This window comes from Trachemys scripta, chromosome 2 (assembly GCF_013100865.1).
Source record: "Trachemys scripta elegans isolate TJP31775 chromosome 2, CAS_Tse_1.0, whole genome shotgun sequence".
Taxonomy (NCBI): Eukaryota; Metazoa; Chordata; order Testudines; family Emydidae; genus Trachemys; species Trachemys scripta.
This window is the reverse complement of record NC_048299.1, coordinates 158,988,207-159,060,295: the sequence shown is the minus strand read 5'-3', so window position 1 is coordinate 159,060,295 and position 72,089 is coordinate 158,988,207.

The following is a 72,089-nucleotide window of genomic DNA, read 5'->3' as shown; positions in this document are numbered from 1 at the left end:
ATCCATTTTTAAAATATAATTTAGAATTTTGTATGAAAAAAAATGCAAAATATATATCTGAAGGGTTTTGTTTGTTGGTGGGGACAGGAGTTAGACTTGATTTCCTTTACTTGCAAATACAAAAAGGTCTAATTTCAGAACTGATGAGGAAAGATACTAAAGTATGGGATGATCACAAGAATGATCTGTGTACTTCAGCCCTATTGCTACTGTGCAAGGTCTGCTAACTGCTGAGTCATCTAACATACGTCCCCTCAGCCTCTCCAGGGCAACTTGCAGGTTCCAGGCCAAAGTCCGCCCTTATTTACTCCCATGCAACCCAACTGAATTAAATGGGTTTTGCAATTATAACAGAGCCATTTTTTACTTTTGTTTGGACACCATTGAGGGAGACTAGCACTGGTTGAAATGTTCAATTTGAAACTTTTTTCCCCAATTAAACACTGCCTTTTTTTCCCAAAAATTCCCAGCTCTTCAATAAAAATGAAAACATGAATTTTTTTCCAGTTTGGGGAGTTTTTCTCCTTTTTCTTTTTGTTTGGTCTTTTTTTTCCCCTGTGACAAAATGGAAAATAGGAGGAAAGGGAAACTAAGGGGAAAATTTAATCAATTCTGAGTTTGAAAAACCTGACTAGTTTTCAGTTTCTATAATTTGGGTTTGTTTTAAATGAAAAAAATGAACATTGATTTACCAAAAATTTGAGGCAACATTTTTTCCCACAAAACATACTTACCATTTTAAAGTTAGCTCTAAAGAAGACACTAAAGAAAGGAACAAATTATAATATGCAGGGATGCTGGGGGTGCGGCTTGAAGAGGCTTCCATCATGTATAGGGTTTACAGTTTTCTTAAATGGGTTTCAGCACCCCCACTATAAAAACTGTCCAATGCCACTAATTATTTGTATGCATGTGGAAGCCCTAAGGCCTATTGTAGGCCACTAAGTTAAGTCGAGCTAAGCACTAGCTGCTGTGCAAACAGAACAAAAAGTCCCTCTCCCAAAAGAGCATAGCTAGGCATTTAGAAAACAAATCTGCAGATTTTGTCCTTTTCTTTTCATGAATTATCCACACAAGGTGATGAATTTCTCAAGTTGAATAATTATTCAAAATTCACCAAACAAATTATAGTTTATGGCTTGTTTGGTGAGGTGTCTTCTATCCATATTCAGAATTTGAAATCTGACATGATGATGTTTTAATTGTATCAAATAGAAATGTTTCTGTTCCTTCACTGAAGGACTTTTAGGGCCAAGTTACCAGTGGAAATGCTCACAGTTATTTAGAAATTCAGTTAACACAAATATTCTGTAATATCAGTTTAAAACTCCTTGTTTCATTGTGTGCTCCTTTCAATAAGTTAAATTTGCTGAAATATTCAGGGAAAGCGAAGACGAAAAGGATGCAAATCACAGTCTAAGTAAAATTTGAATTCATATTTGCAGGTCCCCCCGTCCTCCACACACAAGGTTTTCACCATGTAATATACATCCATATCCAGCTAGGTAGCCGTAAAGTGTATGTTGGGTGGGGAAAATCAGCCCCATGCATGTGAGTAATTGTGCACACCAAGTATTCTCCATAATAAATGTAGACAAGTGGTAAAATGTGCCATCTTTAAAAGCCTTCATACACAATTGCTGCCACAATCTGTTGATTGTCCTAGAATATACAAACAAAGGGTACTTTTTGTCCTGCAGCTCTATTGCTACTATATTAAAATGAATGGGCCTGCATTCAAATCAGCTGCTAGGCAAAGTGTCAGATTCATAAGTCAGCCCAACTGTAATGAGATTTTAGTCAACAGAGAGGCCTGGAGACTTCAGACACAGGAGGGGAGTAGATTCCGTTTCTGGGAAGGCAGCATTTCACTAAAAAGTTGTTAGATATGACTCAATTATTTTCAAGAAAATCCTAGATCAAGAGAGTCTTGGTTGCAAGCCATAAACAAGTTGAAAACATTCACATCTCTGAAAGGGTCACTCAATTGCCCACACCATTACCGCTGCCATAAATATTACCATATTCTGCCATGTGGTAGGCCTAGTCCTGGTCACACCTATCAAGCAGGCATGTTACTATGAACACAGGCTTGAAGTTCTCCACTCAGGATGAAGGATGGGTCCGTTGGTCAAGGCAATGGACCAGGACTCAGGATGTCAATTTAATTCTTTGCTCTACCTCAGACTTCCATTCTGACTTTAGGCAAGTCACTTACTCTGTCAGCTCCTCATCAGTAAAATTACCTCCTTTCTCCCACCCTTACTATGCATGCTGTAGGTTCTTGAAATCAAGGACTGTGGTTTGTTATGTGTTTGCACTCTCTAGGTGCTGTTTGTACTGTAATACAAAAAACTAATCTACCCTTTTTGTCAGATCTGTGGGGTTGACTTATTATAATGACACACCTACCTGATTTGCCACATGTACAGAAGTTTCTGCTTTACTAGTTTAAACATGTAAACGTACATGAAGCAGACTTCAAAAAAGTTTTCATAAGATTAGATAAGTTACGGAAGGGCATACAAACTTTAGATGCTTATCTAGACTGAATATTAAGCTTTGATCCTTTTTCAGTGGCTAGAGGAAAATTCACAATTGTAACTATACATTTCTTTTTAAAATGCCATGCCTCTGGATGGCCCTAGGATCCATAAAACTAGAGTTGTTCCAATTTTGTTGCTTGCTTTACGTATGTAAAATTTTATGTTTCAAGTGCACTAATTTCAGTTGACATTGTTTGTATTTCCCCTTTCCTTAAACTAAACTAAATGAAAATTGTTTTGTAATTAATGGTAGACTGGAATGTAACAATAACAGCAGCAGCTCAAGAAACCCAGTAGAGCATAAAATGACAGAAGGATGAAATACTGGGGAAAAAAGGAGGGCTGGTTGGAAATTGGTGTATATTAGAAAATGTAAATTCATACTATAAATTTTTGAACTTCTTGGTCTCTTTTCATATATTTATAAAGGTTAAAAGCCATCCACTGCTTTATTGATAATTTAGATATGTTTTACTAAAGTTTCCGATTCATCCAGAATTAAACAGATTGATAACCTGGAATAGTGAAGCGTCAAAAGGCTGGGTTTTTACATAACCAGAGGTGGAGAATTTGCATTTACCTCCACCTAGATATTTCCCAGAAAAAACACTGAACACTTTTTGTTTCATAAGCTCATTCTTAACTGGCATATTTTTCAATAGAATCTTTTGAAACCCAGATCTCATAGTTGTTACATCATTCCCTCTTGAAAGGTTACATACAATCCCAACCTACAAAGATACATATATCAATAATTTAATACAATGGACCCCAAAAATACTTAAAACACTTAATCCAACAGTGTCTCCCATGGAAAATTTTGCAGAAAATTGCCATATCTGTCATAAGATCATATATAAAGCAACAGAGGATCCTGTGGCACCTTTAAGACTAACAGAAGTATTGGGAGCATAAGCTTTCGTGGTGTTCTTACCCACGAAAGCTTATGCTCCCAATACGTCTGTTAGTCTTAAAGGTGCCACAGGACCCTCTGTTGCTTTTTACAGATTCAGAGTAACACGGCTACCCCTCTGATATAAGATCATATATGACTCCGCAAATACAGTGGATACAGTGGATCACAATTTTTTCTTAAAAGATCTGCTGGTAGCAAAACAAAGACATTGGCAGAATATTTGCCTCTGCTCATGTGATTTTTTCCACAATGCATCTAAATGAGCCATGTAAAGCCTTGCACATACCTAGAGTTAGACATTTTAAAATCAGCAGGTCCTGATAAGAATTTTAAAGGAGGTCGCTGGGGAGTAAATTTTCAGTAAATCTTGGAGCATAGTGGAATTTCTAGAAGACTGAAAGATTGTTAATGTTGTGCCATTTTTTAAAAAGGGTAAATGGGATTACTGGGTAATTATAGGCCTGCCAGCTGTATGTTGATCCCAGGCAAGATAGTGGAGCAGCTGATACAGCCTCAATTAATAAAGCATTAAGGGAGGATAATGTAATTAATGTAAATAAACATGGACTTATGGAAAATAGATGCTGTCTAACTAATCTGATATCTTTCTTTGATGATATGACAAGTTTGGTAATAGTGTTGATAAAATAGACTTCTGTAAAGCATTTGACTTGGTACAGCATGACATTTTGATTAAAAAGCTAGAATATAGAATTAATATGGCACACGCTAAATGGATTAAAAACTAGCTAACTGATAGGTCTCTAAATGCAATTATATGTGGGGGGGGGGGGAAATCATCACTGAGCAGGTATGTTTCTACTGGAATCCTGCAGGAATCAGTTCTTGGTCCTATGGTATTTAATATTTCTATTAATGACGTGGAAAAAAAACCCAAAATCATCACTGATAACATTTGCAGGTGACACAAAAATGGTGGGGGAGATTAGTAATTAAAAAGGATAGGTCACTGCTGATTCAGAACAATTTAGATCACTCAGTAAACTAGGCACAAAAAAACAATGGTGTGTTTTAATACACCTAAATGCAAATATATAATCTGGGAACAAAGAATGTAGGCCATACTTACAGGATGGTGCCACAAGTACTCCTGTTCTTTTTACAGGATGGGGGGATTCTATCCTGGGAAGCAGTGACTCTAAAAGAGATTTGGGGATTGTAGTGTAGAGTCAGTTCAACTACTGAACTGAACTCCCAGAGAGATGTTGTGACCAAAAGAGCTATGTGATCCTTGCATGCATAAACATGGGAATCTTGCATAGGGGTCGAGAGGTTATTTTACCAATGTACCATGTGCTGCTGGAATACTGTATCCAGTTCTGATGCCCACAGTTCAAGGAGGATGTTGATAAAGTAGAAAGAATTCAGAGGAGAGCCATAAGAATGATTAAAGAATTAGAAAACATGCCTTACAGTGATAAACTAAATAGATTAAGCACTTTGAGTCTAACAAAGAGAAGGTTATAGATTAATCAAGTCACCCTTTAACAACCTGCATGGGGAACAAGTATTTAATAACGGGCTCTTCAATCTAGCAGAGAAAGGTATAGCAGGATCCAATGTCTGGAAGTTGAAGTTAGACATTCAGACTGGAAATAAGGCTTGCAATTTACCAATGGTCATCCTGGATTCTTCATCATTGAGCATAGTTAAGTCATGACTGGATGTTTTTACTAAAATATGCTCTAGGAATTATTTGGGGGAAGTTTTATGGCCTATGTCATACAGGAGCTCAGACTAGATGATCACAACGATCCCTTCTGGTCTTAAAAGCTTTGAATTTCCAAATCATAATACAGCCTTTCTTAGCTGCTTGTGAAAATCCCCAAAATGTATTGAGTATTGATGGTATGCCATTCCAAAAGAGAGATAACTTGGTCTAATTAAAGCCAAATTTCACCAGAATACTAAAATGTTCTTCTTATTTAGGCTATTTTAAACTATATATACCTATCCAGTTAGGCTGCCAAAATAATCAATTTCTCTATACACACACACACTTTGCATTTGTTCTCCATTCTTCCTACGGGGCGGGGGGGTGGGGGGGCAGGTTTGTCTGTTTTTGCTCCGACTTTCAAAAACATTGCAATTGGGGATAGACTAAGGTTGGAAAAATTCAGAATAAATGGGGAAAGTTTCATATAGTTATGACCAACTTAGCCTTGGAGACTAGAATGGAAACTTTACACAACCTAACTAGCAGCAGCTGCTGCTGTATAGTTCATTTCACTTCTTTCTAAATTGTATCTTCATAGCCTCACCCCCAATTTTTAATTTTAACTCCTCATTGTGTTGTCTTCCTTTGTTAATTTTCTCAGATAGTATTTTCCCTCCCTCCCTGAATCTCTACTATTTTCTGACAGAGTGTACATGTCTCTCCATCTGATATATTAACAATATTGTTTTGACTCATGTCAGATGTACTGTGCCTCCTGAAACAATTAACTGATTGCACATTCCTTCCAAGATAAAAAAAAAATGCCATCATGATGCTGGATTGAAAAGACTCCAGGTCATGTGATACAGTATACGATTTATCAGTCTTTTGAGGGACTATAATTTAACCTCACTTTTACATTTAAAATGTTAATGTAAATTACCACAAGCTTCAGAAATTACTGATTTTATAAATTGTCAAAAATCCAGATTATATAAATCATAATTATAACAAAACAATAAAACCCTTCTGACTCTGCTGATGTTCTTCGGTGATCATATCCACTGCTACTACATATACATATTTCTTTGCTTTTTAATTGAAAAGTTGAAAAAAGAGTCACTTTTAAGAGATACAATCCACTCTTCTGCTCTGTTTCCCATAGCAACATCCCCAGTAGGGGGGAAAAAAAAGGATAAATGTTGCAGAGTGCTAGCCTAATATTGATTCAGAGACGTTGAGAAATCTATGACTGTATCCCTAATTACTGCACGGGCAAGTTTTAATGCAACTAGCAGAAAGGAAAAGGAAATCACTTCACCGTTCTTTTTAATCTTTAATTTAGGTGAAGCCCATAAAACTAGATATGACTATTGCTCAATGAGGGTGAAGTTGCAGAAGGCCCTGTAGGCACCATCTAAACCCCAAGGTTATGATCAGCCTTGATGCAGTGAAATCAACAGGGAAATCCTAACTTCATGGGGGGGAGAGGCAGTAAGTTTTAAGTGATGCTCTGAGTCCTGTGCAGTTGTAATTTATCCTAGGCAATAATTTATTTTCCTAATCATGTAACCATGTAGTTAAAAACCATGGAAGGTTCTTTACCGTGGTAGCACTATTCTTTTATCAAAAAACGATTTTATTCTACGGGCCCATTTCTTGAAAATGTAAAATAAATATTCAGTATCAATCTATATGTCATTCTTTTATTTAAAGAAGTCTTTCATTATATTATTGACACTTCTGGTCTTCTGATTTTTAAAAGAAAAGAAAAATCTGATTTCATCATGTTCATTGTTTGCCTTTTATATTTCACTCCCCCATCTGACAAACTACACTGCTGTTTAGAGAGTTTCCCTTCCAGTTCTAGTTGCTTTATTCATCCCCTAACAGAATGCTATAGTGCTGAGAACTTACTAATAATGAGGAGGCTGTTAAGAATTTTGGTTTTTAGGGTATTTAAAGTGTTAGGAATAAACTAAAACACTTAAAATGTTATTTCAAGAGATACTTTCATGTTAATGTGGAGAACATTGCCATATACTATAACTTTGGACATCTAATGTCAGCAACTGCCATTTACCAATGGACAGCTCAGTATCAGTGCTGCCATCAAAAATTACACACACCAGTAATCATGATTTTTAAGTGAATCCATGATTTTAGGGGGGCCTGAATCATGATTTTTGAGCATTCATGGTTGGCAAACTTAATACGCACCAATATTACAACAATATCTTTTTATCAAGTATTTACTTAGAGTCTTACATTAAATAATAGTTTTTGGTTTAAAAATTAATTCAATTTGATCGCATCTTCATCATATTTGTATTTATTTTTAAGACAGAGGTAACAAGCAGTAGAGGAAGATATTAAATCCTTAAATAGGCCAAAATTTGCACCATTTATTCAAAATAGCGTTAACACCCAACCCTCTTTCCCTGAAATATTAACGATCTTGACCAATTAGTTAAGACAGAACTTAAATCCAAACCATCCTTTGTTTTGAGTTTCTACACATCTAAATATATCTAAACAAGTTATTGTAAAGCTACATCATCCTAGTTCCGACATATATATGAAATCATTTTGATGGGTCTGACATATATACAAATATATATATACATACATATACACCCATCAAAATGATTTCTTTGTCTGCCATCTGATTAGAGCCGCTAGGGGAAGCCATCAACCCATCATCTTCAATTTGTGATTGATCATTTCAGGTTAAAAATTATCAACCTTCAACATGCACCACACACACAAATGCAAACCTCCTCCTTTATCTCTCTCATCTGTTGCTAGGGGGAGGACTCTCCCTACTCTGTCTAAAAGCTGGGGTAGGAGGGCTGATAGTCTCTCCTTATCAAGCAACAGAGAGTCCTGTGGCACCTTTAAGACTAACAGATGTATTGGACCATAAGCTTTCGTGGGTGAATGTCCACTTCGTCGGATGCACCCACGAAAGCTTATGCTCCAATACATCTGTTAGTCTTAAATGTGCCACAGGACTCTCTGTTGCTTTTTACAGATCCAGACTAACACGGCTACCCCTCTGATACTTGTCTCCTTATCAACACCCTTTTAAGTCTTCCAATCCTCTCCCTATCCTCCCCAGGCCCTCCCTTCCTCATTCTATTTCCCTCCATGTTCCAGACCTCATCAAATTCTGTTTCCTCCCACACATTTGCAGGTCTCCCATCCTCCCTTTTCCTCTCTATGCATTCCCCCAGGCTTTCTTCTCCCCTCACCTATTACTCCATCTTCCCACTGTACCCTAGGTTTCTCATTTTATCTCCCCCGCCACTCCTCTGTCCCATACTATCTCCTGTCTCAGCTACACACTGAGAAAGAGGGTTACAGAGGCGACCATTTATACTGAAGGAAGTACACTGAAAGTAATATGAGACAATAGGCATTCTGAACACAAGCAAAAGTTCTGATGTCCTACAACATTCTGAAAATCATAAGATGCTTTAAATACCTCAAGTACAATATGCACATTTAAATTTTGTTGTGTGAGATTCCTAAGTTCTACCAATATCCCCCTAATAAATATCAGGAATGGCTTCACAGACTGGTAGATTTTTTCTAACTGGAAGAAATTTTTAATGAGCAATTACTGGATGACCATAAAAGTCTCATAATATAAATAGAGCTGGCATTACTGATTTTATACTACATCTCCTATAAGGTCACTCTTCTGCTGTGAACATGCATTATTAGATTTTTTTTTTTAAATCAACTCCTATATCCTTAATATAGTTATAGGAATCTGCGAAGCAACACTTCACTTCAGAGGCATGTAGTCTAATTATTACAAAGAATGTCTGATTGTTCAAGGTTCTGTAATTTACAGTTTTATATGAAGTAGCAGAAGATTAGGAACACACTTAAGTACTTTTCAGAATTAGGACATTTTTGCTTAGATAATCAGCAAGTGATAGAAGTCTTGGGTAAAACATGAAATATTATGTTCTACTGTTTATAGTCACAGTACAAGAAATTAACTGAAAGCCTTTAATGCAAATTATTCTTCAGAATTACTTTGGGAAGATTAGTTTGATCTGTCAGAAATTCTCATTACTTATCTGTGGCTTTTTTAAAAAAAATCTGATATTAAAGGTGAAATTACATTTTTTTTCCATTACAGAGTGATTCATTTAAATTTTTAAACAACATTAATACAATTCCTAACCTGCTTCTGTCAGAGAGACATCCAACTTCTGATTACTTATTTCAGATTATGGGGTTCCATAAGCCTATGACATTTCATGAAGCACCTGAAATGTACCATGTCTTGCATTCACAGTAGCTCTGTGTGACATATAGCTCTACTTGTATGGGGGACATCTGAACTGCATGCATATAATATAATTCAGTCAACCCCATATATATATTATATGAAGATGTATTAGTGCATGGCAAGTGCTGCTTATTTAGATAAATCCCAATTTCTATTGTGGTAAAAGGTTGTCACTGAGTGTCAAAAACTTTCATTGACCTACATCCATTCATCTAGCCATATGCCTGACCCAAACTGATCCATTCCCTCCAGTTATAGTAACAGCACCTGAGCTGCTCTGTTCCATCTCTCCCTCTGTCCTTAAAAAAGTAAGAGCAGTTAGGCCCTCCACTGCCTGATACCCTCCTTTAATCTTGAAGGAGCAGCAGTCCCAAGCAGCTCCGCTCCTATGCTTGCCCCCTTTAACTGAAATGACGGAGCTGGCAGCTTTAGATACTCTGCTCCCTGACCGTAGTCACTCTACTTGCCTGCTCCAAATTTCCATTCATGCAGGGAAAGAGTTTTTCAAGCCCTGACAAAAAACATCAATAACTCAGGACTTGCCAGGTTACTTAGATGCAATTACATTGCAATGTTTGGTGATTTTTAGTAATACCTAATCTCAAGGTAGCCCCACAGAACTGTACGGGTAACAAAGCATAATTATTCCTATTTTGCCAATGGGGAAAACCACTGCTCAGAGTGGTTAAACAATTTACCCCTAATCATGCAGCAAGCTTGTGGCAACACTGGGAAAATAACACAAGTCTCCTGCCACTCCTGTGGCCCAGAGCCTCTCTGCCTCCCTTTTAGAGCAACAGGAAAACCCAAAACAAAAAAGGGGAAATATAATCATTTGATGGAGTTGCACATCACTAGAGTAAATGTTAATTTTCATGGAAGTACTTTCTTCAGGTGTAGAAAAGTAACAAGAAAATTTTACAGTTTAATGCCTTGATACATTCTCAGTTGACAGCAGATTTTTTTCCCCAGAACAACTTCTGATTCTCACTATCCAAGGTGAAAAAATGAAGTCTGAAAAACTGAAAATGAATCCCTAACTAATTTCAAAAAATGGCTAATAAGTTCATTTTTGCTTCTTAAGACCCCTGGTCAAAAGAAGAACTGATCAAAATGGCAACATTCTTTCAAAAAGTGGCAGGGATTAACTGTATAAGAAATGTCCAGAGCTCATTCCGTAGCTATGACATGAACAATCTATTTTTAAAACACTAAAATAGAGCAGTGTCCCCAGTTCTATGGGGAAAAAAATATATTGATGAAGATTAGTGGCATCCAGGAAGCCCATGCAAATCCATAGGTAGCTCTTACAGGAGAGATCCATAATACACAATACTGAACCAAAGTGCAACCTATCATAGATGTAACTGAAGAACTTCAGTACCATCCCTATCAGTTTCTGCTGAATATCTCCATTGGAAAGCACTTTCCAACCCAGCAGGAAACCACACATTCCACAGCACCTGAAGAAAAATCTCTCTCCACTATTCTATTAGTATACCACTGTTTCTCTTAACACCAGGGGCAGAAGCTTGGGTTTTTGAGAGGTAGGGACCCTTATTTCTATGGAGGAGTCAGGGACCTATTAAGAAATCCTGTCCCTTCCAGAAACCAGAGTTCTGTGTATTTAATGCCTCCAGTGAAAGCACACAGAAGAGTATGGTTGTGTTTTTCCTGCTTTACTACAGTAATTCTTGGAGGATAATTACTACCTGCTGTGCTGGCAGTCTACCTTGCCCTTTAACAGAACGGCTGGAGTATTGTTCTGCCTGGAAATGGAGGCACTAGGCTTTAAAATTAGTAGCATGGTCTAATGAGATTAAAGTGACAGATTTAAACCTTGAGAATGTCATGCAGCAAAAAGTTTAGCAGTTAGATTGTGACAGTGTGAGATGCTTCCAGTGACAGAAAGTGAGAACAGGGCAGCCTCCTGTCAGAGAAGGAAAGAGGAAATTTGTCCAGAGAGTCACAAGGGAACCAGGGACACAAAGTATTAATAGGAGCAGAAAAAGGAGAAAAACAGACTTCCACTTAAGAGCTACAGAGAGAAGGGATCCATTAAATGTACAGTGATTGTAACAGCAGTATAATACTAGTGTGAATTTCTAAAAGCTGTTAAGTTAAAACAGCAACAATTTAATATAGAAGTAGATTGGGGCAGTGGAAGGGAGGGAGACCAGGACTGTTTTCCCATCATATGAAAAATTTGTGAGATTTCAAAAAAAATTTCTTGTTCTACCTCACGATGAAACCAAGACCTCCCAATGCAGGCTAGAGCACTCACCTAGGATGCCTAAATCCAAAAATGTAATCAAAATTGACCTTTTCTCGGGGGGGGGGGGTTGTTTTGAGAAATGGGCATTGCCCAATGAAAAACTTTCACTGGAAAATCCCTGGTCAGCTCTATATAGATCTCAAAAGAAATGGGCTTTTTGAATTGCTGTGGGGGGGGGGGGAAACTTTTCTGAAAAGAGATGCTATCTTCAACTGCTTTGCTGTCTTGGAGTTCCTGAATTTTTCCTCTGCTCTTATTTGGATGCTCAGAAGCCCTTCCTTTGTCCATTCACAATGGTGAGTTTGTGCTTTCAAATGACTCTGCTCAAAAATATATTGTACCTCCCATTTTTAATGGCAACTCCACTAGGAAACTCACAGAAGAGGATCTGTAGGAAGAAGGAGCCAAGAATCAGGTTAACAGTCCTTCCAAATTAAGGACAGTGTAACGGGGTTGGGACTCACCACCTGGCGCCTCCTACTGGTTGTTTCTGGGAATTAGCTCTGTCCAGCGGAGCGCCCCCTCCTGGTGGTGTCCCGTCCATCGTCTCTCCCTCAGTAGCGGGGTAGTGCAGCCCAACAGCCAGAGTCCATATAACTCCCCTCAGTAGCGGGGTAGTGCGGCCCAACGGCCAGAGGTGTAGGGGGACCCCAGGCCCTCCCTCTCCATGAGGTCCTGACCCAGGGCTCTCCTAATGGCAGGATTCCCCTTGCCATTGGCTCGGCGGGGATCCGGCCGCAGCACACCGAAGTCAGTGTTGCTCTAATGCGGCTCGTCCCTAAAGTTCCCTTGGGTCACTTCCTCCCCTCAATGTCGCAGTCTCCTCTGGAGATGTGGGTTCCAGTCCATTCCCCTCTGGCAGGCCCTCCGTCTGAGATGCAGGGTTCAGGCCGGCTAGGCTGGCTCCTGGAGCCTGGAACGTGGGCTGTTCTTCCTCGGGAGCTGGCTGTGTGCGTCCTTGACCTCCTCCAGTGGTCAGCCCCAACTGAGCAGCTTTGCAGGCTTTTATACCTAGTCTCCAGTTGGAGCATGCCCAGCAGGGCTTCCGGGGCAGGGCTTCCTCTGTCAGGAACGAAGGATTAATCCCTGCTGCGCCAGTGCGGGGCCACTCTGCCCCGTCACAGACACCAATGAATACAGTAATGAAAAATACTGAAAAGGATGCTGCATGCTACCAAAAAGGGTTGAGTGCATCAGAAAACCTTCCTATTATGATCCTCCCAACATGCACGTAGTACATTGGGTAGCACTGAATGTCTGCTGCACAACAAGACAGGTACACTCACACACAGAAGGATGGTGGGTTAGTTTCAACCCTGATGTGGTTACAGCATAATCAGCAGTATAACATCCTGCCAAAGAGTGCACAGCAGGCAGAAGAATTGATGCACAATTTAAAGCAGCCTCAATCCACTGTAAATGACAGTGACGCATAGCTAGAAATGGTTAAATAGCTTCCAGGCTGAATGACCCAAAGCCCACCTTTAAAGTCACGTTAGAAAGGTATGAGAATGATAAATAGGGGTCATTCATGCTAAGTAGGCTAGACAAACTGTGGTCCGTGGACCACTGAGCTCCATTCAGGTGGTCCACAGATAGTTCCCTCTAAGGGCAGCTGCACACGAGAGAATGAAGGGCCACCCACCTAATTAGTGGAGCCGTGGAGCCATGGCTCCACTAATTAGGTGCCTGGACCCGGGAGAAGATGCACATGTAAGGTGAGGTGGTGGCCTTGGGGGCAATAGGGGGTAGATGGGAGGGGCAGTGGGGTGAGAAGAGGGGGTGGGGGAATTTGGGACGTGCAGGGCTGCGATGGCCAGAGAAAGAGGCGACTTTCCCCAGCTCCACGGCTGTGGCTGCCGGGGAGAGACCCCCCTCCTTCCCAGCCTGAGCTCGGGGGCTGTCACAGCGGGGAGAGAGGGCACATCTATTGCATTAGAAAGGTAAGTCTACTGATATTAAAATATGAGTTATGTACTTTTATTTGTAGAACAAAAAAACTTAATTGTTAAGGTTTTTTATATAGCACTTTTATCCAAAGCGCTTCACAATAGTTAGCCAATGGTACAAACAACATTTGGAAAGATCATTAAGTGGTCCACCTAGACCTTCAGCAATTTTCAAGTGGTGCGCAAAAAAAAAAAAAAAGTTTGAGAACCATTGAGCTAAAACTTTGAAATGCAAACCTATATTGTTAGAGGTAATACTAATTGTGTGTATCTTATATGCTACCCATAAACAGTCAGTTCCTGTCTGTCACTATAACTATTGATTCGGAAATCAAAAGAGAATATTAACATTTGGATGAATCTTGGGTAAAATAATGTCACTATATATATGCCTCTTTGAAGTTTGTAATAGACTGCCTAATGGATAATTGCCCTATGTTAATTTGTGTAACTAATTACTCGTGGTGTTAAGAAAGCAAAAGGCTACATCAAAAGCCTATTGTTTAACCAGGACTGTGTGGTCAAGTGGATGCTAGAACACTGTATAAAAAGACCTTTGGGCCCTGATTCTGTTATCTCAGATCTGCTTAGGCTTCATCAGGGGAAGTTTGAGTCAAAAGACTGAGGTCCCAGTTATGCTGGTACACCCTGAATATGATATTTGGACATTGGACTATAACCTATGAACTATTTCTGAAAGAACTCTTTGCAACTACAAAGCTCACTATCTCTGCTGTGAATCTGAACGGCAATTAATTGAACTCATGTCTGTAAGTATATTGATCTTTTAACCATACTCTCTCCTTTTGTTTTTTAAAAATAAATTTTAGTTTAGTTAATAAGAATTTGCTGTAGTGTGTATTTGGTTAAGATCTGGAATATTCAATAACCTGGGAGATAATGTGTCTGATCCTTTGGGATTGGTAGAATCTTTTCTTTTATATGATGAAAAATTCTGTAAAAATCTTATTTCATCATATTTGACTTGGGTATCTGAATGGGGGCCTGAGGCTAGATCACTTTAAGGGAACTGTGTTGTTTGGACTTCTGAGTAACCAGTAAGGTAATAAAGAAGCTGTTTTGTGAATTTAAGTATTGGAATATTCATCAGCTTTTTGGGGATTGTCTGCCCCATTCTTTGCAGTTCACCCTGAGTGACCACAGCTGGCTCCCCAGTACGACCCCAGTCACAATGACACACACGCACACACACAACAGTACTCTTTGGAAGAGGCCGAGGCAGCTCAGTAGCAGCGGAAGGAACAAGTAAGTATCAGCTATGATCAGATGCTTTAGATCATTGCTGCAGAACAGATTTCCTACCAGTCCTTTGGAGCATGGAGAACCACAGATGAGAAACATTGTAAAAAACTTTGGGAATATTGAGAGAGAAAGGTTTTCCTTTCAATGGAGAGATGTTTCAAGGGTTTTTGAAGTGACTGCTTGTATCACTAGTGGAGTAATAATTATATGCTCTGAGCTGCTCACCCACCACCTGCCCCTTTGGATAAATGTCCTGATGGTCTGGTTCCATTAGACTATGTATATTCGGGGAAGGAGGTATTAACAGTAGTCTTCCAGAGGTTGAAGGCATAGTACTTGCTCTGTACCATTTTTTGAGAGATCGCCAGTAACCAGCAAATGTGCACCTGGTTAAACATTTAGTCAATTTTCAAAGCAGGGGGGGCATACCAAATTGACAATTCCAAGGGTTTTATTTTCCAGTGGTGTTGAGCACTCATAACTTTGGGAGCTATTTTACCTGAATTGTGTAAATGACTAAACACTTGATGACTTTCCAAATAGAAAAATGACCCTGCATTAAAAAAAAATTGTTTTCAATCCACTATAGGTGGAATCAAACTTCTCAGTTGGAGACGAATAGAGCCTTTAGAGAATATTTAGCATGTTCATATGTTCAAAGCCATTCCCATTGCAGTTGTCAGTGCTCAGCACTTCTACAAATCAGATCCTCAGAGTCTCATATTTGAGCACTCTGAAAGTGGATGACCACCTGTGAAAAGTTTGGGTTAAGTGACTTGCCCAACCTCATAGGAAATCTGTGGCAGAGGCAGGGACAGAATCCATTCTCCAGGGAGGCCTTCAGCTGCCTTAATCTATGAAACCATCATTTCTTTTCCTGAGATCCTCTCCCACATTCTCTACACACTTTCTAACCCCTGAGGGCCAGTTTATATTCCACTCTGGTTCCACAGCCTGCTGGGAATATTGGTGGCAGACCTCAAAAGATATGGGCCTTCTGGATTTGCTGAAAAAAAATTATTCAAAAACAGGCTCTTTCTTCAGCTCTTCATGGAACCATGAGCACAGGCCCATACCTAGTACAATTCATGAGCTTCCATGACACCTGTCCCTTTTGTGGCGATCCTGGCACACATCTACATAGAGTGTGTCAGGTTACAGCCCCTCTTCCGGCTCCTCTAGAACCTCTTCCTTACTGAGGTTGTGGCTGCACTTTTCCTCACATCTCTTGATCCTAGGACCCGTCCCCCCATCCTTGGCCCCACAAAGTCACAAGACCTCTTCTTGGTGCTATCCAAGATGGGCATTTACCATATCAATATGAAGAAGCTGGACTGCGGCTGTGAGGGGAGAAGGCTCAGCAATTGTGGGGACTATTTCTGTTACCTTGTTGGATCATGTCTCCTAGCAGAGTTCCTCTGGGGAGCACCCACTGACTCCGTAGACATCTTTGAGGAGCTGTGGGTGCTGTCTAGGGTTCTTGGTGCCCCTTCTGGTTTCATCACTTTTAACCTTTGACCTCACTCCTGTTCCTGTTTTATACTTTGTTGTCCCCAGTATTCAATGGTGGCTTCGGCTTGGTCATTCTTCCCCCTTAGTTGAGAGGGAGGGGGCCTTTATTTTGGGGCAGACCTTGATCAGTCTGTCCCAGTACCTGAAAATAGCACACATCATCCAACTTCTGCAACAAATGCAATAGGGACGCTATAGACAACAATGTCCTTTACTACACAACTCTGACCTATCTCCAAAGCAGGTCTATTCCGTGCACTGAATGAGATGTATGTCTTGGGGAAGAATAGTATGTGATTGTTTAAATGATACAATAGATTTATTGTGCATACATATAAAGGGGGCAAATTAAGGCAATCTTAATACTGGCATTTTCTGTTGAGTGCTTGATATTGCATCCTTAACACTTTCATCTTATTTATTTTTTGTGAGTGAGAGAGAAATTTTCTAGATTTTAAAAAGGTAAATTGGGGAAAAAAATTCCATCATGTGGTGTCACACAAGGGTCATCACTTCAGCAGGATCAGAACACTGCTGGTCTGGAAAAAAAATATATAAATAAATTTTCTTTGAATTTACCAGTTAGTCTGAAATGTCCCATGGAGAGCATTCAATTGCTACAATGGTTCAATAGAACTCAGGCAGGTTTCAGTTGAACACTGATCAGGTTTCCTGTTAGCTTGCATAATTGGCTCCTTGGCAATCCGCCTGCCATACTGTCTCAGAGTTGGGGACACCAGGGCTTCCAGGTCCATGGCTCCTTGGCAGCTCACCAGACTGACTGTTTTGGAGCCAAGATTCTATTACCTTTCGTGGAGAATTTTGATATGTTTGGTGTTTGTTCCAAATTGGAATGAAAGTAAGTTTCAAAATATCTAAATCCTCCATGAAATGGAATTACCTTTTTCTGCACAGCTGTAGGTGGAACCTTGGGATCCTCAGCACGGACTGCTGCCACTTGAGCTAACAAAGTAACCGACTGCAGTAGCAGGTTGTCATCCTCTATATGGGTAAGCGTTAGAGAGAGGAATAAGAAACACATTTTGCTAGTAGAAAGCAACAGTGGGTCCTGTGGCACCTTTGAGACTAACAAAAGTATTGGGAGCATAAGCTTTCATGGGTAAGAACCTCACTTCTTCAGATGCAAGTAATGGAAATCTCCAGAGGCAGGTATAAATCAGTATGGAGATAACGAGGTTAGTTCAATCAGGGAGGGTGAGGTGCTCTGCTAACACGGCTACCCCTCTGATACTTGACATTTTGCTAGTAGATTTCATATATATTTGCCGTAACTGAGAAATTGAGAGTTTCAGAAATCTTGGGTTCCATTTCTGGTTCTGGAGGTGTGTGTGTGTTCTGATGGTCACAGACCTTCTGCTCATGTCCCCTCCAATCTGCCACTTTCCCAGTCTTTTGTCTTTCCTGGACCGCTCCCATTTGGCTCATCATCCCAATCCCAGTCTATCTGCCCCCTCCGGATTCCCTATTATCAAAATACCTGTCTCCCCCTCCCCACACACCCAGTGTCCCTCCTTTCCAGCTTGTTGCTGGATCTCAGTAACCACTTCCCCCAGGCTCCTTATCTTAATCTACTCCCTCCACCCCCTTGCACAAGTCCAGCTTTTGTCCCTTCTGCATTCACGTCAGCCTGATTTCTCCTCCATGCAGCCTAGGCACCAGCACCAGGAGCACTGAAAGAACAGGAGAAACATAATTTCTTCTGAGGGTCCTGTGGCACCTTTAAGACTAACAGAAGTATTGGAGCATAAGCTTTCGTGGGTGAATGCCCACTTCATCAGACGCAAGTAATGGAAATTTCCAGAGGCAGGTATAAATCAGTATGGCGATAACGAGGTTAGTTCAGTCAGGGAGGGTGAGATGCTCTGCTAGCAGTTGAGGTGTGAACACCAAGGGAGGAGAAATTGCTTCTGTAGTTGGATAGCCATTCACAGTCTTTCTTTAATCCTGATCTGATGGTGTCAAATTTGCAAATGAACTGGAGCTCAGCAGTTTCTCTTTGGAGTCTGGTCCTGAAGTTTTTTTGCTGTAAGATGGCTACCTTCACATCTGCTATTGTGTGGCCAGGGAGGTTGAAGTGTTCTCCTACAGGTTTTTGTATATTGCAATTCCTGATATCTGACTTGTGTCCATTTATCCTCTTGCGTAGTGACTGTCCAGTTTGGCCAATGTACATAGCAGAGGGGCATTGCTGGCACATAATGGCATATATAACATTGATGGACGTGCAGGTGAATGAGCCGGTGATGTTGTAGCTGATCTGGTTGGGTCCTGTGATGGTGTTGCTGGTGTAGATATGTGGGCAGAGTTGGCATCGAGGTTTGTTGCATGGGTTGGTTCCTGAGTTAGAGTTGTTATGGTGCGGTGCATGGTTGCAGGTGAGAATATGCTTAAGGTTGGCGGGTTGTCTCTGTTTCTTTATTTCCTTGTGTGGGTATCGTAGTTTTGAGAATGCTTGGTGAAGATCTTGTAGGTGATGGTCTCTGTCTGAGGGGTTGGAGCAGATGCGGTTGTACCTCGGCGCCTGGCTGTAGACGATGGATTGTGTGGTGTGTCCGGGGTGGAAGCTGGAGGCATGAAGGTAGGCGTAGCGGTCGGTGGGTTTTCGGTATAGGGTGGTGTTAACGTGGCCATCGCTTATTTGTACTGTGGTGTCTAGGAAGTGGACCTCCCATGTAGATTGGTCCAGGCTGAGGTGGATGGTGGGGTGGAAGCTGTTGAAATCATGGTGGAATTCTTCCAGGGTCTCCTTCCCATGGGTCCAGATGATGAAGATGTCATCAATGTAGCATGAGTAGAGAAGGGGCGTGAGTGGACGAGAGCTGAGGAAGCATTGTTCCAGGTCAGTCATAAAAATGCTGACATATTGTGGTGCCATGCGGGTGCCCACGGCGGTGCCACTGGTCTGGAGATATATATTGTCACCAAATTTGAAATAATTGTGCGTGAGGATAAAGTCACAGAGCTCAGCCACAAGTTGTGCTGTGTCATCATCAGGGATACTGTTCCTGACAGCTTGTATTCTATCTGTGTGTGGGATGTTTGTGTAGAGAGCCTCTACATCCATGGTGGCTAGGATGGTGTTTTCTGGGAGGTCACCAATGCATTGTAGTTTTCTCAGGAAATCAGTGGTGTCACGGAGATAGCTGGGAGTGCTGGTGGCGTAGGGTCTGAGTAGGGAGTCCACATATCCAGACAGTCCTTCAGTGAGAGTGCCAATGCCCGAGATGATGGGGCGTCCAGGATTTCCAGGTTTGTGGATCTTAGGTAGTAGATAGAATAACCCCGGTCGGGGCTCTAAGGGTATGTTGATTTGTTCCTGTGTTAGTGTAGGGAGTGTCCTGAGTAGATGGTGCAGTTTCTTAGTGTATTCCTCAGTGGGATCTGAGGAAAGTGGCCTGTAGAATTTGGTATTGGAGAGTTGTCTGGCAGCCTCCTTCGGGTAGTCAGACCTGTTCATGATGACAACAGCACCTCCTTTATCAGCCTCTTTGATGATAATGTCAGGGTGGTTTCTGAGCCTGTGGATGGCATTGCATTCTGCACGACTTAGGTTAAGTCCTCAGCTTAAAGATCTCCAACGCATCATCAGTGATCTACAACCCATCCTGGACAATGATCCCTCATTTTCACAGACCTTGGGAGGCAGGCCAGTCCTCGCCCACAGACAACCTGCCAACCTTAAGCATATTCTCACCAGCAACCACGCACCGCACCATAACAACTCTAACTCAGGAACCAACCCATGCAACAAACCTCGATGCCAACTCTGCCCACATATCTACACCAGCAACACCATCACAGGACCCAACCAGATCAGCTACAACATCACCGGCTCATTCACCTGCACATCCACCAATGTTATATATGCCATCCATGTGCCAGCAATGCCCCTCTGCTATGTACATTGGCCAAACTGGACAGTCACTACACAAGAGGATAAATGGACACAAGTCAGATATCAGGAATTGCAATATACAAAAACCTGTAGGAGAACACTTCAACCTCCCTGGCCACACAATAGCAGATGTGAAGGTAGCCATCTTACAGCAAAAAAACTTCAGGACCAGACTCCAAAGAGAAACTGCTGAGCTCCAGTTCATTTGCAAATTTGACACCATCAGATCAGGATTAAAGAAAGACTGTGAATGGCTATCCAACTACAGAAGCAGTTTCTCCTCCCTTGGTGTTCACACCTCAACTGCTAGCAGAGCACCTCACCCTCCCTGATTGAACTAACCTCGTTATCTCCACACTGATTTATACCTGCCTCTGGAAATTTCCATTACTTGCGTCTGATGAAGTGGGCATTCACCCATGAAAGCTTATGCTCCAATACTTCTGTTAGTCTTAAAGGTGCCACAGTACCCTCGGTTGCTTTTTACAGATTCAGACTAACACGGCTACCCCTCTGATACTTGACATCATTTCTTCTATCAGTTCCAGAGCCCAGTCTGATAGCAGCCTGCAGTAGCAATGGCAGGGAAAGTCCTGCTCATCCCCTGAACTCCTGAGCTGGAGCATATCCAGTAGAGATGGACTCTTCAGAGAAGTTAGTAGCCAAACTCCAACCAGTTTCAACTGAGCATGTGCAAACAGATTTTTTTTTTTCAAAAAATAAATAAAATGTTACCAAATTTGGAAAGATATTTGTAGGGATGGCAAAGGCACATCCCTGATGCAAAGGATATTTCCCTCCCAAATTTAAATTCTCTACTCCAAAACACAGAGATATTAGTTTCCCAATAAAACAGTTGTAAGATGTATTTATTTAAACATGGACAAAACATATTTTCCCCTAATCTCATTATTGGAACTAGCTAAACAAATTTTGCTGGCACTTTCCAATTATAAATAAATAAATAAAAATCAACCTGAGGCACACTTGGCCATGACAAATTCCAGCCCAAATGACTAAATTCTGGCAAAGTTAGAAGTAACTGGGAACATGTGAATTGCCAAGAAACCTTAATTATAGATAAAACTACCAGAGCCATCTATAATACAATATTTCTAGAACAGGGATCGGCAACCTTTGGCACGTGGCCCGCCAGCGAACCGTAGAGCGGCGAACCGATCAGCCGAACCTGCAGATGCAGCAGGTAAACTAACAAATTTTTGGCGGGCTGCGTGCCAAAGGTTGCCGATCCCTAGAAAGTTTTTAAAAAAAACAATTTACAGACCACAAACCCCTACGAGAGTTCCATTAAATTTCACAATACATATTAGGCTGCAGCCTGCAAAATAACTGTGTCCACAAAGGAGTCTATGGTGTTCACTGATCTACACACTACATACTCAAACTTTCACAGCAGCCACAGTGGTAAAATTCATCTGCTCTTACTCCAGAAAGCAAAATCCCTTATCTGTTGAGATAAAGGAGAAACTTCCTAGAAACAAATTCAGGTGACCAGTTTTGAGTCCATCACATAAAGGGCTACAGTAGTGTTTATATATATTATGAAGTATCAGTAGTATCACACACAGGCCAGTTCATTACAGTTATTAACATCTTTGAAACTGGATAACTTGTCTGTCTAATTCACTTTCGTTGTTTTTTTTTTGCATTACTGCATTCAAAAAGAGGTCTTAATCAGGAGAAAAATAATGTTTAATTTTATTCTGAAAACAACAGTGTAATTATTTAAATGACATGGTTATTTACAATCTGTACATTATATAGAAATTGGGTTGGAGGAATCATATAAAAAGGAACTTCTTACTATCTGCTAAGTACCATGTAATTACAAAATAATTGCCTATTTCTGCACGCTGTGAACAGAAAGGTTACCAGGATTGTGGTTTATTATTATTTTTTTTTAAATATGGCCATTTTATTGCATGCCTTCACAACTCTATGTTTACCAGTTTAAAATAATTTGAAAATTGTTTTCAGAAACAACTGCATGAAGCTTCAATAATATCTTATATTCGTAGAACACCTTACTTTCAAAAGGAGCTGTAAGTCTTTTGCTAACTTACACATACCAATGAAAGTCACCATTGAAATTCAGTCACTTCTGGGCAGCCAGGGCAGCAATCAGAGAGACAGTTGATACATTGCTGTACACAGTAGGAAGGGAAAGGAAATTATGGCCAAAGGCTCTGGGACAACCCCATACTCTTATTAAAAAATGCAATAGGAATGTTAAGGTACATCTACACTGCATAAATACCCTGTGGCAGCGAGTCTCAGAGTCTGGGTCAACTGATTCAGGATTATGGGTCTCACACTACCAAGCTAAAAATAGTAGTGTAGACTTTCCCACCTTGGCTGGAGCTCAGGCTCTGAAACCCAGTGAAGGGGGTGGGGGAGGGGTGACAATCAGGAAAAGGAGGGGGTGAGACACTTTTAGAACAAACAACAAATATCCAAAACACAAGACATGGTAGTAACTGGGGGCTTAACCCAGATATCTGTTGGAAAAATAATACAGCAAAATTTCCAATCAATTCTTGGATTATATTGGGCACAACATTTTGTTCCAGGAAGTAACCAGGGGGACAGGCATTCTGACCAACAGGGAGGAATTGGTAACAACTCTGACGATGCAAAGCAAGTTGGATGAAATGATGATTTTGTGATTCTAAGGAAAAGAAGGAGTGAGAGCAGCAGAATAAGGACAATGGACTACAAAAAAGCAGGTTTTAACAATCCCATTGAACTGATACTTAAGGTCCCATGGGAATAAAATCTAAGGGAGAAGGGAGTTCAGGAGGAGAAGAGGTCGGTGTAAGCTCTAAAGCTTGTCTCTCTGACCAACAGAAGTTGGTCCAATAAAAGATATTACCTCATCCACTTTGACTCTTCAGGAGAGATGGTACTTTCTCAAGGAAACAATATTAGAAACACAACTGCAGACTATCCCAATGTAAAAAAAAAAAAAAAAAAAAAAAAAAAAAAAAAAAAGATAGGAAGACTAGTAAGAGGAATCCTACAAAAAGTGGAAACATGGACAAATTGCTAAGGAGCACAAAAGAATACCTCAAGCAAGTAGGGATGAAATCAGAAAGGCTAAGGCACAAAATGAATTACATCTCGTAAGTGCCTGATGAAATTCATCCTAGGGTATGTAAGGAACTAGCTGAAGCAATATCAGATCCATTCACAGTTACCTTTGAAAACTCCTGTAGGACTGGTGAGGTCCCAGACTGGAGAAGGGCAAACATAGTACCTATCTTTAAAAAGGGAAACTAAGAGGACCTGGGGAATTATAGACCCATCAGCCTAACTGATACCTGGAAAGGTACTGAAACAAATCATTGAACAATGAATTTGTATGCATATGGAGGATAACAGCATTATAAGGAAAAGCCAGAATCAATTTGTCAAGAAGAAATCATGCCAAACCAACCTAATTTCCTTCTTTAACATGGCTCCTGGACTAGTGGATTGGGGGGAGGAGGGGCAGTGGGAAGCCATAGATGTGATATATCTTGATGTTAGTAGAGCTTTTGTCACAGTCCCACATAACATTCTCATAAGCAAACTAGGAAAATGTGGTCTAGATGAAATTACTATAAGGTTGGTGCACAAATGCTTGAAAGACCATAGTGAAAGAGTAGGTCTTAATGTTTCACTGTCAAACTGGGAAGGCATACCTTTTGGTCTTCCGCAGGGGTCAGTCCTGGGTTTGGTACTTTTCAAAATTTTCATTAATCCCTTGGATAATGGAGTGGAGTGTATGCTTCTAAAATTTTCATATGACACCAAGCTGGGTGGGGATTAGAATTCAAAGTCACTTTGAAAAACTGGAGACTTGATCTGAATTCAACAAGATGCAATTCAACAAAGACAAGTGCAGAGTACTTAGGAAGAAAGAAAATCAAATGCACAACTATTAAAAGGATTATAGCAGGCTAGATAATAGTACTGCTGAAAAGGATTGGGGGGCTATAGGGGATCAAAAATTGAATGTGTGTCAACAATGTGATGCAGCTGCAAAAAAGGCTAAAAATAATTCTGGGGCATTTTAACATAAGTGTTGCATGTAAGACAAGAGGTAATTGTCCTGCTTTGCTTGGCACTGGTCAGGCCCCAACTGGAGTACTGTATCCAATTCTGGGGTCCACACTTTTGGAAAAATGTGGACAAATTGGAGAGAGGCCAGAGGAGAACAACAAAAATGATAAAAGGTTTTGAAAACCTGACCTACAAGGAAAGGTTAAAAAAACTGGACAGGGTTAATCTTGAGAAAAGAAAACTGAGGGGGACCTGATAGTCTTCAGATGTGTTAAAGGCTGTTATAAAGAGAATGGTGATCAATTGTTCTCCATATCCACTGAAAGTAGGACAAGAAGTAATGGGCTTAATCTCCAGAAAGGGAGATTTAGGTTAGATATTAGGGGGGGAAATACTTTCTAACCATAACGGTAATTAATCTCTGGAATAGGCTTCCAACCAATCCCCTTCATTAGAAGTTTTTGGACAACTGGTTGGACAACCACCTATCAGGAATGGTTTAGGTTTACTTGGTCCTGCCTCAGCACAGGGATCTGGACTTGTCTTCTAGAGGTCCCTTCCAGCCCTACTTTTCTATGATTCTGTGATCATTATTGTACAGTACAGACAGCAATAAATAAATAACATATCAAAATGTTTGTCAATGATTCAGGAATCCAACCTCTCATTGTTTCTCACATAGAAGTTCTACTGAACTTAATGAAAGCTTTGAATAGAAGCCAGCTCCAGGATATGGCCCTCAAGTGCGTAGCTTGTTGAAAAAATGAAGTACACATCCGAGTTTGGGAACAGTTACTATGCTATTTCTTTTTCCCTCTATTTTAGATAAATATACGCCTTAGTACATCCCAGCTTAGTACATCTCTACAACTACATTTAAGTAGTGGAGATAGGATCAAGTCACAAAATTTGGATCTAGATTTAACCTCCCAAAGTTCCAGGGTTTTGGTTGAATCCATTATAACAAGAGGTGCCTGTTACAATGTCAAGTATAGTTTAGTTATCCAGGAAGATATTTTGAAGTTTTCCCCCCAAGAATCTTAGCACGGGTTTGTCATTTTGGAAGAATGTTTGTCCTGTTGATTCAGATTGATTCCCTAGGACAGTGTTTCTCAAACTTGGGACGCTGCTTGCATAGGGAAAGCCCCTGGCGGGCCAGGCCGGTTTTATTTACCTGCCGTGTCTGCAGGTCCGGCTGATCGCGGCTCCCACTGGCCGTGGTTCGCTGCTCCAAGCCAATGGGAGCTGCTGGAAGTGGCGGCCAGTATGTCTCTCCTCCCTTGGTGTTCACACCTTAACAGCTGGAAGAGGGCCTCACCCTCCCTGATTGAACTAACCTTGTTATCTCCAGACTGATTCTTGCCTGCATATTTATACCTGCCTCTGGAAATTTCCATTACATGCGTCTGACAAAGTGGGTATTCACCCACGAAAGCTCATGCTCCAATACATCTATTAGTCTATAAGGTGCCATAGGACTCTTTGTTGTTTTTTAAGAAATACTGAGCACCCAAAAGATAACTGAATTCCATGGAATCTGTGGCTCTCAGCATCTTCAAAAAATGAGGCCCATTGATACAAAAAGAATTTAATGGAATCAGTACAGTCAGCTCTAATACATTCTTCAATCTCTGTCACAAAGTAAATCAGCCATTGCAGGAACTAATGCTAGTTTAGTGTTCTTTGAATGCACATACACCATCTAAGTTACTGGTTGTTCATAGGAATATGCGGTACACAAAAAGGCTTTTTGTGTGAAAGAAAAACACTAAGACAGAAAACATTGTCAGTTTTCTTTTTAAAGGTTAAAAAGCACATAACAAGCTTCACTTTCTCCATGTACTAGGCCAAATGAATGAATGAACTTTACTGGCACAGAAAAGGAGAATGGTTCTTTTGCTCCCTCCCCTGTTCATTTAGTGGATAAAATAGAATGTCTCAGGCTAGTTATGGATAATCTTTTCAAGTTTAAGCAAAATTATTTAGGAAACAACTTGAATTTGTACTTTCTTTACCAAACAGTGCAAAGTTAATTATCACCATGTATACTTATTTAACACACTTAGCTAAAGAAATTACTGAAGTTTCCAGATCTATAAGTAGTGGAACAAGATCATTTGTACTGTGCAGATCTGAATCAAAACAAACAAATTTCCATATGTCTAATGAATAAACAAGAAAACAAATAAGGGTTCCAGGGACACACACACACACACACACACACATACATATACACATACATAAGACTTTGGCTCCAACTAATTAATTATCTACAGATCAGGGGATGATAGAGGGGAAAGAATCACGGAGACTTAGATGAGCCAATACTTTCAAGTGAACAATAATTTGAAGGAATGTGGAGAAGTATTCTTGATATAAACTAATGAAAGTTACATGCAATACAAAGATGTCCCCAAGAGATATTAGTAGTTGGAACATTTGGAATTGAAAGACAAAGACATTGGAGGAGTAGAAGAAAAACTCCAAAAAGAACTTAGCAGCAGAACCATCATCTTTCAATCAGATTTCTCCAAGGAAAGGCCTGCTGAGGTAACAAGTCTCCAGGGAATACCCAGTGAGGACAAGCACCTTCCAGGAAGAGACAAGAAGCTCTCCTGAGGAAATCTCACATCACAGCTTCAAGCAGCCGAGAAGCTGACTGACAAGACTGTAGGTGAGAATCAAGTTTACACAAGCGCCACACAAGAAGTAAAGAGTTCAATAATTTTCTTTGTTTATATCAGTAATAGTCAGATGCCTGCATCTGGAGGGAGTGGTATTCCAGATGTACAGGAGACAAGCAATGGAACCTACTGCAACTTATATATGGTTTTGCCCACAGAGTGATTCCAAACAAGTTCAATGGGACTTATCAGTACTGAAAGCTTTAGGCTAAACCACATCTAAGTAGTTTCCCTTGTTGGCCTCTAAAATTCTTTTATTTTATCAAGATCCTCCTCATGCAAAGGCAAGGAGGGTCCTTCGAAGAAAACAGAAAGCTCACATTTCAAATAAGTTTAGCCTATTAAGGACACACTCACAAATAATGAGACCTTAAAATATGAAATTAAGATATATTAAGTCAGTAATAAGTACTAAGAAAGCAATGTTAAACAAGTATTAACTGATAAATATTAGCTGTGTGTTGTATAAATGCTCAGTATTAATAACAACATCAAGCAATTGTTAAAATACTGATGCATCACCTTGTATTAACACAAGTTTGAAGATAGTAAAAAGCCATTTAAATATTACTCTTCTTGTTTCACTATTTATCATAAATGTTTGCAATATCTGGATTTATATGCTTAGTATTGAAACAAGAAGATTTAACTGTTGAAGTTAATTTAACTACTTATGTACATGAAGTTAACCATATGCACAAGTCTTTGCAGGATGAGGCCCATTCTGAGCAACCCAAGAGCTCGAATAAACCAGCATTACAGTGTACCTACTGACATCTTAGGAAATCTTTTATTAATCAGTATTGTTTTGTTTTCTGGGTGATACATATTCTCTTAGGTAGGAGACAGAATTCATATTTACTTTTAGAAATACCTTTCAAATTGTACTCAGTTTCCATTAGCAGCCAAGGCACTTACATGTTTTATATAATCCATTCTAAACAACATTTACCATGAAGTTCCAAATAAAAATCACTGCAACAGGTGCATTCACTGTGGCATATCTTCATGGACTATTATACGGCACTGGTGAGATTGCAGTTTGCCTTTTGCATGCAGTCTGGTTGTTTCAGTACCAGAAAGAAGTCAACAAATTGGATTGCATTTGATGAGGCTGGAGGTTTTCACTCATGAAGAAAACTGAATAAATCCCTTTAGCTAACTAATGGCTAAGGAGGGCTGGATAGATGTTATTTATTTTTTCTTCATTCATTTATATAAAACATTTAAAAGTGACTTTTGAAAGGTCTAGGTCAGTGGTTCCCAAACTTGTTTCGCCGCTTCTGCAGGGAAAGCCCCTGGTGGGACGGGCTGGTTTGTGTACCTGCCGCGTCCATGGATTTGGCTGATTGAGGCTCCCAGCGGCCGTGGTTCGCTGCTCCAGGCCGATGGGAGCTGCTGGAAACAGCGCGGGCCAAAGGACGTACTGGCTGCTGCTTCCAGCAGCTCCCATTGGCCTGGAGCAGTGAACCGCGACCACTGGGAGCCGCGATCGGCTGAGCCTGCAGACGCGGCAGGTACACAAACCGGCCAGGGGCTTTCCCTGCACAAGCAATGGAACAAGTTTGGGAACCACTGGTCTAGGTGCATTTGCCCTATGTTAAAAATATAAACAAATTAATATAAGCAAAAATACATTGTCATCTCCCCAAAACTCGGAAGGGTAGAATAAAATCCACCCCGGGCAGATCCCAACTCTCAGCCCAAACTTCCCTTCACAAAAGCCAAGAAATAGTGGTGGATTTTGCATAATACTCTCAATGTCAAGAGATTCAGGCTATGTCAGATCAAAGGGGGAAAGAATTTGAGTTCTAAAGTTTGTGTCCCATCTCAGAGAGGGTGACCTGCCAGCACTTCCCACTCATTTGAATTGTAGAGGTTCCATATGTAGTAACACCACTGCAATACTGCACACAGAGAGAGGCAGTCATACAAATAAGCAGCTCCAAAGTCTATTTCTAGAGTCTATAGGTCAAATCTCACAATTAACTCTGCGTGAAAACAGAGAGGCATTCAGTGTGGATCACAGAGCACTGAGATTGTGTGTGTATGGTGAGAGACTCCACTAACAAGTGATCAACTTCATTCTGCACTAGTTTCAATGTGCGTTGTAGCACTATATAAAATACATTGCAGTGGTCTAATCTCAAGATTAGAAAGATTTATTGGTCATGCTAGCAACCTTCTGACACAAATGGTGATCTCACACTTCCCTTCTTATTTAGAATCAGTGGATGCATCATAGCATCCATTGGTGGCAAGAACAAATGCTGGGTTTGGCATTATAGGGCTACTACGATATGTATTTATTCTTTTGTGCAGCTTCACACACATCTATTTATTTTGTATGTTTTTAGAGCACCATGGGAGAATTGGTCTTGTCAGTGTGGAGTTAGATGTAAATGGATTTTTTTCTCTACCCCATTGGTCCTGCCAGAAGAAATGTGCAATTACTAGATCCTGATAAGAAACGTACGTGGTTTGCAAATACAAAAGTCTTCATTGAAACAGTCGAGCTTTAGCAAAAGTGAGCTCATTACCCAGGACTATTTGTTGTATTTGTTACAGTCATCAACTGTAGTGGATTTGCAGCTACTCCTATCCAGACATTTACATCCCTAAATCCTTAGGCAGAACAGAGAATTGTAAAGAGACTCCATCTATGGGAGCAGTGGCATTAGAACAAGCACAGATCCTACTACAAAAGATTATTAATATATTGCCTCCTTTCTCCATGAAACAACTGACACTCCTCCAATAGCCGTCAGTTGTCTGGCTATTTAACAAATGTAAGCCACTATACACATATCACAGCAGCTGAAATGTTTAAACCAATTCTTAAATGGTGTTATACCCCTCAGAGGACACTGAAAATATTTTGACCAACTCTAAAACAAATACCCATCAGGAAATATTGTTAGCTATGTAAAGACATCCACCTGATGCTAAAACAACTCTTTAGAATGTCCAAACAATATTTTCTATGCACTGGCAGAGTTAGACAGCCTTCCATCTCTGATTTCTATCAGTTGACAGTGGGGGAGTGATTTCTGATATTCAGTACCATTGTTTTCATTCTACCTCTTCTCTCCAGCTTACACACAATAAAACAGCCAAACAAAAATATGCTAGAGAGTGTCTTATTTTCCTTGCTATCAGCGCTATTTGAAACTAACATGCACAAGTTCTTGGACTATCCCAGAGTATAACAAACAAACACTCTGATCCTGCAAAAGCTTACATGCTTCACTTTATGCCAGTGAGTAAGCCTACTGGTGTCAAGCAAACTACTTACATACACGAGGTTAAGCATGTGGATAAGTGTTTGCGGGACTGGCCCCTATGACTGAAGTCAGCCTGGATTATTCAGTTTCATCCATACAGTAATTTAAAACTAGTTGAGGCAATCACAGTAAAGCTAGCCAGTAAGAATGAGAAAATGGGGGGAGGAGGAATAATGTTCAAACAATAGTGGAAGACATGCTCCAGATATTAGCAAGAGTGCTAGTTTAAGGCAGGCTTATTTTAAAATAGGGTTATATCCAAATACAAGCTCCAGTTTGAGTAAGATCTAAGAAAGCAGCTGTCAGAATTCCACAACATTGACAAAAACTGCTAGATCATGCTTGTCACTACTCCAGTTGTTCATAGAGGGAACTTGGCTTAATTATAGTTGAAAAGGTAGAACTGATAATTACAAAACATGTGTCTTTTAAATACCTTCATTTTGCATTTGTCACTTTTTGCAATTAAATTAGATTTTTTTTTGGTCAAATTATTTCTGATCAGACCAGGGAGGGACAGCACAAGTCAAGCAAACTGAGTCTGAATTATACTAAAGAATGGATACAGCTCTACTCACTCACTTTCTAGTTCCAGGCCTAGGTTTTTTACTTGAGGGGCTTCTGAGTGTATGTTTAAAGCATACATCTACTGCTTCAAAAGGCTGTAGGGTTTTCTCTCTGCTAAATAAACCCTTAGCCATTAGTGATTTTTAAATCACTGAAATGAAAACAAATGCTGCCACATGTATATATAATCAAGCAAGCTGAACTATTCATTCAAAACAATTTGTTAGATATGACTTTTTTTCTCTGTGTAAATTATTCATGAACAGATCATGATTCTTGCTAATTTAGTCATTACTGCAAATTATTTGTCAAAGTTTTTTTTTTTACAAATGTACTCAAACCTCTGAGTTATTCCTAAGGATGTTATGAATTATTATCAGCACAAGCATTCTATATAGATATATGCCATAGAATATTTGGAATGATCTGTGCAATCACACACCTTGCATAGTATGTGCTTTGTTCCCTAGCTGAATGACCCTAGCCTTTAGTTATAAGTGAAGTGTCTTTGGGACACTGGATTACTCATAGGAAGGGTGGAAGTGCTTTTGGAAGAAACACATAGAAGAAGATACCATGATATAGGAGTTTCTTCATTACCACATTTTAGGGTGACCAGATGTCCCGATTTTTTAGTCTTTTTCTTATATAAGCTCCTATTACCCCCCACCCCCTGTCCCAATTTTTCACATTTGCTGTCTGGTCACCCTACCACATTTTAGAAGGTAAATACACTATGACTAAAAACCTGCTCTGTGCACACATGTTCACTTCGTGTCTGTGAAACAATGATATACTTCTAAGTAAAAACAAGAAAACAGCAGAAGTTTAGGGCACTTACCAGCTAGAAGAGAGGGAGACATAACAAGAAGCAGCCAGTTGTAAAATTGCCTCTTTAGAGTTACAGCTGTTGGTCTCTCCCTAATTTAAAATGGGAAAAAATGTTTTTATAAGAGGGCAAGCTTTGCCTAGGTGAAGGATAGTAAAGATCATTTAATTGTCAGGAAACATGTTTTCAGGAGAAGAGGCTGTTTCTCATATGGTCCCATCCCCTGCCTCAATTTTTGGTAGTGGTAGTGAATGGTATTGAGAGAGAATGTTTGGTCTAATACAAGATAGTTTCTGTGGGTGCTAAATATAATTCCTGTGATTTTTTTTTATGTAGGAAAGATGAGTAGTAACAAAAGCAAGATATACATGAGCCAATTCTCAGCAAACTGATTATATTTAAACCACAGTCTCCCCCCCCCCAAATCTCTCAGATTAAGAGAGTCACATTTTCAAATGATTTAATTGGCTGTTACCCACACTGGCTGGCCTGAAGGTTGAGTGGTTTGCAGTCAAAATGTGTGACCAGTTGCCGAAATGTGAAACACCTGTGTTTGCATGTTTTGCTATCCCTTGACAAACTGTAATGTTTTCAAACCTTAAAATGTGAATTAAATGTCTTCTCCGTGTATGAATTAAATCAGTTTAAATCCTGGAAGTTCAGATCCCTTGTAATTTGAGCTCAAGCCATAACTGTGATCATCTATAGACTGGCAATGGGAGGGTGATTTAAAATGTATATTTCAGTGGGTACACAATTATTTACTAGACTGAAGTAGAATGCTGGGATAGAAATGCTAGATTCTCTGGCTGACTGTGGAGAGGAGAAATATCTAGTAGTTCGAGCAGGGGTTACTAAAAGAAGAGCTAAACCCACAGATTAGGTATGTTTATTCTGAAAGACAGTGTGGATGAGATTTGAGTCTGCCATATCAGAGATAGGATTATATGCCAACCTGTGCCTGACCTTGTACAGTCTCTCAACATTTCTAAAATGGGAGCAGAATGATACTCAATTGCCTTCTCTGGAGGGAGAATGAGGCTTTGCTCAACAAGAAGGTACACAACACAGAGAAATAGAAACAGCAACAACACTTGAATGGATGGTCTCCTGATTCCAATCCAGTGCACTTTCCTTTAGGCTACAGAGTATCTGGATGGGGTCTTCCCTCTCACTCCCTGCAGACTGTGCCTGCCTTGGTGCTTCAGTGGAAAAGGCTGCTTGGATCCATCAAAATCTGCAGTGTCTTGCAAACTCCAGTACATTTGAGAACTTTAACTGGCTCAGGAGGGGAGTATATGTGTCAGCCTTTAAGGCTGGCACAGCAACTGCTCTCCCAGTGAGTCTCAGCAGAGGAGTCCATACAGGTCAATCAATATTAGCAAGATAGACTCAATACAATAAAAAGAACAGGAGTACTTGCGGCACCTTAGAGACTAACAAATTTATTAGAGCATAAGCTTTCGTGGACCACAGTGGTCCAAGAAAGCTTATGCTCTAATAAATGTGTTAGTCTCTAAGGTGCCACAAGTACTCCTGTTCTTTTTGCGGATACAGACTAACACGGCTGCTACTCTGAAACCTGTCAATACAATAGACTTTCCAAATCTGGGGGCCTGATTCTGCTCCTCACTTTTACTAGTCTGCCTACTGACATCAATATAGCTCCTTCTGACTTTTGCCAGTGTGAGCTTAGAATCAGGCCTACATGACTAAAACGGCAGTATGATCCATACCAAAACATTATGGAAGTTTCTCATTTTCAGTCTTAAAATTAAGTTCTTCACAGGAATGCTCAAGGCATTGCTGCTTTGGTAATATTCATTTTAAAAGCTGTGGGGCTTTTACCTACACCAGACAGGTTTCTAAAATATCATCAATAATTTAAATTAAGGGGGAAAATAGAGGGATTTAAATGTTAATTTTGATCCATGATCATCTAACATAAAACTGAATTTTTCTCACAATTTTGTCTCTTTCAAAACAAGGTTATGCAAAGTAAAAAGTCTTTTTTTTAAAAAATGCAGCTGTAAAACATGCCTTGTATTCCTTTATTTTCCTCTTCTCCCTCTATGAATGGAAACATAGCCCAATTCAACTTAGAGCTACCTTTACAGGACTGATTTCTGTAGAGAAATTTAATTTCTTTATTCAGATCTACAGCTGATTTTATTGATAGATTATGAGAAGTGAGCAGGTATTTCCAGGACTCCATGCCACAGTGTTAGAATAGAAAGCTACCATAGACTTCAGCTTTAATACAAATGCATTGAAGAGAAAGCATTTCAAGAAAGTGAAATATATTCTGAGCAAGGTATGTTCCATCTAGTAAAACCTAAAATGGATGTTAAATACCTCAAGTGAACTTCCAGGCCCTTTGAAATCCTTGGATAGAATGTCCTATACAAGGGCTTTTTAAAATGATAATTATAATCTAGCTCAAAACTAGTAATAGTAAAATACTAGAGCTTTTGGATTTTGGAACTCACCCAAGGAAACAGTTTTATTGTCACTGTGTGAACTGCAAATAACACTGCTCTACAGCCAAAATGCTTCTGAAATAAATATAGTCAAACTTTACTAATTCTGGGTCACTGAGAAAGAAAATGATGCTTAAAATTGTTGATTGGCTCTAGTTTTCAAGATATGCTATTGGGTCAGTATATACGACACTTGACTTGGGAATGGCGGAGGATAAGTGAGTAATAAAGGGAAGGGATCTCAATTTAAACCAGAAATGACTAAAATTCATCTTTGACTGGATCTATGAATAAATCTATGACTGGGTTTGGACAGTACTTGCTTTTTAGTCAAAACAATGAATGATGCAATCTGAAGCTGGTATTGCGTCATACATGATATGAATTGCATCATGTTATTCCTAGAAGTCATGGATGATGCAATCATAACGAAGCTTACATCACTCTGCTGAACAAATTGCCCTATATCAGCTCTAGAAATCATACAGTGTCGTGCTCTCTTATTTGTCAGTGTTTGATTTTGCAAAGGGACACATTTCTGTTTAGCCAAAGTGAGCAGAGATGCCTCGCACTTGTGTGAACAGTGCAGATAATTTCTGCTATCTTTGTGGTGAAGTGACTTTTGCATCACAAAAGCGCAGTATAACTATAACCACTATGCCTAAGAAAGCCTATCACCTTTATTTTGGTTGCAAAATTGGAGATCAGGACAAGACGTGGGCCCCACACATATGCTGCAACACTTGTGCAACAAATCTTTGCCAGTGGTTGAACAGGAAAAGGAAATCTATGCCTTTTGCAGTGCCAATGATTTGGAGAGAGCCAACAGATCATACCAGCAATTGTTACTTCTGCATGGTGCCTCCAGTTGGGAAAGGTGTGTCAAAGAAGAAAAAGTGGACTGTGCATTATCCAAACATTCCATCAGCTATACACCCAGTACCCCACGGAGAAGAACTGCGGTTCCTGATGCGCCAGAATCATTCTCACTTGAGTCAGACGAGGAAGAGGAAGAGGATGAAACTTCTAGTCCTGAACCATCAATGTCACAGGACCCACATTTTCTCCCATCCTCCTCCTCTGAACCACATCTCATAACACAAGGTGAACTGAATGACCTTGTCAGGGATTTGGAACTACCCAAGAGTAAGGAAGAGCTGTTGCGCTCCAGACTACAGCAGTGGAATCTCCTGGTAGGTGATGTTAGGGTTTCCATGTTCCGTGACCGTCAAAAGGATCCTGTCGCATTCTTCTTCATGGAAGGTGATCTTGTAGCCTGCAACAACATCGATGGTGTGATGGCAGCCCTCAACATCGTTCACGATCCAGATGAGTAGAGACTGTTCATTGATTCATCGAAGACGAGTCTTAAAGCTGTTTTACTGCATAATGGCAATGTTTTGCCCTCAATTCCAGTTGGTCATGCAGGAAACCTATGACAACATGAAACAACTTTTGAGATGCATAAACTATGACCAACATCAGTGGCAGCTTTGTGGCGATTTGAAGGTTGTTGCTCTCTTGCTTGATCTGCAGACTGGATACACAAAGTACTGCTGTATTCTCTGCGAATGGGATAGTCATGCAAGAGATTCCCATGACATCAAGAAAGATTGGCCACTCCGACAGTCATTGGAGCCTGGGAGGAAAAGTGTTCAGCATCCACCACTTGTTGAATCAAGGAAGATTTTGTTACCACCCTTACACATCAAGCTGGGTCTGATGAAGAACTTTGTCAAGGCCATTGACAAAACACAAGAGGCTTTCAAGTACCTCTGTGGAAAATTTCCAAGGTTAAGTGAAGCTAAGATAAAGGAAGGTGTCTTTGTTGGTCCTCAGATTTCTGAACTTCTTCGAGATGATGCATTTGACCATGCACTGCATGGCAAGGAAAAGACGGCATGGAAAGCCTTCCAGTTAGTGGCAATAAATTTTCTCGGAAACAACAAGGCAGACAACTACAGGTTGTTGGTGGAAAACCTCTTCAAGGCATACAAAAGCCTTGGTTGCAACATGTCACTAAAGATACATGTTTTGCACTCTCATCTAGATTTTTTTCCACCGAACTGCGGAGCAGTGAGCGACGAGCACGGTGAGCGATTTCACCAGTACATTTCAACAATGGAGAAATGCTATCAGGGCAAATGGAGCCCATCAATGCTTCCAGACTACTGCTGGACAGTGACAAGAGATGCTCCATTTAATGAATACAAGAGACAAGCCAAGAAGCGCCGAGTAGACACTGAATAGGACTAAACTATGTACATAATAGTTTTTTGCCTTTGTTTCATAATAAATTTTATTTATATAACCCTTTTTCTGATTTTTAAAGTGTTACATAAACAGGACAGGTGAAATATTGTCATGTAAAGCAACCATAAACACATGAAAAGACCTAGGTTTACAATTTATGATTAAAACTCTACTATCTATACAATATACATAGACATAAAATGTAAAAACTTAAATATCTTAGAAACAGTAGCCAATCAGTTGTTTTAATTGTCATATTTGAATTCAGCACATCACAATACATAATAAATAGCACATTTTATCTCTGAAGCAGACGACCTCTCAAAAATTGTAGACCAGTGTAATCCATTCTACAAATTTCACTTCATTATTTTTTCTCTCCAGTTCAGATTATGCCTGGTCACAAAATTCTCAATAAATAATTCTTGGTGTGCAGATCATTGGCACACAGTTCATTGTGAATATTTGCAATCTGAGCTATTATGGTTAGTTATATAAAGCACGTCTGGGGTCAATGACTGGCTTCTTTATGATATGTAACCAAATCAGAGTGGCTGACTTGTGAATGTTACAATCAAATATACAATTTAAAATTCACTTTCAACCACTGTTGAGGATTAAAATTCAGTTTTTGCAGGTATTCATATTAGCAGAGTTTACCTGTTCAAATGCTTGTTAAAACTGAACATAATAGACACTGCTATACATTTGCTTTAGAATTTGAACATTCATTGACACTTTTCCTCCTAGTCATTCAAATATAGGATGAGATCCTCATCCTCCACTCTGGCCACTTTAATGGGGTAAAAGGGCCAAATGGTGTAAAGGGGTATTAGAAGCCCCATATCTGGCCCAGAGACGTTTCCCCTGGTTCACGTACTGTGAAAGACAGCCATAAGGCTGCCCTCCAAAGATGCCCTGGTAGACCTGGCTTAAGGGATTCATTCGAGGCAGGAGCAGTCTGTGAGCAATGAGGCTACAGAACACAGTACTACAGCCCACAGGGCAACACTGGGGAGATTACTGTAATTTAAACAGTGCCCCAGCAATACCTAAATGTTTCCAGGGGTCTCACCAGTCCACAGAACTGATATGAGAAATTTTGAGCTCCTCTATTCTGTTTGCTAAGCACAACACTGAAAACATTGCTTTGCCACCATTAACTGAAAATAGGGGAAGAATTAAAATAAAATTAATTAAATTGGTAAGAAATAGGATGGCAACAGCTGACCTTAACTTTAAAATGCGTAAATTAACAATTGGATACATATTAATGTAGATGAGGTAATTGTTTACAGTTCAATTGTTTTGGTAATTTGGTATGTGTAAAATGTTGGCACACAGCCACGGAGAGTGAGATAGCAATTTCAGGTTAGCCTATAGCTAGCATGTTGGCAGGCATACAAGTAGATTGGGCCAAATAAAGGTCACTCCAAAACTGCAGGAAGAGGTCAGTCAGGCATGCTGAGTCCAAAACTAGGTGAGAGTCACCAGACCATAATAGTAAACCGACCATAATACTAAGACTAGTTGTGTAACAGCATTGATTGACGGTTAAATTTAGCTGATGTGACTGGTCTATAAGTATGGATCAATTAGAGGGGGTTTAAAGGTGATTGGAGGATAGAGTATGCTAATGTCACAATTGGGAAACAAGCCAACCTGAAGGGGTCTATTGACTGATAAAACAAAACCTGGAAAGGGGCAATAGGTGAGCAATTCTGGGGGTACACTGGATCTGTTTTGGGGGTAACAGAATGGCCCAGGATCATGCGGAAGCAGAGGTAGATTAAAGCTACTTTAGCCCTGCCCCCTGCTGTGAGTCTTGTGCTGTGCCTCAAAGAGGCATAGCACAAAACCTTACCTGCAAGCTTTTGAAATGTCTATTTTTATTGATGGATTCTCATGTTGTAGTCGACACATGGAGAGTGAAATGTGTCTTGATGTAAGAAGTTGTCCATTATCAGAACTGGAATTAGAATTCACACGTAGCTAGAATTTTCATAGTATGAGTCTAATCTGTGCAGTAATAGGGGTATATGTTCTCCTTATCACTCTTTAACTATTCAATGAATACTTGGTAGGATAGTCGTTATGATAAATACATGGAAGATTGCTATATTTTAAGTAGAATGTGATATTTTGGATTATAGTGTATGATGACTTTTGAGTAGAGATCAACCCCAAGCATATTTAGTGGAATAATGCAATTTGTTCAGAGCCTCTCACTTAGGGCCTGATGCAAAACCCTAAAAATAAGTGGAAAGACCCTTAGGGTATGTCTACACTGCATCTGTGAGTATGCATCCAAGCCTGAGTAGACAGACATGCTAGCTCTGCTTGAACTACCTGCCAAAAATAGCAGTTGCAGCATGGCTTAACTGCCCAAATACAAGCCTGCCTCACCCCCTGGGTTCCTAAGTGGATGGTTAGCCTGTACAACACCATCCACTGCTATTTTTAGTATGCTAGCTTGAGCAGAGCTAGCACATTTGTCTATCTGGGTTGGAGGTGCACTTTCAGCTGCAACGTAGACATATTGTAAAAGAGCCCCCTTAGGTTTTTCTCCCAGATGGTGGGAGACCCTGTCCACACCTGGATGGGAGTTTCCTTTGAGACTTCAGCAGTTATGCAAGCAATTTCCTGCTCAGAATGATCTCCCATCCCAAGTGACTGCAGTTTCCTTTTTAAAGGGCTTCTCCCAACCATACTTGATTGAAGGGTTAGGGGGCCAGGACTAGCCCTAGACACAGTGTCTCTTGGTTGCCTCTCTCATCAGGTGGGGTTTACACACCCAGTGACAAAATCTTTATTGACTTCAGTGGGCTTTGGCTCACTTCCTTAGAGTGGAATGTTGTGCTTAGCTGGAAAGGTCTGGCCAGAAACTAGCTATATTCTGATTTCTTGTACTAACCATGACTAAGTCACTGATCCTGCAAAAATGTACACATTTTAGCGTTACTTGTAAGTTGTCTCTTTGATTTCAGTTAAGACTACTCAGGTAAGTATAGTCAAGCACATGTGTAAGTGATGCAAAATCAGAAACTAAGATTGAATAAATCAGATCATATAATAAGAACTGATCCAAAGTAAATGATCCATCTGAAAGATTGAAAATGTTAGATTAACTCTTCTCCATTGTCTATTTTGATGCACCTCTGTCCTCGTTCTAACTGGGTTTTGAAATGAAAGCATAACACACATCATTAAAATCTGTTCCTGCAAAATTTCTAACCTACTTTTGCAAACCCACGAGGCATAGTTGATTCAGATAGGGTTTTGATAAGCATCCAAACTTGGACTTCTCAAAATAAGGTTCACTCATCAGTTATTCAAGAGTCATGTCAGTCTATTTAAACCTGTTATATAAAAATAGTATTTTCTTTCACTCTTTGTATAATAGTTATTTCACTTACACTTGTACTTCATGTTAATGTAACACACACTTATATATTTCTGAATCTTCAGTCAAATGTGTTATTTATATTTCCACTTACTGGAAACACTGCAGAATCTGATTTTATCTGGACTCCTCATATTACACTAGGAATGTTTGACCCACTTTCCCTCTGTTCAGGAAATGAAGAAGCTGCTAATTCCTCTTACTGTAACTTCCAATTAAAGAAGACCTATTTACATGAAAAAAACCTGTTATTGTTAGAGTATTTAAATGCCAAGAAACTACAAAGTCAGTGGTAACTCTTCTCATATATATACAGGGCATTTTTCATATGATAAGATGTAAGTATGTGCAGTGCAAGGAAATTTCTGCTTCAACTGCAACTCTGCCAACCCTCACAATTTTATCTAGCTATCATGAGTCAAGTTCCTGGAGTCAGAGGATGGTATGAGAATTGCAGCTTTCATTAAAAAAAAAAAACAAGGTCCAGTGATGGTGGAGAAAAGAATGAAAATGTGAACCCTAAAAGATGAAATCCCAAATGAAAACAACCCCCTCCCCAATTTTTGTATTTTTAAAAAATCTCACGATTTTCAGGGCCTGACTCATCATTTTTGAGTGCTTGGGGTTAGCGATACCGCAAATGAGATAAAGAACCAGGAAGAACCCGTGTAGGGCTCATCTCTATGCTTGGTTTTCTGGTGAGCTGTGCCAGTGCATTTGAATTCTCAGTGTAGAACTCCATTCTGGGTCTGTCAATCAAGCTGAGTTGTACTAAAGTACGTAGAAGTTTTGTGACTATGACAACTGTCTATATGCAGAAGTTGAACTGTGAGAAGTATCAAAGATGCAGGGAGTTTGGGATTTTAGAAAGAAAAATCAATGATTAATAAATTATCATACAGATAACAGAGAAAACTGGGTGAGGGGAGAGAAAAAGGAGCCAATGCCACTGAAACATTGTTCTCCTCCCGTAAACCCCCATTAGTATCATGTCCCATGCTTACAAGTGCATATAAATGCATTCTTTTTGAGGGTAAAAATTGCTTTTCCACTATTAATTTCACTGTGTCTTCTATTTTTGACATTTTCATCTTACCTAATTACTTATGGAATTTATTTTATGGTATAGTTAGGTTACATGATCGACAAACTAAAGGGAATTCTAATCTCCTCGTTATTACCGACAGTTGTGACAACCGGCAGTTCTTACTCCGTTAAAAGCTGTCACGGAGTGTGGGGGAGACAAGGCCCTGCATCCCCGGCTTCCTGCGATTCACCATGAGTCTCAGCCAGCCAGTAAAGCAGAAGGTTTATTTAAATGACAGGAACACAGTCCAAGACAGGTCTTGCAGGTATAGACAACAGGACTCCCTTAGTTAGGTCCATCTTGGGGCCCCAGGGACACCACAGGCCCATTGGGAAGCCCGAGCCCCGTCTGGGCTCCCCTCCATTTCCCCAGCCAGCTCCAAACTGAAACTCCCTCCAGCAGTCTCCCTCAGCCTCCCCTCCAGCTCCTCCCCCAGCCTTTGTCCAGTTTCGGGGGAGAGGTGTCACCTGGCCTCCAACCCCCTTCCTGGGTTCTCATGTTATGTGCTCAGGTATTTTCCCTCAAGGAAAGTCTCCCATCCCCAGTGCAGACAGTCCCAGCAAAACTCCCCTGCAACCTTCCCAGGTCAACACTCCCCACTCAGCATTCAAAGACCAATTAAGAACAGTCCCAGTTCGTCACAAAAGCATCTTTCAATGGATCCTTATTTCATCCATTACAGAAAACACCCGCATTACCAAGTACACCTTATCAATCATAGAACATAGTTATATCATAGGCACTCCTTATCAATCACTCAGTCTTGTTTATACCATACTTCTGTAGATACTTTTTATCAATTTGAGGGTCTTTTTTTCAGACATCTATGTTCCCACAAACTTGGAGGCGCTAGCAATAATGAGGTGTAGTCCAATGCACACATGAAATTCCTAAGAACAGGTCCTCTCACGGGTTAAGAATTAACATGTTGGGCCGGAGAATTCAAACACACTTTGCTAGTACAAAAGATTCTGGGGGAATAGTTAATGTGGAAATGAAATTAATGTACAAGAAAAAGTGTAATATTTACTAACAAGCTAATAGTAGTGTTTGGCTAAAACATTGCTGTCATTCTGTAATTTGTCTGTGTACTAGCAACATTGGTGCTTAGTGAGTTACACTTTCTCAATACTCCAACTAACTCTACCAAGTTAAATTTATAGTGAAAACATCAGTGGTTACCTTTAAGTGATGGAGAGGTAATATAATAGTATTGCTCTACAGCAGAATGGAACTTTTATATCACAATTCTTTCTTATTAGTTCTTTATTTAATGCAAAGAAGGTCTATACATAAGCTCCACATAATCTAACATCCAGCAATTAAAATATTACCCAGCAGTCCAAAACAATAAAAAACTCAATATGCCAGCCAACAGTCACAGAAACAAACCTCATTCCACCCTACCCACAGGACCCTAACTTCAGCTCTCCCAGAAGCCCGGTCAATAGATGTCTCTTGCAGGATGTCCAAAAGGTCAGGAAATTTATGAAGGGAGAAGAGTCTATTAGCTGTACGATTTGACCATGATACCATTTGTGATAATCAAGCCTTCATGTGACAATTAAAGAACTCCCAGGACAGTATAACTCCTACAAAGTTAACTTAGTAGAAAAGTTTCTTCTTGATTAATGTGCTTAATACACTACAGATTAATTAAGGTAAAACTTACAGTATGTTAATTAAACAGTCATCTATCACATATACTACTTATCACACATTGTAACAGCAGCCAATTCCCTTGAAGTTATCAGGGGTCTAGTGTTTTCTGTAAGTGTCTATCAGGTGTCTTGTCAGGTGTCTGATTTGAGGTATCAGCCTCTGGCAAAGCAAAGCTCTACTTGTTTGCACATTACTGTGCATCATGCACTTTTTTTTTTTATAGAAGAGGCAATATGGCATTTGTATTCCATATGGTATACCTGCCGCATTTCTTAAGAATAGGGAAGGTTCATAGTCTGCTTCTGTTCCAGGAGACTCCCTATTGCCTTTTCATTCATCCATAAAGTCCATTTCTGGCTTTGAAGGGAACATCTACATATAGAAAGGACTGATCATTGTCATTGATCTCAGGAGAACAAGGCTGAGTGCCTTCCTGGAAATGAGGCAGGTAAATTATTAGGATTTTTCAGTTCTGTTTGTAGATATTTTTCCTTGCAATTCAGTGTCTGAAAGTTCCTATCTGTCTGACATGTCTTCATGCTTCTAAGAACTTTTTATCCTGCTCACTGAGTACATGCCCAACTGAAGCTGCTAAGAAGGGCTCTATATATACAAGTTGGAGGGAGGAGTGAGATGCCATAACTCAGTTATTGGTATCCTATTTTGAAAAGCTAATCTTTTCTATTATCCTGATAAGCCTTGCGGCTAGACAGTCTTATTTATGAGTTAACAGAATGTCTTTTTAAAAAATCTGGGACCCATTTTTATGACTTGAGCAGTGCCAATCTAATTCTTCTTTAAAAATAATAAAAAATATGGTGGATTCGGAGCACTAGATCTAAAGAAAGTAGACAGCAGCCAATGTAAGAGCAAGCCAGATTTGCTGCTCTGAATCCAGTGCTGAGGGGGAAAAAAGAATAAAACATACTTTTCACAGTCAGTGTCAACCCTGTATGTGAAGCGTGGCTAATAACACTGGTCTACAATTTTTGAGAAGTCGTCTGCTTCAGAGATAAAAATGTGCTATTTATTATGTATTTTGATGTGCTGAATTCAAATATGACAATTAAAACAACTGATTGGCTACTGTTTCTAAGATATTTAAGTTTTTACATTTTATGTCTATGTATATTGTATAGATAGTAGAGTTTTAATCATAAATTGTAAACCTAGGTCTTTTCATGTGTTTATGGTTGCTTTACATGACAATATTTCACCTGTCCTGTTTATGTAACACTTTAAAAATCAGAAAAAGGGTTATATAAATAAAATTTATTATGAAACAAAGGCAAAAAACTATTATGTACATAGTTTAGTCCTATTCAGTGTCTACTCGGCGCTTCTTGGCTTGTCTCTTGTATTCATTAAATGGAGCATCTCTTGTCACTGTCCAGCAGTAGTCTGGAAGCATTGATGGGCTCCATTTGCCCTGATAGCATTTCTCCATTGTTGAAATGTACTGGTGAAATCGCTCACCGTGCTCGTCGCTCACTGCTCCGCAGTTCGGTGGAAAAAAATCTAGATGAGAGTGCAAAACATGTATCTTTAGTGACATGTTGCAACCAAGGCTTTTGTATGCCTTGAAGAGGTTTTCCACCAACAACCTGTAGTTGTCTGCCTTGTTGTTTCCGAGAAAATTTATTGCCACTAACTGGAAGGCTTTCCATGCCGTCTTTTCCTTGCCATGCAGTGCATGGTCAAATGCATCATCTCGAAGAAGTTCAGAAATCTGAGGACCAACAAAGACACCTTCCTTTATCTTAGCTTCACTTAACCTTGGAAATTTTCCACAGAGGTACTTGAAAGCCTCTTGTGTTTTGTCAATGGCCTTGACAAAGTTCTTCATCAGACCCAGCTTGATGTGTAAGGGTGGTAACAAAATCTTCCTTGATTCAACAAGTGGTGGATGCTGAACACTTTTCCTCCCAGGCTCCAATGACTGTCGGAGTGGCCAATCTTTCTTGATGTCATGGGAATCTCTTGCATGACTATCCCATTCGCAGAGAATACAGCAGTACTTTGTGTATCCAGTCTGCAGATCAAGCAAGAGAGCAACAACCTTCAAATCGCCACAAAGCTGCCACTGATGTTGGTCATAGTTTATGCATCTCAAAAGTTGTTTCATGTTGTCATAGGTTTCCTGCATGACCAACTGGAATTGAGGGCAAAACATTGCCATTATGCAGTAAAACAGCTTTAAGACTCGTCTTCGATGAATCAATGAACAGTCTCTACTCATCTGGATCGTGAACGATGTTGAGGGCTGCCATCACACCATCGATGTTGTTGCAGGCTACAAGATCACCTTCCATGAAGAAGAATGCGACAGGATCCTTTTGACGGTCACGGAACATGGAAACCCTAACATCACCTACCAGGAGATTCCACTGCTGTAGTCTGGAGCGCAACAGCTCTTCCTTACTCTTGGGTAGTTCCAAATCCCTGACAAGGTCATTCAGTTCACCTTGTGTTATGAGATGTGGTTCAGAGGAGGAGGATGGGAGAAAATGTGGGTCCTGTGACATTGATGGTTCAGGACTAGAAGTTTCATCCTCTTCCTCTTCCTCGTCTGACTCAAGTGAGAATGATTCTGGCGCATCAGGAACCGCAGTTCTTCTCCGTGGGGTACTGGGTGTATAGCTGATGGAATGTTTGGATAATGCACAGTCCACTTTTTCTTCTTTGACACACCTTTCCCAACTGGAGGCACCATGCAGAAGTAACAATTGCTGGTATGATCTGTTGGCTCTCTCCAAATCATTGGCACTGCAAAAGGCATAGATTTCCTTTTCCTGTTCAACCACTGGCAAAGATTTGTTGCACAAGTGTTGCAGCATATGTGTGGGGCCCACGTCTTGTCCTGATCTCCAATTTTGCAACCAAAATAAAGGTGATAGGCTTTCTTAGGCATAGTGGTTATAGTTATACTGCGCTTTTGTGATGCAAAAGTCACTTCACCACAAAGATAGCAGAAATTATCTGCACTGTTCACACAAGTGCGAGGCATCTCTGCTCACTTTGGCTAAACAGAAATGTGTCCCTTTGCAAAATCAAACACTGACAAATAAGAGAGCACGACACTGTATGATTTCTAGAGCGGATATAGGGCAATTTGTTCAGCAGAGTGATGTAAGCTTCGTTATGATTGCATCATCCATGACTTCTAGGAATAACATGATGCAATTCATATCCTGTATGATGCAATACCAACTCAGATTGCATCATTCATTGTTTTGACTAAAAAGCAAGTACTGTCCAAACCCAGTCATAGATTTATTCATAGATCCAGTCAAAGATGTATTTTAGTCATTTCTGGTTTAAATTGAGATCCCTTCCCTTTATAACTCACTTATCCTCCGCCATTCCCAAGTCAAGGGTCGTATATACTGACCCAATAGCATATCTTGAAAACTAAAGCCAATCAACAATTTTAAGCATAATTTTTGTTCTCAGTGACCCAGAATTAGTAAAGTTTGACTACATTTATTTCAGAAGCATTTTGGCTGTAGAGCAGTGTAATCTGTAATACATATTGAACAGTTTTCCCTATGACAGATGTTAGTCTGTCTTTTTCCTTTCTGCTCCCTTGCTGATATATAAACAAACATATAGCTACAGACTAGATTAATGCTTCATTAATGTGTACAAATTCCAGGTACCTCCTTTGTAAGCCACATTTTGTTTTGCCTTTGTACTCCTACCAAAAGAGAAAAAAAGTAAAAAAAAATGTCTGAGGATAAAGTACATGAAGTTATCTGAGAATTTTTAGAGCTGAATTTTGTAAGGCACTTAGAAATAGTGATACAAGATATAACAAAACAAAAGTGAAATATCACAGGCATATATATATATTTACTTTCAAATATAAGAGAAAATTATTCTCCCATAATCCTTGTTCCTAGCCTCTCTGTCCTGCAATGAAATAATCTTATACAAAATCCTGCACATTGTAGTTTCAAGACTAAAACAGTGATTCTAACAGACCAATCATTAAAGCCATCAACCATGAAGCAAGGAGACCAAAACACAGTAAGTAGGCTAGATCCACTATTTCCCCTCATTTATTTATAAAGCAGCCACGAGCTGTATCAGGCACTTAACTATAGAATGAGAACACAATGTATGAATGATGAAGGTACATAGAATTGGATAAGAGAAAAACAAACAGAGGTATCAATAAGTAATTCACATCCTATATCTCTCTTCTCCTGTCCTACAAACATAAGTCAGATGCGACAAACAGTGGCAAACGCAAGACATTGGTAAACTGGAGTGTGTTTGTGGTAGAGGAAAACCTGCTTTTTTTTACATCATATTTTACTACTTTTCTTGCTACACCTGTACCCTTCCACTCCTTCAAAATGTACCTTACACTCCTCTCTCTCTCTCTCTCTCTCTCTCTCTCTCTCCCTCTCACACACACACACACACTTCATATTTGAATTTGTTCCCAGAATTTGTATATAAAGAATACAACAAGTGGATGAAGTGAGCGCTAACAATCAGGAGAGGAACTTCTCTTCACTTGCCATCCTGGATGTTTTGCAAATGAAAATCAGCCTTGCAGCTGAAATGCAGAGGTCCTACTGCTAGTAAGCAAGATACATTTAGAGTTTAGATGCTGCTAGTACTGTTTATATCCAGCGCCATGCTTCAGTTGTCTCTGCCTAAGAAGTTTCAGGACCTTTAGTGGAGTTCATAGGCACAGATAGAAGAGTATTGGCCTGTCTCTTTAGAGGTGATATTAACAGAGTAGAATCATCCCTTCCAAGGGGAGAGATAGAGCTTGCTAGGAAGGCAAGAAGGAAGGCGGAGTGCTGGCTCAATGGCTCCATTTTTCCCCTCCCTCCTGACAGAAGTGGTAGCTCTCAGTGCAGTCAATAATGCACATTATCTTGGGCTCTCTGTGTGTCTCCTGCTTGGAGATAGGCAGGAGTTGGGTAACTAGAAGAGAAATGCAGAGCTGGTGCACACCAGGACTAAAGTTTACCTTCCTTGCCAGTCCCCAAGATCTGTGGGATCTGAAGAACTCACTGAACCCTTCCCTCCCTATGCAAGAAGGGCAAGATTAGATGGATTCTCCATAGGATAAACTTCAGTTTCTTCAGCCCTCTGTATTTCCACAGGAGGGTACAATATGGCACACAGTCCTTATTTTATATGGTCATTGAAATTTGAACCTGTTACATGGAGAAAAGCAAAACTTCTTGAATGGCAAGAGGCTTCGTTTAGATGAAAACCTTTACAGGTCTCACCACCTAAACGATGATGTTTCCTGTGCTTGAGATATAGTGGATCAGAGGAGAAAAAAAAAAACATTGAAATGTAACTTTACAACAATAAAATCCAAGCATAATGAAGACAAACTTGGTTAAAATTTGCAGCTCAGGTGGGTGTGCTTTTAAATCTGAGAGCTCTGTTCCCCTTTGTGCAATGCAGAGAAGATGGCCATTTTAATAGGGTAACTTTGCAGAAAGGAAACATAGGGACAGATATTGCATTGGATCAAAAGGAGCTCAACATAACCTTCTGGACAGAGACAGCAAGTCCCATTGAGGAAGAAAGGCTATGCCCATAGATTTTGAACTGAATATGTAATAAACTCTATAAGGATGACAAGCAAAGTTAAAATCACTTCTAAATGCCCATATTGTTCAAATGGAAGCCATGTTAGGGTGCCGCACTGAAGTCTTGTAATAAAACCTGCCAAAATAAATTTGGGGGCTGTTCTAAAGAGCCGGCATAGGATAAAATATGACTAGGTCCTAGTGACCAGAAAAGATTGACTTCCAAGTAAAGAAGGAATCACTGAATGGCCTTTAATGTTAGGAGACTGATGGCTAGAAACAAGACCCTGGAAGGAGTATGGAGGCCATGACAAAGAAAGGCTGATCAGCTATGTTCTCACTCTAGCAGGGCTAGTAGACATAGTCATGATGATCTCTGTCCCCAGGTCATACTGTGATCTGCATTGAGGAGATACTCAAGCTGGGTCCCCCATGTGAGAAAAGAGAAGGGGTTGCTGACGGGATTCTTAGTGAGGGCACTGGACTGTGTAATTTGTTTCCCTTGTTTGGTCCAAAATACCCCCAAATTTGATTAATTTACAGACAAGCCATTTTGGGAAAAGATGAGGGTATATTATGCATGTGAGAGTCTTTTCTGCAGATTTTTCCCACTACTCTCTGCAGCAAAGGTAAATTGTAATCTATTTTTGATTATGGATGGTTGCTGGAGAGAGTTTATTCATATTTAAGACACGGCATGATTACTGCAACTTTAATTATTTTCTGGACACTCAGGGTATGTCTACACAGTCCACAGCAGTGAGCCTCCCAGCCCGGGTTGACAGCCTTGGGCTCACGCTACTCTGCTAAAAATAGCTATGCAGACAATGCTTTGGAGGTGTTCTTCAGGCTGCATCTTGGGCTCTGAAGCCCACTCCTGTCCTAAGTCTTCAGAGCCCAAGCTACAGTGTCTACATAGCTATTTTTGGTATGGTAGCATGAGCCCTGTGAGCTCAGGTCTGCTAACCCAGGCTGGGAGGCTTGCTGCTGTGTAGACATACCCTCAGAGCTTTGGATGGGTATTCCTTTTTAATCTCTATTCTAAATAGATGATGTATGGATTTTGAGAGCCTACAAAGCTGGGAGCTGATAGAGATAATGGTATAAGACCCACTAGTATGGCAGTGGGGATGTTTAGTATTGCTTAGGGGATGTAAAGGAATCTGACCATAAACTGGAAATGGTTATGCTCACTTAAAGGGAAGTTCTGAAGGGAACAAAGTGAACGGGGCCCAGAAAACGACCTTTGAATGTAACCCAATATTCAGGAAGTGTTTACATAATCTTTTCCCCACACCTCCTATGTCTGATCTACAGTAAGAAGTTTCTATGTTCATAATGAGACCGTTCTGGAAAATGCATTTGGTTACCCTGTCCTTTAGTCAACTACAGCTGTGAGGCCATTCTACCACTGAAAAGTCTTAACTGAAACAGACAGGGCAAGGTCAGAAATGGAAAGCAAAGGAAAAGAGAAGAAAACTCCAGTGGTGAAATGCTCAACTTCCCTGTTACACAAGGATGCCCAAAGGCTGGGGTTCAATGGAAGTTTCCATGTGGAAATAGGGATTACAAATGTGACTACTCACCAAACATAGGACAAGAAATGGATGACATTTCTTGACATCCAAAGACATCCTTTCCCTGTTTGCCCAGAGCTATCAGGGTATTGACCTATATTATCCATAGGTTGTGTTATGTTCACAGCATAAACACAGAAAAGTTAGAGTAGTTCAAGTTTTTATCTTTTGAGAAGGTTGCAGCCTAATACTACTTTATTTCTTAAAATCAGCATCAAAAACAGAGAGACAAAACAGGTTGTCCCCTAAGGCAGAGAGGCACAAATCAACCCACCTCGGTAAGCTGGCTCTTTGCAGATCTAGATCATATGCTTCCCTGAAAATGGGACCAGGAATACACTTAGAACTTAAAGTGACAGCTTTAAATTTAAAGTTTTCAATATACTAGCGATAGGAGATTTATAACTCCAGAACCTACACGTGGGCCAGGAAATTATTTCAAAAACTTGGAACAGAGCTTAGTATGAATACTAAAGTATAATATTAGTTTGTTGCTCAACCCACCATTGGAAAGGAAAAAATAAAGTCTGTCCCCATTTTCTTTAAGGTAATGTTGACTATTGCTTTTCATTCTCTGTGAATGACTCTGATGTTCTCAGGCTTCAAAGCCTGAACTCTCAGTATTAATGAACATGTAATACAGTAGTACATCAACCTCAAGAGGCTGGTCTCCTTTTGTAAGAGCACTTTCATTACCTCTAACCAATAGGAGTTTAAGGCCAGAATTGTCTTCTGTTTTGCGAGCACAGCACAGTGAGGCCCTAATTCTGAGTATGGTTTCTGCGTGTTGTTGTTACACTTTTACTACCACCAACTATAATGATTTTTTTAAATAAAAAGCTAATGAAGCATTGTTATTAGTTTTGACTGGGCCAATTCAAATGTATACACTTTTAACTAAATATTCTGTCCCATTCTGAACCTAAAAGGAAACATGAGTTCAGCTAGATGAGAAGTGGCAGGTACTATCCACTGAAAACAAGACAAGATGACAGCTCACTGATTTAAAGGGTACTTGGCTCACCGCTTGATTGACAACATAAATGGTGATCCTATTGGGAAACAGCAGTCTGGCATCCCTGACAAATCATCATAACAAAACAAAGTCCCTGCCTATTTACAATCTGAAAGTTATGGAAGGATATTTATAATCCTGCTCCAAATGTAGCAAAGTACAACTTCATGGCAGCTGAAAAAAAAAGCTTTTTGCCCCTATCCTGTCTCTCATTCTGGGTGACAAAATGAAACAAAAGAAGTGCTGGCCATGTTACAGTCTCTCAACCATACTGAAATCATCATTAAAAATGGAGTAGATGGTATGTAGGCTCCGTAGAGTGCCCTGGCAACTCAGACATATGTGCAGTGCAACAAGCCATGCCTCCAAACCAGCAGGCCGACCACTTTTGATCATGAAAAGTCAAGTTTTCCAGCCCTCACCTTCTAGCACTCTGAGTGCTAAATGGGTATCCTACCATGTTACAGTGGTAGGAAAGGGTTCTATGTGCCCTCTTCAGCAACTAATGTATCCAAGCAAAACAAAGGGAAGAGGGTTCCCTTTTTGAAACTACTATGATCATAACATTGCTTTTATGACATATAAACCTGGAACCCCCCATCCTGAACAGACTAAGTCCCTCCTCCAAATCAGGCAGAGCTGGGACTTAAACCTCGGTCTCCCACAATTCTAATCACTGGGTTAGGGAGTAATTTCTCTCTTCTCCCCCATCCCTTCCAGACCTCAAAAACTTTCCTAATGCTGTTATCAAAAATATGGCATTTTTGACTAGTGACTAGTGTAAAGCCTAAGCAACTGGAGTTACCTTTGATTTCACTGGTGAAACTGAAAGCACAATTTGACCAAAAATGTACAGTACAATTTGCAGAGTGGGTCAGTAAATGGGAAATTGTGACATTTCTAAGTTTTCTTTTGTCCTTATTTGAGATGAAAAGTCACAGTTAACTGAGGAATGAGAATCCCAAAATATTGTTTCAGAAACATTGAAATGACCTTATTAAAATGTTTCATTTCTGAAGGCATCAAAACATTAAAATATCATAAAATAATACGATTATCTTTTTAAATTAAGCCTGAACAAAAAAAAAGAGAACGTCAAAACAAAATAACCCCATTTTGTTTTGAATTTTTTTCTGTCAATCTCATCAAAATTGACACATTCCAACCAAGTGTTCCAATTTTGATGGAACAGCATTTTCCAAGAGAGACCTGCTGCGCTGAAATTTATTTCTGACCAGCTCTGCATGTTTGTGGCAGATTTTATAATATAGATAGCAATTAAGCCAGCAAAACAAACATCATGCACATGTCAGTTTTTTTTTCCTTCTAAAGCATCTGTCATGGCTTTTAAAAATCTCATATTTTATTTCAGTACATGTTTGAGAGGGAAAAAAATCCTGTTAACTTGAGGAACTGGACACTGTGCCAGTTTCATTGTGGATTGGATCATTTCATTTATTACACTTACTGTGGCATTTCTGCTGGAATAAATTTTATGTAAATAATTATTTTCATAAGCAAGAACAATCTTTGGAAAGAAATAAAATCCTAGAAAGATTAGATTATCACATGAATGAGTGCCAATGGTTTTTTTTTTTTTAATGATTCTGCCTTCTTTTCTGTCCCCTGTAGTCTGATTATAAAGAAAATACAGTATGATGAAGAAATCAGTCCCTAACTCAGGTGTGTGTCGGGGGATGGGGAGGCAGAGTTTATGCTTTCATCTTCAAGGCACCCCAGTACTCTCAATCAATTCCAGTAGGATAGACTGAAAAAAAAAGAGTGGGGGACAGTGTGGGTAGAGGGAGGGGGGAAAGAAATGTCATGAAAGCAAAGAAGGGGGGCACGGAAAGAAGAGTTAAAGAGATATGGGACTTAAGGAAAAGGGAAACATCTTAAAGACAAAATATATATACATTTAAAATATATATGAGAAAAGAGAATTTTACGAAGGATAGAATGAAAGTATAGTAAGGAAAGAAAGTTTAATAATTACTTGTACTCTTCAGCCACTAGATGTGTGTGTGTGCTGTACAGAGTTTCAGACTGAGTGTGAACAAGAGAGACCCAACCAGAATGAGATGAACCACAGTTTTTTGCCCATGAGTACTAACTGCTTTCTTTAATAAGCATGCTCAGTTTAAGGAAGACTGATTCAATATATCATGATAGAGATCAGAGGAATAACAAAATGGAAAATAAGAGAGAATTCTGTGTTATGTTTAAGGTATTTAGTGTTCCTACATTTAGTTGAAAAGAGGGAACAGAAAAAAAAAATAGCTACAGTCCTATAAGTAGGGGGAGAAACTATCTTCAGGCCAGTCCAGGCTCTGGTAGGGAGAGTGCGCATAGCAGCACTTTTATTTTTCCCATTTCAAAACATCAATATAAAGAAATGAGGCAGAATTTCACACTAAAGATCTTTTGAAATAGTCCACACACAAATCAGTTCTGTACATTATTCATGAAGTGTTATCTTGGGATTTCTCTCTATCAAGGAGTGAACCTCTCTCACATGCCCCCTACCACATACTCTACCCCTTCAGGCTTTTTCAGTCAATTACCAGAGTTAGGTTGGGTCCAAGACATGCCCTCTCCTTTAGGGGGGAGTCTGATTTATTAACTTTTTTACAAAGTTTTGTTAGTTGCCCTAGATGACACTTCTCTGCGTCCCTAAGAGTCCTGGTCATCTCTTTGTGTGGGTTCAGGAGACACACACACACCCAACCCCTTCCTGGAGCTGGGATTGTGCTTTGAACATTCCCTCTATCTCTCCTCATAGCAGCAGCCCCAACCCTACTCTCTGGGGCTGGGTCATATTTAGCCAGCTGTAGGGCCCTAGCTAGTTTCTTCCTGAGCTGGCCCCTTTTTTGTTCACTAATCCTCAGGCTAGAAGGATCTAGCAGACAGCTTTCTCCTGCTGTTGGCCTCTCCCTGCTAACTCAGGACCTACCTTCTTCTTTCCCCCTTCTGCATCTATGAGCATCTGCCCTGCTGTATAGGGAGAAGGCAGCATTTATGCTGGTCCTCTTGTCCCAGCTCATTCCTAGTTGGTTGGGGTGGGGAGGAAGAGGGGAAGGGAAGCCTTGCTCCATCCTGTCTGCAAGGCTCCTGGCTACAGACCTTTAAACATGCAGTGACACCATTTCCTCCAAAGCATTATTCATTCCTGAGACTGCTTCTTCTCTCTCCATAGTCCCCCAATTTGAGAGTTGATGCTCAATCCTTGATTCCCTTTCCTCATCTGTTCTCTAACTGTTTCACGCGTAGATGTTCTCACCAGTATGGCCCCATGCTTTACACACACACACACAGAGCAATAATAAAAAGATCATGTTCAGAATGAGGTGATAGCACACTGGCCTAGTTCTCATGATGAAAATCAGCCTACTCCATGAATACCACTAATCTCTCAAGCTAGAGATTTTGAGCTTGAAGAGATTTGTTTATCTGAACCTGTCCGTGAATCAAATGACCTGCTGCAGGTCTAGAGACACATTTTCAGAAAACTACAACAGGAGAAAACAAACTTTTTAATGCTGTAATATCTAAGACTTGATCTCTTAAATTTTACTTGATTTACATCATTACTTGCTATTAATTTTACATTTATTATGTTTTCATCTCATTAAAAGCCTGCCATCAATATAACACATACTGCAGCATTGTAGCCAAAAGGAAGCCGTGATGCTAACCAGTTCTCCATGTCTAATTTTAAATAATCAACCTCCTCTAGCCTGGAGGATTTAGTGTCAGACTAAGATATTGCCTTCCTCTTTCCCCTCAACTTCCCACCCCCACACATACATTAACTATGATTATAATTATAGACCTTGGCAGAGGACAGAGAAAATCATTTTTGTAAGTATTTTATTTTAAAGAATGAGGTTAGATTGTCCTTATCTTAGTCACCCAGTCAGTATAAACAAATAGCCTGGAATACTTCAATATAGCACCACTCTAATATACTAAATATGTCTTTGGTGGTTTAATTTTTCTTCCATTACAGTACTGACAAGTTTAATTTGAGTTGATATGTCAAAAGAGTTTCTGCTTATCCTATCCTACATCTGAATATTACTATGTTGTGTTATTAAAACATAAATAGATTTTAGTGGGGGTGGGGTGGGGAGAGAGGGGTTAAAGATTAGGCTCGTGCTGCAGGACTTTGAGGTGGATTTGCAACATTCCAAAGTTTGGGGATGTTCTGAGCTGGGATTTGGCTCATCCCATCAGAGTGAGGGGCTATCTGCAAAAGTCTAACCACATTTCAGGATTCTGAACTCTCAAGAGCCACATCTGTGTATATCTAATGAAAGCCATCTTTTAAAAGTAAAGCTAGGGCTTACTGCTATGAATGTATGCATTAGAGAACTATTGGAGTACTCCTTGAATGCATTTTGAGGTATGAGACCAAAGACAGATTGACCTCATCTTCACAAGAAGTGCATCAATAGTGCACACTCTGGGCTTACTATCAGAGCCCAACCATTTACTTTTAAGCTTCATTTTAAAAATTATAATAAGTAAAATCATGGTTAAGGATGTTTATGTTTCAGTCTTCTACTAATATAGTTTATAATAGAACATAAAGTAAAAGAGAATGATTATAAATGCCTTTTAATGTATTATTTTGAAAAATTAGAATATTAACAGTAAATAATTCTTTTCCTAATTATTTTCTGTCTCCATTTTCTCCCTGACCTTTCTGCTACATATGACCCAGAGGATTCCTTCTAGTCCTCAATTCCCATCCCTTCTGGCAGGGATAGAATCAAAAGTGTTGGGATACATACTGTGACATGCCCCAGGATCATAGTGTTCCCTTAACTCTCCAGTCTGGTGTGCACTATGCCCTGCTTTGCTATGTGAGCTGCCACTGTGCCCATTCATCCCAGTCTCTAGCATACAAGTCACTCCCAGAATAACACCAGAGTGCTATGCCCAGCCACTCTTCAATTACAGATAGGGCAACACCCGCATATCCCTAGTCCCAGCCTTGTGCATCTTATACTGCTCAAGACCCCCTTGGTCAGAGTAAGCTGATTAATTAATTTGCCATATCATCCAAGGGTATGAATATGTACCAGCCTTTGTAGCCTGAGCAGATTTCCCAAACTTCAATCAGAACCGCCCTAGCTTATATAAAACACTAAAATACCTTTATTAACTACAGAAAGATAGGTTTTAAGTGATTTATCAGTGGTATAGGCATAGAAGTTCAGAATTGGTTACAAAAAGAAATAAAAGATAAAATTCCTAAACTTTATCAAACTAAGTCAAATTTGAAGTAATAAGGTTTCTCTCACCCAAAAACCTACAGCAGCCTGTGCTAACTGGAAAGCTTTTCCAGTTAGGACTACTTCTCCCAGTTCAAATGTTTCTTTGTCTTCCATATTATCTTGTTGTCTTCCGTGTAGGTCAGGAAAAAGAGGTGAAGGAGATGTCATTGTCCCTTCTTTTATATTTTTTTCCAGGTGCTAGAAAAATCCATACTGTATCATTGGGTTAGGCAGTCCCCACGGCCTATATGAGATTCCCAGTGTCCTTCAGATTAAATGAAAATTCTTGTTCACACCTTTTATCTATATGAGGCTCGGCATGTAAGGCCTCCGTGTTTACAGTTTCTTTATCATCTCTGAAGAGCTAGTCACTGGGCGTTTCCCAGACTCATAATATGTGACAAACATATAGGAAAATATCATAACTTCATATACAATGATGATACATACATTTGAATAGGACAGAAATAGTCAATAGATTATGACTTTTCTAGTGATACCTCAGAAGGCATACTTTGCACAAGATTTATCATAATTGTGTAAAAGTGGTGACCATAATAGTGTAGACGGTCACAAATCCCCAGGGAGACTGGAGGGTGAAGCCTTAGACCGGTCAGACAAGCTATCAGATTTTAACAGTTTGTGAGCTATTTGCCACTTTAATCTCTCACTTTTGGCTGTAGAAACTGAACTGGGAATTCACTTAAAATTAAGCTTCGTAAATAGCCTTCTTAAAGCATCCAGAGGCCCAAAGCAACTGATGAGGAACAACCAAGTTCATGGCACGTGGCATTTTAAAGTTATTGGATAAGATTCTTAAAGCTGTCTGGAGGAATTAGTCTGGCAAATCCAAGTTGGGAGTTGTGTGGCTAAATGCCCCAAATGGTTTTATAAAGTTCAGCTTCCAACTCTGGGTCTCAGTTATAATCATGGAAATGTAGGGCTTGACGAACCTCGAGAGATCATCTAGTTCAGCCCTCCCGCTAAGGCAGGACCAAGTAAACGTAGACTATCCATGATGGATTTCTCCAACCTGTTCTTAAATACCTCCAATAATGGCGATTCCATTGAGAGAAGTGACTTTGGTGCAACTAAAAGAACAGGGGTAATAAGTGGTCCTCGGGGAGTGGCAGATTACCACCCCAAGGGGCTGAAAGTAACCACCCAGCGTTGGGTCCTGGACTGGAGCTTGGTGGAGAGGGTGGGCCTGTGTTCACTTACCCACTCCCAGAAGACAGTGCAACACCTGAGGCCTTCATCTAAGATGAGAGGCCTGCTGGAATAGGCCTTGCCTACTCAAAGACCCAGTCCCTGCTATCCCTGTGCAGGAGGGGAGGACTGGAAACCTTTGAGGCAGGGCACTGAAGGGAAGGACTGATTTTCTAATGGGAGGCAACCTGCTGACTCCACCACCTGATCACTAAGTGGCAATGTGGGTTTTGGTGCACCTTGTACAGGGACATAGCCAGGCAACAGGTGCTAGGGCGAAGAAAAGGAGCAACAGAGACCATGCACTAGCGCTTTAACCAGAAGGTGCAAGGACTGCTTTATATCATCTCACCATAATGCGTTGAGGTATGTTACTGTCTGCTCTCTACAGACAGAACATCTCAGAGTACGTTCTCACCTGTATAACCCAGCCATCCTCCCTACCCCATAATGGTCAAGGCAGAAGCAGAGAAACAATTTGACTCATGTTGTTTTTTGTTAAATGTTCATTTCTAGTAGCTTTAATGTCATCACATTTGCACATAACTTGTGGTTGTGGCTTTTTAAGCATCTAGTAAAATGTTCTTAAACTACAAGCATTTATTATGCACATTTCAGTTTAATTTTTTCCTCTTAGTCAATTTTACTTCAGCATCAGGAAATTGTCCATTTTAAAGCTATATGTATACCAGTGGGATTGTTCTCTTTGCACATAAGAAATGTAACCAGATCATGAACATGTATACCTAAATTACCACTGAATGTTGGTTAATAGATGATTAGTTCATCTTTTTTTCCTATCAGAATAAGGTCCAATATGGAAGTACCCCATGTTTGGTTCAATATTGTATGTTAGAAAGAGTTCCTTAAAAAAAAATTGTCTAGTGGCATAATGAGACCTTCAGCATATGTCTCACAGATTGAAATCCTCCATGACAAATTTTTTTCTTCCTGTACATTGTACAGATTAAAGGAGGATTTAATTCCCATTATCTAGTCTCATTTGATAGTCTTTAACAGACCCCCCCATCCCTACCCCATCTTTCCTTTTATTTGTTAGAATATATATCGATCTTTGTTTAAGATTTTGTGCTTCTGAGGAATGGCAAGTAATAAAACAGGTAATGCATAGTCCAAACTTTGCCATCCCTTCTAATTTTTGAACATGGTCCAGTGTTTCATAGAACCAAAACACTCTACTTCACAAGTATGTGGGTCTTGATTCTGGCCCAACATCTCATCTGATTGCTTTTGAAATTGCAGCCATCTTGTCCTATCTTGGGCACCTGATGACCAAGTCAGATGACTCCTCACACTCATATTGACTCTGTTGTGAGTCCCAGATGAACACCACTGTTCTGGGGGTCTTCATTATGGGCTTCCTTTGCAATTCTCTAATCTCATGCAGGAGCTCCAGGTTTGGGACCGTAAGATCTCTTCTGATCTTGAAAGCTTCTCTGGATTGGGATTTTACTGTCTCCCTCTGGCAGGGTTGTTTGACTGGGAATACTGGTTCCACATACCCTAGAGGGGCAGGTGTCGCTAGTGGCCTCCTCCTTGAAACAGGCTTATGGGAGGGGCAATCAGGTCTTAACTGAGAAATGAAGAAGATAGATAGAGGTTATTTCATTCTGTTGTCTTCCTCATCTTGAGGGCTAGATAGTGCTCATTCCTGGAGTTGCTGGCTCATTGCTACAGTCCAGAGGGAAGGGGACTGAAAAGTTGGTTGAGTGTTGAGGTAAAAACATTCAGAAGGATGCAGATACTCTATCGGGACACTTCCTTGATTGTCACTTATTGTGCCTGACTCTCTATCTCTGAGTTATCGGGACTGTTTTCTTGGATCAGGGAGAAAAAAGCTGAGTAAGTTTTTTTTTTTTTTTTGGTAGGAGGAAAGAAAAGAAAAAAGGGATGGCAGCATGCTAGAAAGTTCAACTCATGGTATAACCCATCTTCAGTGATATGTACTATTGACAAGGCCAAGTTTCTTTTGAGGGAATATGCTGTACAGCAAGCACTTATGCACTGTATGGCTGATTTTGGCTAAATCTAGTTTGAGTTCCATCCAGAACCTATATAATTAGCTATAAAAAGGCTTTGGCAAATTAACTCCTTTTCATGTACTTACCTGTGGTCTGGTTACTCATTTTCTTATCATTGAAACCTTCCATCCCATGCCATGAACAACTTCCATTAGGATTGCTTCTGTACCAGTTGAACCAGCTCAGACCCTCGCTCCTGCACTCTCACCAGAGATCTCTTCCATCTGCTTCTTTCAGTAATTTCTAGTGTGGTCTAAACGCCAACATCCCTCCACTTCTTAATGGCCTCCCTTTCCTATAGCTTCACACAGCATAGAACCTTATCCAGTAGTTCTCCTGCCTCTTCACCTCCTCCTTCCCATAATAGAAACTATAATTTTCTTCTGGAGTTAGGGTGATCATTTGATTGCTGAAGAAGGCAACCTCATGGAAAAGCATTAATTCTACTTTCTTTGGGCTAAATTTAGCCTTGAACCTTCCACAGCCTGCCTGCCCTTTCCTAGCTTCCCCCATGAGAAGCAGATTGATGATCTTTCTAGCTAAGCATGGCACGCCCAATAGTGTTTTCAAACTGTCACTTTAGAACTGCTTGTTTTAGTGCCCACATCTATTGCCACAAAATGAGAGAGCTCCCACTGCTGTAGGCCAGATATGATTGGCCATAAACTTTGAAAACAAGTTCATTTTCTGGGTATACATGACCTTTTCTGCAGCTTCATCTGTGTTACCATGTTCAGTACAACCAGCTACTAGAAGCTGCAACAACAATTGACAGTCTGTATCTGGAGTCAGCTGGAACTTATTATTGGAAGAAAACTCCAAGATTGCTTTCTTTTAAAATGGTTTGTGGTCACTCCTGGCCACTTATCTGTTTCTTACCAATATTTTTATTAGCTATATACTTCAAAAATCTGTATAGAATTCTAACATGGCAATCAGGAGTTCCTCGAACCATAGTCAAAGATGTTCTGAAGGGAAGTAGAAACTCCAGCTATATTAGTTCTGGAAAAATATATTGTACAGCCTCTAAAATGATTCTGTAAAGTTCCAAAATGTCAGACACACTTCAAATGGAAGACTTTCCAGTGGGACAGTTCATTGTGGTAAGGATACAATCAGTATAATGCTAAACTATTATGATGAATTTAAAGAGCTTCACTTGGGTGATAAAAGCATATCTGGCTCATCACCTGTAGAGAAAGAATAGATGGGTCATTTTATCCAGATCTCTAAGGTTTATATCATAAAAGTAATTTTCTGAAAGACAAATGCTTTGATAGCTAGAAAGATGTCAAATGAAAGATTGACTGGGGAACTGGGATGCTATGTCCCAGTTATACAAATCTATTAGAACCTGAAATCGGGTGAGTTTTGCCTAGTTTGGGGCCTCCCAGTAAGAACTAGGAGAGGTTTGTATGAGTATTTTGATAACTCCTTTTGCTGCTAGTAGAACCCTGAGGAAATTCAGTGAAAAGTTCTCCTGCAAAATGCTTTGTTTTGTTTTTTATGCTTGTGTTAACTTGTCAGGTCTAGCCTGAACCTCTCAGTCATCTATTTCACAATGAAAACAATTATTCTTGCCCATTTTTTCCATGTTTTGCATTGTATATTGTATATGAACCCTAATTTCAAGGTGAAATGTGGGGATTGAGACTTAATTTTTATTGGTAGTATTAGTCTTTATTTGTATTATTTCTGCTAAGTCCCCACATTGTCCTGTTGTGGGTTAGTGGGGGGAGTGGTTAGATTGTCAATTGTGCTTTTCACCCATGCCATCCTGTCACATTAAGCACTTGTCCTCAGTCTGTGAGTGGAGATGTTCTAGGTAATAAAGAGCTGACTTTGCACAGCAAGATGGGATAACTAATGTGAAGTATCTGAGACAAGTGATAGCAGTTTGATAGCAGTCCAGATTGCTTAGATAGAACTAGCTGAAATTTTCTAAATTTTGTAAAAAATTTAAAAAGGGGAAAATATCAATGAAATATAGAGCTGGTAGGATTTTTGTTTGTTTGTTTTAAACTCACCTTCTCTCTCCTATACATATAGGATTTGATCCAAAGACCACTGTAATCATTGGAAATCTTTCCATTGACTTCAAACTGGGCTCTGGATTAGGTCCCTCTTCTCTCCAGATTGGGAATATGGCACATTGTGGTGCATCTGCAGTGCTGCTGGCCATGCCATTCTCCAAAAGATAAACTGCAGACTTTATAACGCAGTGTTGTTAAACTCTACTATATTTTTTCTATGCTATCTGTGCTAGCCATAATATGGACTGGGAATCTACTATATGTGCCCAAGTTTTATTAATAAAGCAATGTTCCCCCTAGAAGTGATGTTTGCTTCTATTTTAGTCCACTGAATTAAGAATAGAGTGGAACTGTTTACCAGGGTGAGAATCATTATGTAATTGTCTGTTTAAAAAGAAAAAAAAAACCTTGCTATACTTTTTATTTTGTTTGGCCTCTCTTAGTAACAAAAAACCTGAAGAAGGACTCTGTGAAGCTCAAAAGCTGTCCCTTCCGCCAACATATGTTGGTCCAATAAAAGATATTCCTTTACCCACTTTCTGTCTCATATCCTGGGACCAACACAGCAGCCAATCAGACTGTTCAGCTGTTACTTATAATAAAACTGTATTCAGCAGGATTAAACCTATTGAGAGACTTGTTCTGGGAGCTGTGTAAAGAATCCTATAGATGACTAGGAGCACAGCTGAAAAAGTTTGTCAAGAACAGTTGGCAAAGGAGGATTTTCATCGACTTTCCAGACAGTTCATACTTTGTTTTAAGCTCTTTGCTTTATCTGTTTTTGTCACTTTGAAACCTCCAAAAATGACATGACATGAGTATTAAAAAAAATCAATATTGGCTGGAATGGTGAGAAAAATGCATCTATTTTTATGAAAATCCATTGCCTAGTGCTAAGTGAGAAAAGAACACATAAGCCCTTTCCACTATTAAATAGAGAAAGCCAAAACATTTGCAGAGATATTTTAAGCAGCACTTTGAGTGAAAAGCATGTCTGTCATACAGGGTAATTCCAGTGGGCTGCCATTGATGTGCCCGCTTCAAAGATAGCAAATCAAGCTAATAAGTGTCAGTATGCCTCATACAGGTTGTTAAATTCTGCAGCAGTTTGGAAACTCTGATTGTGAGATTCTGCATCTCTCCCATACATCTAATTTTGCATACATTCTGCCACAAGCTTTCAGAAACATATTCCCTCTCCTCTTTAAAAGCTATGCTTGGCAAGAATGTACTCTGTTCACTGACAAACAGGGACGGCTCTAGCTTTTTTGCTGCCCAAGCAGCAAAAAAAAGCGCCGCCCCCGAGCCCCCCAAGCCGAGTGCCGCGCTGCCCCCCCGCCGAGCGCCACGCGCCGGAGCCCGCCCCCCTGTGCCAAGCGCTGCCGGAATCCCCCCAGCGCGAGCCCCACGCTGCCCCCGCCCACTGTCGAGCGCCGCCAGAACCCCCCCTCCAGCACCGCGCCCGCGCCCCCCCCCCCCCCGGGGCGGCCCCCCCCCCCCCCCGCGGAATGCCGCACCGCTCTCCTTCCGCCACCCCTTACCAGGTGCACCCCAAGCATGTGCTTGGGTGCCTGGTGCTTGGAGCCGGCCCTGCTGACAAATTTAAGATCTCTCTTCATTATTGTCTGAAATCTACCCTATGTCGTATTTTCCCACCCGGAGACATAGCAGATCCAGAGTGTATGTGATTAAAATAAAGATATCATATATCATCATCAGTTTGTTACCCAGATACTCTGCAAAGTTCAACAGCCAGGACCCAGGTTAGGACATTTGATTGTACTGAAGGTCAGGTTGAAACCAAATGATTCTTTTTTGACACATGTTCTACAGTAATCAGTCAGGCCTGACTCCTCTTGGAGCCTGGCCGTTCAGTTTAGATGTTCTGGAGGGGAGGAACATGAAAGAAGGGAAAGTCATATGAAGTTGATGTTTCCCCTGTAGACGAATAATTTGTATAAGAGACTAGACACTTAAAATTTATATTTATGAAGTTTTCCTCTGTTTTTTCTTGGAGACAGGAGACAGACCCCCAAGGGAGATCCAGGCATGTTGCAGAGTTGGTCTTTCTCCATCCTGCACTGGTTTCTGGGTGGAGTTTAAGGTATAATTTTTTTAACTTTCTAATCCCTAAACAGATTAGGAACCATTTACCAGAGAGGTGGCTTCTCTCCCTGTATAATACTGTTGCAATTGAGATAAATGGAGTTTGCTTGGTATTACTGAGGAGGGGACTTCTGGGAGATATTCTTTGAAGACCCCTTTGGAAGTCACTTCCTACCCACTTTATTCAAGAACAGTCCAACCTGTTGACCTTCAGGGCATGTTTTGAAACCCTCAAACTTTTTTTTGGGGGGGGGGGAGGGAGAGAGGGGTGCAGAGATTTGTGTTAGAGGTAAAATTACTGAATTTTTAATTGATAAACGTATTTTAAAATTTGTTACAGGCAGATAGAGATTGGGATAGGTACTCTTATCTTGTACCAAAATATGGCTTTGCTGCTGACTCATTATATTACTTTGGTTGTCATTTTATATTTCCGTGACTCAGTTTCTCCATCTATAAAATGGAAGTAATAATAATTCAGTAACAAGTCTGTGGTCAAATCCCTTGCCTTCAAATATGTCACTATGGCACTCACCCTTGCCACTCAAAACTTCAGTGATAGAAATTGTCCTTCTGCTGCAGAAGCATAGGCTCTTTCTACTCAAACTGAAGATATTGGCGATATTCATGTGATAGTCAATGTCACACAACCAAGCAGTTGTGATTAGAAGGCAATGGTATATATACAGACCTTAGCAGGTTCATTAAAATATTTTTCCATCTGCGCAATGCACTTAGAGATTCTTGGATACAAGGTGCCAATGGAGAGACAATAAAAGGCACAAAGTATTATTAAAATAGGAATTAACATTTAATTTCTGATGTTTTAAAATTTTAATTGCAAAATACTATTTGGGTGGAATTTCAATGTGTGGTAATGGGAAACACTTCAGTGCTAGCTTGCTTCAGTTTCTATACCTAATGATCTCCCTTCCCCCACATATAGTCTGTCTCTCATTTAGACTAGCCATCTGCTGTTAAGTCTAGCAATGGCATTACTTAATTATGCAACATTTGAATACATTTTTATCATTATGCCATCTTCTATTAAATATTATTTTTGTGACTAATGGCATCTTTTTCTTACATGTCGACAGCTCACTTTGTCAGATTTATTGTGCAATAACTCAATTTATGACTAATATGTCTACCACTAAGATTAATAATACTCATAGAAAACTGAGAGAAATGCCACAATTCATAGTAGCAACATCTCCTTAGTTACAGAAACATCCTAATTATATTTAGTTGTATTAAACTAACCATGAATAAATTACATACTCAGGGTGTATTTAAGTTCAAGTATGGCATGAAATTGATTTTATATTCCAACGTGACATGATCTATGCTTATGAAGTTCAAGCACAGTACTATCCATCTAAAAGTTGTGGTGAGTGAACTTTAAATGCTTTTGTGCAAGTTCTCCTTCAAATGTTGGGTGCTCCTCTGCTATTTAACCAAGTGCACACATCTTCCCCTACCCCTATCCCCACCCCCCATATATATATATTAGTATGCTGTTCCTAGAGGAATGAAACCATCTCTGTCTTTCATAGATACATAGATTCATAAACTCTAGGATTGGGAGGGACCTTGAGAGGTCATCGAGTCCAGTCCCTTGCCCTCATGGCAGGACCAAATACTGTCTAGACCATCCCTGATAGACATTTATCTAACCTACTCTTAAATATCTCCAGAGATGGAGATTTCACAACCCCCCTAGGCAGTTTATTCCAATGTTTAACCACCCTGACAGTTAGGAACTTTTTCCTAATGCCCAACCTAAACCTTCCTTGCTGCAGTTTAAGCCCATTGCTTCTTGTTCTATCCTTAGAGGCTAAGATGAACAAGTTTTCTCCCACTTCCTTATGACACCCTTTTAGATACCTGAAAACTGCTATCATGTCCCCTCTCAGTCTTCTCTTTTCCAAACTAAACAAACCCAATTCTTTCAGCCTTCCTTCATAGGTCATGTTCTCTAGACCTTTAATCATTCTTGTTGCTCTTCTCTGGACCCTCTCCAATTTCTCCACGTCTTTCTTGAAATGCAGTGCCCAGAACTGGACACAATACTCCAGCTGAGGCCTAACCAGCGTAGAGTAGAGCGGAAGAATGACTTCTCGTGTCTTGCTCACAACACACCTGTTAATGCATCCCAGAATCACGTTTGCTCTTTTTGCAACAGAATCACACTGTTGACTCATATTTAGCTTGTGGTCCACTATAACCCCTAGATCTCTTTCTGCCATACTCCTTCCTAGACAGTCTCTTCCCATTCTGTATGTGTGAAACTGATTGTTCCTTCCTAAGTGGAGCACTTTGCATTTGTCTTTATTAAACTTCATCCTGTCAACCTCAGACCATTTCTCCAATTTGTCCAGATCATTTTGAATTTTGACCCTATCCTCCAAAGCAGTTGCAGTCCCTCCCAGTTTGGTATCATCTGCAAACTTAATAAGCATACTTTCTATGCCAATATCTAAGTCGTTGATGAAGATATTGAACAGAGCCGGTCCCAAAACAGACCCCTGTGGAACCCCACTCGTTATACCTTTCCATCAGGGTTGGTAACCATTAATAACTACTCTCTGAGTACGGTTATCCAGCCAGTTATGCGCCCACCTTATAGTAGCCCATCTAAGTTGTATTTGCCTTGTTTATCAATAAGAATATCATGTGAGACTGTATCAAATGCCTTACTAAAGTCTAGGTATACCACATCCACAACTTCTCCCTTATCCACAAGACTCGTTATCCTATCAAAGAACACTTACACAAAGAACATCTTAAACACTTACACAACCCCAATTACTGTAGTGTCTGGATGCATCCCAATCTTTAATATATTTGTCCTCACAATATCCCTGGAAGGTACAGAAGTACTTTTGTACTGTACAGATGGGGCACTGAAGCTTACAAAGACCGACTTGCACAAAGCCACACCGGAAATTAGTAGCAGAGCAAGGAATTGAAACCGGCTCTTCTCTGTTTTTCCCTGGTAGTGTGATCTGAAGGTTAAAAAGCCTTGGCTCTGGTGAACCAACGGAGAAACAAATTCTACACACACATACACTGAAAATGCTCTTCCTCTCCCATGTTCAGGGTATGTCTTTACTGCAGAGTTAACTCACGCTCTTATTCAGCTGTTGTTCCTCATCCAACTCCCTGTGCCCTAGCTATCCTGGGATGTGGGCTAACCCAAAGTACTGCTTACACTCAAGTTGGTAATTGCCCATTTTGTTATGAGGATGCAGGATAAATCCCTCAAGTGCTGATAGTCCTCCAATGTCTTCCACAATCACCCATGTGCCCAGGAGACAGACAAGCTCTCCTACAGTTCACTGGGAAAGAATCCAGGTGTCTCAGCTTACTGCAGTATAAAGAAACATGGGCTATGCCCGCAGGAGTCCTAGTGGCAGCACCAGTTAAGACACAGAGTGTAGCTTTGCAGTATGTCTGCTCACATCTGGGCTAGGCTAATGTGGGTGCTCACGCACAAGTGCCAATCACCTGAGTTAATTGTGTAGTGAAAACATAACACCGTTAAATCTCTGTCTCAGCTGATTACAACTGCCTTGGTATCACACAAGGAGAGAGAACATTTCTAAGGAAATCAGGATCCAAATCTATGTATTATTTGTATTACCGTAGCACCTAGGAGCCCCAATTATGGACCAGAACCTCATTCTACTAGGTGCTGTGCAAACAGGGGAAAAAAAGACAGCCTCTGCCCCAAACAGCTTATAAGTTTAAAGCGAGATGGATGCAGATAAATGGGGAAGTACAAGAAAACAATGGGATAGTAGTGGTCAGCATAATAGACAATGGTAGCAGCACACCTGTGACCTGTTGTCATGTATTTTGTAGACATCATGGAAAAAAAAAGTTTTAAGGAGAGTTTTAAACTGCATCTGGAGATAACCTTGGAAGCCAGAGAAGATAACTGCACTGGAAAGTTCTTTTAGCAAGAAACTCTCCTTAATAAGGGATCATGGCTGTGTATATAGACCACAAAAAGATTTTATTCTCTAGATATTTTTGAATGTCCAATATAGACCTAGGTGTGTGAGCAATTCAGAGCCACAAAATGGTGTGGATGAATCTGACTTTATAAATGGGTGAAGTTTCAAGTGGGAAGAGAGGTTCCCCATTCCTTTCTAAAAGTATTGCATAATCACAATATTGCAAATATAAATACTGAGGATTGCTATGCTCACAGCATACACAGAGAGAAGTTAGGGTTTTATGTTTTTATCTTAGTGGAAGGTTACAACATAACTTCTTTATTTCTTAGAGAAAGACAAAGCAGATTGTTCCCTTAGGCAAGGAGGCACAACTCAACCCATCTTGCTCTAGGCTGGCTCTTTGCAGATTCACCGCACAAGACCCAGATCACACAATTCCCTACAGAGCCCCCTCTCCCACAACCAGGACCAGGAAAACACTTGCAAACTTAAAATGATAGTTTGTAATTTTAACACAGTTTTCAATACACAACAAAGATGATCATGGAGAGTCAGCTTGGGTATTGCTTGTCCATAACCTTTTCTGTGACTTCAGCTCCTACTGCCCCTTGGCCTCTCATCTCTTTGGTCCTAACTGGAGAATTACAGCCCACTGTGTATTCTTTTGGAGAGGGAAGATATAAGGAAAAAAGAGTAATAGCAAATACAGAACTACTTCTCTTTTCCTACGCTCATCTACACATACCTCAGCCTCTTCCCTAGGTAGCTGTATTTTGTCATATCTATTATTAACATATTAAAGACAGATCAGTTTCATTTTGTTTTATGGGGATGACCTCAAGCTTAAGGCTGACAAGGATTGTTGAAAGGAATTCCTTCAGATGCATTCTCTTGCATATTATAAGCCCGAAACAAAAGGCACATGAATCTTTTGGCAGAGTCACATTAAAATGTACTATTCTTTCTAAATACTGTACCATTAGAGAAATAAAAGGAATGCAAGTTCTCCCAGAAAATGAGTTCTATTATAAATTCAGAAATTGTTCGTTATATAACCCTGGCTTTTCAATAATGTCTGTGGCTTCGGAACAGCAGGGACAGTTTTAAACACTCGTGTTTCTAAGATCATAAAAAACACACAACCTTGTTGGGTAATACTGTGATTACTGAGCACTTATTTGCAATAATGGGCTCCTGTTCCTATGAAATCTTCTCCAAAGGTCACTCAACAGGCATCTGCCAGAGCAGCCTATTCTTGTCTTGGAGATATAAAATTAACCCTCCCCCATTCTTCCCACTCACACACAACTGCTTTTTCATTACACGCAGCACCTGTGTTTTGAACATCATGCTTATTAAAAATAATAATGATTGCTCTCTGTATTCCCAGTTGTCAGATCCACCCCTAATCCTTCAGAGACCCGCCCTCATCCTCAGGCAGTCTGAGTGAAAGTGTTCTTAAACTGCCAGTTGGAACTGAAGTGCTGAGAGTCTGGGAGAAAAGGTTAGGTTTAGTTTTGTCATACCTCTCAGCCAGTCATTATTTTTATTTTGCATTTGCCTTTCACCTCTCTCAACTCTACCTCGTTATAAGGTGTGTCATTCATTTCAGATGTCAGTTTTTCTTTAATCACACACAGTCCTTATGATGTCTCCCAATTTATTACTCCAGAACCCAAATTTCAAACTTCTGGAGCTTTAGGATGCCCAATTCTACCTCTGAGTGCTGAAATTGGCACTGATGTGTTGTAAAATGGGTCTGGGGTGTTTAAGTGCCAATTTGAGAGCCAACTTGAGGATTTCGGGGCTCTGCCTTTGGTCTACCAGTTTGAAAGTGGTCTCTCAGTTATTGACATGCAGAATGCTAACTTTTGAAATTAAGATGATCAAAAATGTTATGCATTTTGAAGAAATGAGCAACAGAGGTAAATTAGAGAACTGGACAGAACAGGTCCTGAGCTGGATTGTAATAGGAAAGTTGCACTGAATGGGGAAAATAGGCTAGTGGAATATGATCGTTATGATCAAGTAGAATGATATGTAACAAGCTAATATAAGTGTCTATTGGGGCAGTATAAGGACTAGTATTGGCTCTGATCTTATTTCATATCTTTATTAATGACAGGGAAGAGAGCGTAAACAGCACATTAAATCCAGAGGATATTACATTGTTCAGAGTTGCAAAAACTGATGAGGACAGAGAACCAACACAAAGGTACCTAATGTGATAAGAAATAAGCAAGAAAATAACAATAAAATGGAAAAATGCACACTGGTAATTCTGGGGAGAAATAATATGAAGCACATTCATGGGCGGGAGGAGAGAGTAGCCTGCAGCAATGAGGAAAGAGAGTTAAGGGTAGTAGCACACACTGTGTCAAACACAAGTTTTCAGTGTATGGCAGCAAAATAGTTATTTTAATTTTCAGCTTCATATGTAGAACAGGAACATGAAGGTAATAAATAATCCTCTGTGTGGCTCAGATATTGACTGTACGTGAAATATTTAATTCAGTTCTGGATTCCTTTTTACAAGTAAGATTAGTGTGTCTTCACAGAGAAACCAACAGATTGTTTAAACACACAGCTGGAGGTATTGTCTGAATATGTATCAATCGGCTAAGCAATGACTTAAGGCCGAAGGTGGCATGAAAATAGCTTACAAATGTTTGAATGGAGAAGAATTATGTAAAGTGGTAGATGGGGACATAAGTAAGAGAAAGGGGGAACAGGTTGGATAGATGTCAGGTAGAACTTTCTATCAGTGAAAGTTACTAGGTGCTGAAAGAGGCTCTCAAGGAAAGTGGTGGAAATCCTATCGCTTGAGACAGCTTAAAAATGGTCTGACAAAACACTAGAAAATATGTGATAGATGACAATCTGCATTGGCAGTGAGATGGGAATAGGTGACTTAATATGCCTCTTTTGGCTCTGATTTCTATAATGCACTTTGTCTGATTCACACCAGCTACTAGACATGATTGACATCCATTGTTGCTTCCTAATATTATTTATTAGTAGTAGCTGCATGATCCATGGAGCAAGGGGATTAATTGGAAACAAAATGGCTTCCAAAAAACGTCAAACAATGTTGGATGAAAAGTTATTTTAAAGCCTTTTAAAGGACCAGCCAAGCAGAACATGGCTTGGGCTCAAGATTATCATACGGTGGTGGGTTTTTTGTTTTGTTTTGTTTTTTGTCTTTTGTTGTTGTTGTCGTAGGGTTTTGGGGTTTTTTTTTGTTTGTTTTGTTTTGTTTTTGTTTTTGTTTTTAGTTCACTAGGAAGATAACCAGACCATCTGTGGGTTCCTTGGTCATTTCCTCTTTTCAGGAATATGAGGTAAATTTTGCCAAACCATTCAGAATAGCGATATTGAAGTATTTTAACACTATCAGGTTTGGTAGAGGGCATTTCCTGTAGGTTTCTGGTGAAATGATTGGGATCATAAATATTAATTCCTAAGCCAAAATCAGTTTGAACCTGATACTCAGGGCCTTGTTTACAGTAGATAGTTGTACCACCTTCTTTATGCTGACATACTTAAAATGATACAACCCTGTAGTGTGGACACAGTTATATTGGTACACACGTGCTTATACCAGTATAGCTCTTCCCATAAGAACGGACATACTGGGTCAGACCAATGGTCCATCTAGCCCAGTGGCCAGTGTCAGGTTCTCCAGAAGGAATGAACAAAACAGGCAATCATCAAGTGATCCATCCCCTGTTGTCCACTCCCAGCTTCTGGCAGTCAGAGGCTAGAGACCCCTAGAGCATGGGGTTGCATCCCTGGCCGTCTTGGCTAATCACCAATAACCTATCTTCTGTGAACTTATCTAATTCTTTTATGACCCCCATTTTAGTGCTGGCCTTCACAACATCCTCTGGCAATGTGTCCCACAGGTTCACTGTGTGTTATGTGAAGAAGTACTTCCTCTTATTTGTTTTAAACCTGCTGCCTATTAGAATCATTGGGTGACCCCTGATTCTTGTGGTATGTGAAGGAGTAAATAACCCTTTCTTATTCACTTTCTCCACACCATTCATGATTTTATAGACCTCTCTCATATCCCCGCTTAGTCCCCATAGGAAGAGAAATAACCATATCAGTTTAAATCACCTTTATATCCATATAACTGGATCCATATTAGGGTTTTTACCAGTATAATGATTTTAGTAAAAAACAAGCAAACAAACAAAAAACCACACACCCCTGACCAACATAATAATACTAGTAAAACTTTCAAGTGTAGATCAGGCCTAAGTTATGCTGCATATTGTTTAGAAATTTAAAGCAGTGCAGAGTGAATGTAAAATACAGCAGAACAGGTTTAGTAGTGTTTTACACCTACTTTGCACTCATTTTACACTAGTATAAGGGTATGTCTACTAGGCTGAGATGCTCATTCCCGCTCTCTCCAAAATGCTGTGTAGACATATTCTTAGGGATCTCATCCTGTATGTGCTAAGCGTTAGGAGCTGATGTAAAGAGCTGAACAAAGGAAGCCATTTGCAACAACACAAGTTTTATGGGTCCTAACAAAACCCTAGAACTATGATGCATACTCTTTAGTACCATCTGCTGGCAACTCATTGATTATTTACATATACAG